This window comes from Lathyrus oleraceus, chromosome 1 (assembly GCF_024323335.1).
Source record: "Lathyrus oleraceus cultivar Zhongwan6 chromosome 1, CAAS_Psat_ZW6_1.0, whole genome shotgun sequence".
NCBI classification, from domain to species: domain Eukaryota; kingdom Viridiplantae; phylum Streptophyta; class Magnoliopsida; order Fabales; family Fabaceae; genus Lathyrus; species Lathyrus oleraceus.
This window is the reverse complement of record NC_066579.1, coordinates 380911184-380983272: the sequence shown is the minus strand read 5'-3', so window position 1 is coordinate 380983272 and position 72089 is coordinate 380911184. Positions and strand designations below refer to the sequence as shown.

The window sequence follows — 72089 nt, the reverse complement described above, 5'->3', positions numbered from 1 at the left end:
ACACAAGTCTTTCAAAAAAATTTCATATTTGGGAACCTGCTTAATGACATCAAGAAGTGGGATGTTCACCGCCATTTTCCTGAATATGTCCAATATTGCCTTGTCCATTTCTTCCTCGTCCATTTTTTAGTTTTCACTAATCTTTGTGGGAAAGGAATTTGTGGTACATAATCTGAAGGAGAATTGCGACCCAAAGCGCAGCGGAAATTAAAATTTCTCCTTTAGAGATCCTTACGAATGGTCATGATCAGTGATAGAATATTTACCTCTTGTGACGGTTGAAACCTTTGGTGCAGATCTCTTGTGACGATCAAAACCTTTGATGCAAATCCACGAAGCGATCACGAACGTTGAACGATGACAACGTCTCTACTCAGTCCACACGAACGGGTTCCTTCAATCTCAGTGCTAGCTGGTACGAATGAAGGCTTTGAGTGTGAGAGAGAGAGTGATAGAAAACGAAAATAATGCAACCGCAAATTTTTGCTTCTGCACAAGGGTTCTATTTATAGAACCACTTGTGTGGGCTTCAAGCTAAAAGCCCACTTAAGTGTATTTTGGCCCATATCTTATAATATGCCCAAAATCACTTAAGCTCATGGTACCTTACCATATTTCGTATTCTACTCAAGTACATCGTACCTTACGATGCTCTATAACTCACTTAAGGGCACCGTACCTTACGGTATTCCTTAGTTACTCTATCTCTCATCAATCCGTCCTTTGTGTGTGACCCTGTAGGTTTTCGTGACGTTGGCAATTATATTAAATCACGCATTTAACATAATAAACAGTGAGCGGTATCTAGCAACACACCACTGCTACCCAAGACACGAAAATGTCAAGTGATCTGACAATTCCTTCTGTGATAATAATTATGTGTATAATTACCCTTTTGCCCTTATGTCTATATTGAACACAAGGCATAGACCGTGTCATCCTTGTCTAGTTCAATATTGGGCCCATAGACATTTATCCTGTTATGCAGGATGGGCAAATTCCATCTAGGTCACTCATGTCCCTCAGCATGCTTTGTGGAGTACCCATCAACTGTCTTTATGGTTATCCAGTTACGGACAACGTTGGATCAGCAATAAAGCACTCGACTCTACATCTAGGATCCATAGTGGTTTCAGGTCGAAGAGTGGAATACACTATTATCACCATGAGAATGACTTATGACACCTTGCATAACTTTCTATATAGTATTCTCATAGCGGGTCAATCCGGTATAAATATTACTCCTAATATTCATACCTATGTTTAAGACTTGATAACTCTTTATCCATGATCCATGAGATGTGATCATCAGTCTACAAACATAATAGTCTTAATGCTTTAATGTTATCCCACTTCACACTAAAGCTCGACTACGGATACTTTAGGAATAGTGTCCTTATGTTTAATGTGTTCTCATGATTAAGTCACACTTAATACATTAAACGGACTACCTATTCCAGGGACTTTATTAATCAACCATAATAAAGAGAATGCCTTTTATTATTCGATACAAGTACCAAAATGTATTGGCCTCTAGGGCTTACACCAACAATCTCCCACTAGCACTAGAGCCAATCAGGTATACCCCTTATGCCCATTGATCTAGTATGGCCATCATGCTTCTGCTGCGCAAGAGGCTTTGTCAGTGGGTCAGCTATATTGTCAAGTGTAGGTACTCTACATATTCTCACACAACGTCTAAGTATGTATTTGGATCGTCGGTGAGATCTAGGCTCCTTAGCTTATGCGATAGCACCATTGTTATCATAATAGAGACCAATGGGATCCACAATGCTAGGGACTATGCCAAGTTCACTAATGAACTTTTTGATCCAAACAGCTTCCTTTGCTGCACTTGAGGCAGCAATATACTCGGCCTCGGTTGTAGATTCAGCAACTGTATCTTGCTTTGAACTTTTCAAGCTCACAGCGCCACCATTTCAGCAAAACACATAACCATTGGAATCATTCATATTAAAGCGTCTCAGCACCTTGTCTATGTACTCTGACTTAGGCCAAACATTTTATGATCTATCTCTATAGATTCTGATTCCTAATATATAGGCTGCTTCACCTAGGTCCTTCATAGATAAGCATTTCCCCACCCAAGACTTTGCTTGTTGCAGAGTAGGGATATCGTTTCCAATAAGTAATATGTCATCTACATATAATACCAGGAATACGATCATGCTCCCACTAACCTTCTTGTAGACACAAGGCTCATCTTCGTTCTTGATGAATCCATACAATTTTACTGTTTCATCAAGGCGAAGATTCCATGAGTAGGTCACAGGCTCATCTTGATCCATGAGTAATACATCACCTTGATCAGATATCCATATATCTCAGGTAGGTGACGTATCCTGCCTGACCTACGCTGGTCTTGTTCTACTTGAGCAGGTTGCTCTTACACAACCACTTGTGTTTCCTGCTCTAATTCCTCCATAGGTGTATCGATAATTTGTGATTCTTGAATTTCTTCAAGTTCTACTTTCTGCCCAAGACTTTGCTTGTTGCAGAGTAGGGATATCGTTTCCAATAAGTAATATGTCATCTACATATAATACCAGGAATACGATCATGCTCCCACTAACCTTCTTGTAGACACAAGGCTCATCTTCGTTCTTGATGAATCCATACAGTTTTACTGTTTCATCAAGGCGAAGATTCCATGAGTAGGTCACAGGCTCATCTTGATCCATGAGTAATACATCACCTTGATTAGATATCCATATATCTCAGGTAGGTGACGTATCCTTCCTGACCTACGCTGGTCTTGTTCTACTTGAGCAGGTTGCTCTTACACAACCACTTGTGTTTCCTGCTCTAATTCCTCCATAGGTGTATCGATAATTTGTGATTCTTGAATTTCTTCAAGTTCTACTTTCCTCCCACTGATTCCTTTGGAAATAAAATCCCTCTCTAGGAAAACTCAGGTTCGAGCGACAAACATTTTGCCCTCAGAAGGATTGTAGAAATAATATCCTCTTGTTTCTTTAGGATACCCCACAAATAAGCATTTGTCAGATTTGGGCTCAAGCTTAGTTGAAACTTGTCATTTCACATAAACCTCGCAACCCCAAATCTTTATGTAAGACATATGTGGTTTCTTACCACTCCATATCTCATATGGTGTCTTCTCAACCTTTTTGGATGGAACACGGTTAAGTGTGTAAGCTGCTGTCAATAGTGCATGTCCCCAAATGGAGTTTGGAAGATCGGCGTGACTCATCATGGATCGGACCATGTCTAACAGGGTTCGATTCCTTCTCTCAGACACACCATTCCATTGGGGTGTTCCAGGAGGAGTGAGTTGGGATAGGATCCCACACTCTTTCAGATGGTCATCAAACTCTAGGCTTAAATATTCACCACCTCGATCTGATTGAAGTGTTTTAATATTCTTACCTAGTTGGTTTTGTACTTCATTCTTGAATTCCTTGAACTTTTCAAAGGACTCTGATTTGTGTTTCATTAAATACACATAACCATATCTACTGAAATCATCAGTAAATGTGATGAAGTACTGAAAACCTCCTCTGGCTGGAATGTTCAGTGGTCCACATACATCAGTATGTATGAGGGCCAAAAGATCATTAGCTCTTTCACCTTTTCCTGTGAATGGAGATTTTGTCATCTTCCAAGTACTTTGGGCAGTTTCTCTTCCAGTGTCCGGTCTTACCGCAATGGAAGCAGGTGCCTGCCTTTGTTATGTCTCCACTAGGCCTTTAAACAGTAACAGTGGGTCTGGGTTTGGCAACTTCCTTGCCCTTCCCTTTATCACCCTGCCTGGTGGGCCTTTTGTTCTGTCTCTTTCCATTTCCGATCATCAGAATGGACTTCCTTTTTGTCTTCAGATTCTGCTCGGCAGTTCTTAACATGGCGAGCAGTTCAGGAAGAGATTTGTCCATATCAATCATATTGAAATTTAGGACAAATTGACTGAAACTATCTGGCAACGATTGCAAGACCAAATCAGTCGCAAGTTCCTTTCCGAGGGGAAAACTCAACCTTTCAAGCTTTTCCATATACCCAATCATCTTGAGCACATGGGGACTTATAGGGGCTCCCTCAGCTAACTTGCCTTAAAAAAAGGGTTTTTGAAACTTCAAACCTCTCATGCCTTGCTTGCTCTTGATAGAGCATCTTCATGTGTTCGATCATATCGAACGCTGTCATGTTCTCATGTTGCTTTTGCAACTCTGAGTTCATGACATCCAACATGAGACAAGCAGTTTCATTGGCATCATCGACATGCTTCTTATAAGCATCTCTTTCTGCCTTAGGTGCAAAACTAGGAGGTTCCTCTTCAGGAACAGGTGTCTCCAAGACATACAGCTTTCTATTATGTTTGAGGACAATCCTCAGGTTTCGGTGTCAATCCAGAAAATTTGTCCCAGACAATTTTTCCTTATCAAGGATTGATCTCAAGATGTTGTTAGAGGTGTTTGCTGTCATGGTTATCTACATAAGGATTAAGAAAATATAAGTATCATTGACATATTTAATTAGGCCTTTAATCAAATATGCTCCCACTATTTTACTCAAAACAAATGACCCTCATCATTTGATTCGGAAAATCCCGTTGGAAGATTTTCTAGTCGGTCGAGATCCATATTTCACTTCGTTCTAAGTCCGCGTAGGCGGATTACACAAAACTAGGTTATTTAGGTAGGAACTCCTTCCAGTTGTATCTCATACAACTCTCAAAAATTTCAGTTGGGTGAATAACTCCTTATTCCAATCCATCATATGGATTATTCCCAACTCTTGCTTCTAAACATATATAATAAAATTATAATTAAGTTTGACTCATCGTTTTAGCAGTTGGATATTACAATTATCCCATCGCACCTTGACTAATACAAAACATGCACCTCGCGTAGGCGAAACCTACATATCCGATACCAGTCTTGATGAGTGCTAAAACTTGGAAAGCAAACACATATAATATTATTATAATTTGTTTAGTTAAGTTTGACCCATTGTTTTAACAGTTGGATATTACAATTATCCCATCGCACCTTACTAATATATAGATCATGCACCTCGCGTAGGCGAAACCTACATTATCCATTACTAGTCTTGATGAGTGTTAAAACTTGGAAAGCATAAACTTAATATTTAATTTTGAGGGAATTGCAATTATACTGATCTCACCGGCTTGTTTATCATATAAATCGTCTCTCACATGCATCAACATACATTCACATACATTCACATGCATCAACATACATACACAATGAAACAGTTATGGCCCCTAGCGCAACTGTTCTCCCAAGCCAATGAGAGAACCTAAGCTAACCTAATAACGATCTAAGCTTCTCCAAGCAAGATCTTCAAGGTTGTCCTCCTTTGATCTTCAAGGTTGTCCTCCTTTGATATTGAAATCTTCTCTTTCTTCATAACATTGTCTTCTTCTCTTTCTTCATAACATTACATTCCAGAAGAAACTCGTTTTGCATACGAGGGATTGAGATGAGAAAAGAAGTTACATTAAGAGATCAAAAGGAGAGGCACGACACGCAGGTCGTATTTAAAAACCCAAAACAAAATGAAGGACAACTAAGGCCATAACTGATCACCATAAGGCAATAATAATAAACACATTGTTATTATTAAATTTTAATTCCTTTAATTAATTAAAACCAAATTAAATTTTGGCGACCAAATTAAATTTTAATGAACAATTCATTTGAAATGGACATTGTTTTGCATCAACACAACCCTTGCGTAGTCAAAACAGAAACCCCACTCTGTGTGTGTGACGACCGTCACAAGGCATGTGATGACCGTCACGTCCTTGTTACGACCGTCACGGGCGTCACGCATCGTGTTACGACCGTCACGCATCTTGTTACGACCGTTACGCATCTTGTTACGCTCGTCACGAATCCATCTTGTTACGCTTGTTACGCTCGTCATACGAGCTTCACGCGACCAAGATAACAGACTTTGAAACAGTCAACACACGTGTTCCAAAACCCTAAATTCACAACTCCTTAACTCCTTGACGGCACAACCCTTGCGCCATCACCAACCCTAATGCGCCAATTTCAGACCGTCAAACACACCTCGATTGTTGATTCAGTATGATTGATCAACAGGTCATTGCTTCACCATACTAATGTCGGATTCCGAAGCAAATGACCATTGATCGCTCAAAGGAAAACAATCATTTAGTGTTCGAATGAACGAAACAGAAACAGTATATCACATATACCGTATTTTGCATTAGGATTACTTATATCATATATAAGTTGATCGGTCTCAATTGCGTAACCTATGGACGATCGATGTATCGCTGCTTCACCATACTAATGTCGGACTCCGAAGCATAGTCAACATCAATCATCCAACTCGTACACTCATGATGCCAAATTTAATTACTCGTTTAATTAATTTATTCATTCTGTCTTTTAATCATATTAATACAGAAAATAAACAGCTATCCGAGTCATGGTTTCGTAAGTGGCTCTGATACCACTGAAGGAGAATTGCGACCCAAAGCGCAGCGGAAATTAAAATTTCTCCTTTAGAGATCCTTACGAATGGTCATGATCAGTGATAGAATATTTACCTCTTGTGACGGTTGAAACCTTTGGTGCAAATCTCTTGTGACGATCAAAACCTTTGATGCAAATCCACGAAGCGATCACGAACGTTGAACGATGACAACGTCTCTACTCAGTCCACACGAACGGGTTCCTTCAATCTCAGTGCTAGCTGGTACGAATGAAGGCTTTGAGTGAGAGAGAGAGAGTGATAGAAAACGAAAATAATGCAACCGCAAATTTTTTGCTTCTGCACAAGGGTTCTATTTATAGAACCACTTGTGTGGGCTTCAAGCTAAAAGCCCACTTAAGTGTATTTTGGCCCATATCTTATAATATGCCCAAAATCACTTAAGCTCATGGTACCTTACCATATTTCGTATTCTACTCAAGTACATCGTACCTTACGATGCTCTATAACTCACTTAAGGGCACCGTACCTTACGGTATTCCTTAGTTACTCTATCTCTCATCAATCCGTCCTTTGTGTGTGACCCTGTAGGTTTTCGTGACGTTGACAATTATATTAAATCACACATTTAACATAATAAGCAGTGAGCGGTATCTAGCAACACATCACTACTATCCAAGACACGAAAATGTCAAGTGATCTGACAATTCCTTCTATGATAATAATTATGTGTATAATTACCCTTTTGCCCTTATGTCTATATTGAACACAAGGCATAGACCGTGTCATCCTTGTCCAGTTCAATATTGGACCCATAGACATTTATCCTGTTATGCAGGATGGGCAAATTCCATCTAGGTCACTCATGTCCCTCAACATGCTTTGTGGAGTACCCATCAACTGTCTTTATGGTTATCCAGTTACGGACAACGTTGGATCAGCAATAAAGCACTCGACTCTACATCTAGGATCCATAGTGGTTTCAGGTCGAAGAGTGGAATACACTATTATCACCATGAGAATGACTTATGACACCTTGCATAACTTTCTATATAGTATTCTCATAGCGGGTCAATCCGGTATAAATATTACTCCTAATATTCATACCTATGTTTAAGACTTGATAACTCTTTATCCATGATCCATGAGATGTGATCATCAGTCTACAAACATAATAGTCTTAATGCTTTAATGTTATCCCACTTCACACTAAAGCTCGACTACGGATACTTTAGGAATATTGTCCTTATGTTTAATGTGTTCTCATGATTAAGTCACACTTAATACATTAAACGGACTACCTATTCCAGGGACTTTATTAATCAACCATAATAAAGAGAATGCCTTTTATTATTCGATACAAGTACCAAAATGTATTGGCCTCTAGGGCTTACACCAACATAATCTTTCTCAACAATAACTTCTGAATCAAGCATAAGCTCAACAACTTTTTTACTTTTTTTTCTTCTGGTTCTACCGCTTAAACACTTTTTCGAATCTCAAGGAAATTGCACCCACATTAGGGAATTTTTTATTCACTACTATTTGGATAGGTAGTTGGTTGGGTCTTTGAGCCTGCATGACATTCATTGAAGTGGAAAGTTGTCCAATTTGTGTCTCCAAATTCTGAATACTAGAATCAGTTCGTTGTTGAAATTAAAGATTATGTAAGGAGAATTGCTTAACAAGGTCCTCTAATGAAGTCCAAAAGCTTGTGGAGTGTTTTGTAGAGGTGGATTCCTATACCAAATATTTGGATGGTACTTGTACTGACGGTTTCTCTGAGGATTGTAAATGTTTGTTGCGTACACTTGGTGCAACTCAGTAATTGAATCCTCTTGCAAGGTAGGGCAATAATCTGTTAGGTGTTCAAGAAAAGTGCAAATGCCACATAACCTTTTTGTTTGAGCCTTAATTAATGCTATTGTTCAATAATTAAAGCCAGTTGGCCAAGTTTGCTTTCTATGGATTTGTGGGAAGAAGAAGCTTGAATTTTATTCCATCCTTTTGTCAGAACCATATAATTGTTTTTGGTTGTGAATTATTGGAAATTAATGACATATTTTCAATTAAATCTTTTGCTGCAGTTGAGGTCTTATCAACTAGTGCTCGTTCACTAGTAGCATCCAATTTTTTTTATCCATATGTAGCAATCCTTCATAGAAATACTGGATTAGTAAATGCTCAGAGATCTGGTGCTACGGATAACTCGATACTAATTGCTTGAATCTCTCCTAGTACTCGTTCAAAAATTCTCTGTCAATTTGTATAATACCACATATTCATTTTCTAATCGAAGAAACTGTTGAGGCAGGAAAAAATATTTCCAAGAACACTTTCTTTAGATCATTCCATCTTGTAACAAAGTTTTGTCCAAGATAATACAACCAATCTTTCGCAATACCTTGCAGTGAGAATGGAAAGGTCATGAGCTTGAGATGATCCTTTATGACTCCTTGAGGCCTCAATGGTGTAGATCACACAACTTGGAGTTCTTTCAAATGCTTATGACGATCTTCACCTACAAGACCACTAAACCTTGACAACAAGTGTATTAAACCAGATTTTAATTCAAATGATACATCAACTTCAGGATATTCAATATATAATGCATTATAATTAACATATGTTACAACAAGTTCTCTTAAGGTTCTGTTTTGATCAGCCATGATATGATTATCAAATTAACACATAATAAAATAAAATCAATATCACTAATGAGAAAACATAGTCAAATAAAATCAAAATCAAATTAACACAAAATCTAATAAAATCACTAATACAATAAAATTATAATCAAATTAACACAAAATCAAATAAAATAAAAGCACCGCAATGCGACAATTACGAAATGGGAAAAAATGACCCTATTGAGAAAATAATGAAAAATAGAAAAGCGATTAAAAAAAATATAAAAATTATGAAAATATGACTAAAAATAAAATAAAATCTGCTATAGAATTTACAAAGTTTTTTAGATTTATTTGAAAATACGAAATTAGAAAAAAATTAAATAAAATAGAAAAAAGAGGAATTTGTAATTTTGAGGGTCAAATTCCCTTAGAAGTTTCTTAGAGGAAGTATTGTTTGTTGATTTTTTTCTTTTGATTTTATGAAAAAAAAAATTCGGAACAATTCGAAACAATAACTTATAGAGTCACCTGATATGCTGGGATAGTTGGCACTATACTGCAACCCTAGAAATCAACAAACAAAGACAATTTTTTTTTTTTGCTAATAAGACTCTAAACTAGAATTCTAAAATTAACTAAAATCAATATAGAGTCCCCGACAACTGCACCAATTTGATCAATTGTCGCACACTGGTCAAAAATGAGTAAATAAAGTGTAGAATAAGGAAGCAACACTTTCATCGTATCGCAAGAACTCTAAGTTAATTTAAACAAAGGAAAGAAACGAAAATGAGGATTTTAGGTTTTCAGACAATTGAAAATAAAGAAAACAATTACAGTTATTAACAAATTAATCTTCTCGTTCGGTAAATTTAGACTTATCATTGGTTATTATATCACCAATTCTCTAAGCGGGTTCAATTCCTATTTGATTATAACATCTATTAAACAAACATAATCAATATCGTATGAATTATATTTCTATTTACCACATTAAGCATGAAAATTGAAGATCAGGCGAAGTTAATGAATAAGCTAAGTTAATACGCAAAGTTAATGAATATTCATCAATCAAACTTAATCAATCATATTCTATGAAATTTGAATTAAACAAATAAGGCACATAAAACAAAATTGAAAAGAAGTGAATAAAAATTGGATAATATAATAAACTAAAAGTCTTGATGAAATTCCAAAACGGTAAATTAACTTTGGAGTTTAGTCGACTATGTAATCCTAGTGCTCTTCTTTATTTCCTAAAAACTGTCTCTATTTTCCTTATGTCGAGTTTATCTTAAATAATAAAGAAAATTGGACTTTAAGAGCACCGACTCGAAAAACAAACCTGACCCAAAACTAACTAATTTATTTTTATTAAGTCTGGAACAAAAATTGATAATTTGAATCCTCTTCACTCAGAATTGGCTTCTGATATCAAAATAAAACTTGTAGCTCTTTCTCCTAGCTTTCCATCGCATATTAGAACGTGTCAAATAAAATATTGTAGCTCAAGTTATGCGCTGCACAGTGAGAAGCTATCAAACTATATTTTATTCCGAAAACAAACAACATAAATAAAATCAAATTTAAACTTAATCTCAAAAACATATTAAAAACAATGAAAATAATGCAAGAAGTTATAAAATTGTCGTAGCACAAAATAAAATATGGTGTATTAAAATACACTGATCAATTGCCTTTCTCAAGTCTATGGACAACAAAAATTGGAAAGCAATCGTAAATGGATGGACTCTTTCAAAGGTTACAACCGAAGACAATACTAAAACTTTGAAGCCTGAGAAAGACCGATTAAAAGAAGAAGATGAATAAGCATTTGGTAACTCTCGTGGCCTTAATGTCATTTATAATTGAGTTAACATGAATATATCTAGAATCGTTAATACCTGCACCACTTTCAAGGAGGCTTAGGAACTCCATAAACTGTTTACGAAGCTGATAAATGGTTTTCACACAGCTTTTACTAGTTGTTTTGCTTTAGTATTTTTTCCTTTTTTATTAATAGATCGCAAAAGTATAATTTATATTCAAATAGGAAAATATCGTTCCACATATGATTATTGATTCTTTTTATTTGATTGATTATCTAAAAGAGATACTTTAATTGATATGATAATTCATAATGGTTATTTAGAATTATAATAAAATGAGCCTTAGGAATATGATTTCTTAAATAAACTATATATATTTCAATTTTCTTATATGCTACGAGAATTCATCTTTTACCGAAAATAATAATTACAAATATCAAAGCATATAAATGTATCTATGAAAACATAAAACAATCTCAAGAGAATCAACACGTAAAAGTTGAAATTTACTTATATTTTAATTATAAATAATATACAAGCACTAAAAATAATAAATACATTATTTACAACACGTATCTGCTAATAAAAATCCGCCGCAACACGAACTTATATTGCAGCAAGGAAAAAAGGTTAGATTAAAACTATAAGATGTACCCTGATTTTTCAACCTAAATTCTCCTAAAAAAATCATATACTTGGAAAGTATACGTGGAAAGGAGAAAATCAAGTCTAGTGTTCTAAAGTAAGATACTCTTTCAACCGTGACAGTCTATGCTTCAACATGCACTCGAACAACATCGTCTATTTTAGCCCTACATATTGGACATTTTCCTTTCTTCCATTGCAACTCATTGGCACACTTCAGACATGCACACATGTGTCCACACCTGAAAAAGAGGTTCGTGATAACATGTTACAAGAGTGCCTCCAAAAATTTGAGACGGCTCTAATTATATGTATTATAAATATACATACCTGTAAAAAACCGAGTCAACTTTCATCTCATTGCAAATGCAGCAGTTATCTTTCTTATCAGCTTTGTCATGTGACTTCTTTTCCTGTAACTGCATCTGCATCTGCATATCCATGCAACTCTTTATTGATTTCCTTAGTTCAGACATTTCTTGATAAAGTTGCTCCATGTGTCCTCTCATATTATATATGATTTCCATTTCCTGTAATTATCGCAACCATTTTGTATATTTAGTTAGATATAAATATAAAAACCTTGGACTAAAAAACCTATCTCAAGGTGACAGTTCAATGAAAAGCTTACGATCGAATGGTGGTTGATAGGCGGGGAGTTTTGCTGAGTATTTTCGTGATAGAAAGAGGGAGACTGATAAGGTTGTTGTGATGATGTAGAAGCAACTCTATCGAAATCGTCACCAGCTTCATTGTCTCTATAGCTCCATGATAAGGATTGATTTGAATAGTCTCCGACTTCATGATACGAATCGCTTACCAAGCTCTCCCCTTGCTCCTCTTCATGCTCTTTCTCATCTTGCTTCTCTTCTTCTTCTTCTTCCTCCTCCTCGTTTACGGTTTTCTCTATTTCATTTTCTCGAGGAGTTCTTTCAGGTTGCAGGTGTTCTTTGAAAAACGCCATCAGCGCTTCGTTGTCTATCTCATCATCCTGACTAGTGACCAGATGTGTTTGTGTTCCCTTATGAGAATGCATCAATCTGTCCATTTTTTCTCGGAAGTCACTCGAAAGGAAAGTCGACACTGTCCTTCTGCAAACATAATTTACTTATATTCAGTTCAGTGTTATAAAAATCATTTTCTTGAGTTTCTGACCAATTCTCAATCTAATTATCATACTCTAATCTAGCTAATACCTTTGAAGAAGCACTTGTATATCGTTCTTTGGAGAACCGGTGTCTTGCATCTCTTTATACCAAGCCTGCCTTCGCTCTTCCCAATAGCTTCTCGGCCGAGAAATTTCGCTGAACCAGTCATAACTATTTCCATCATAGTTCTCATCCACCATCTCTTCACAAATGCTTTCAGCATAGTTCTGGTCACTTCCCTCCTCATCTGCTGCACAATCATAACCGGTTTCATCATATTGCTGGCTAATTTCCTCTTCCTCTTTCTCATTAACATTTGAATCAGTCATCAACGTAGCTGCCTCAGAAGTTTCCTTGGCATACTCATTCTGAGCCTCAAAACATGTTTCTTGAGATTTGATTTTTGAACTTGGCTGATCTTTTTCTCTAGTAAGAGACACTGACTTTTGAGTCAATTCGATGGCGTGACTCGTAGTTCCATGAGCAATCTCACTGCTTGCGTCTTTGTTGAGTTGACCAGTGGTGGAAGAGTTTTCTAATTGTGTGATGTTGTTTCCTATCTCCTTGCGAGGATTTCGTGTCTTCGCTACCTCTGCCTCAACTGTACCTCTTTGTTCCACACCAGTGATGAATTTTTCCCTGCATTATATGAAGATAAAAGTGGTTCACTATCCTTACTTATGATGAATGTTGCATAAGACTTATTAGAAATCTCTATAAAAAAGTTGACATTTGTATCGAAATGATCAAACCTTAGTTGCATAATTGTAGATCCCTGTGATTGTACTTGTTTGCTTACTTCAGATGATGTTGATTTCTGGTCCGGTAGAATATTAGCTGCCTCGTCATGTTGTGACGATTTATGTCGTAGTAATGCCTGCATTCATACACAAAATGACTCAGAAAAGGGTTAGTGAATCGTGACCGCAATTTGGGCTATGATAATAGGTTTTTGATGTCTTGACAACAAATGAGACTGCACTAATAGCATAAGAAAATCACTCTTTTTTTTACCTGAATGCGACCTCTTTGTGTGAACTTGGAGACAGTTCCACGTTCAGCCAGGTTCTTTAGCTCCCCATGTCGATCTTTCTCCAACTGCATAAACAAATCATTGAAGGCTCGACGCCCTCTAATTCCTGGCGAACACGTCACCTGAGGAACAGCTCTTTGGTCTGAAAGTTCTGGTGCAGAATCTTTACAAGGAGAACATGCCACACTGCTATTACCACCACACCCTTCATTGTCATTTTCATCCCCAAAATATGGAGTTGGACTCTGAGTTTGGCTCGTAGCAGTGAGTTTCTTTATGATATCAGCAACACTGACTCTATCACTCTCCGACGAACACCACCTACTTTGGTCACCCGTCTTATCAGACTCCCAATCAGGGGAAGAAAATTCTTCGTTCCCTAATAACTGCCCTTCAAGACACTCTCCAATTTCCGACCCTCTTTGTTCTACCACAACAAACACATTCTCATTGTTGCAAGACGCACTTGTACCACAATTTGGACTTGTTTTCTCCATTGGAGTATTGGGTTTAGAAACACTTGTTTGGTTAAGCCTTTTTTCCCATATCTGAACAAGCGAAGACGCACCAAGGTTCGGTATCTCCGAAGAACATTCATCAGAGGTAGTAGAACTAGTTGTCCTTATAGGCATGTCATCATTGACGTTGTCTATCGACAACAACTCAGCTTCATTTTCCAACGTCGACACCATCTCACGAGCTTGCTTCGCAGCCCATCGATCAAGAAGCCGCGAATGCCTCGGGCTAATCAACGAAGCCAAGCTCGATTCATCTTTGTTGTTGTTGATAATTTCATTGGGATTGTTTCTTGTCAAACGAATCTTTGCAAGATTGTTGCCAGGTTTCGAAACCCAAGAAGAACCATCATCCTTGTTTTTGTTGCTGTTGATTTGACCCTCGTTGTTGTTTTCATTTGTTGTTTGAGAATCAGAAGACATGGAAATGCACGTGTTAAGATGATCCATAACAAAGTTCTTAATGTTTCTCTGAAAAGCACCATGTTTCTCTCGATATCCATCGCGGTGATTGCGATCTCTCAGAACACAACCAAACGGTGAAGAAGACGCAATTTCAACACCAGGAGATGCCATTGTTATTTTTTCTTCTTCAAACTTTCAACCAGGTTTGGTTTGATTCGGTTCAGTTTAACCTGAAATGCAAACAACCCCTTTCATATAAAAGGGTAAAGAGATTGAAAACATTGCAATCTCACAAAAAACATCATGAGATACATGTTTTTTATCTTGTTGAAAAAAACACAGAAAACAAAAAAAAAACAGAGCAATGTGAAACAGAGGAGGAGGAGAAACTAAAAAGAAGGTAACGGATTAAAGATTATAAATGGTAAATAAGTATATGAAGATTACCTCATTCCTGTTTTCTTTGCCTATAATTAGAGATGAAAGCGTAATAGATACGAACAATGAGTCACACACAAAAATAAGGTAGTTTCTTATTTATGTTTTTTCAATTCAACGATGATGTTGTGTTTCTTAGTTTTTGGTTTGGTTCTAAATATAGTGTGGTTAAAAATGGAACAAGCGTTTAGTTTAGGGAATAGAATGAAAGAAAACAAAGGTGTGAGGTTCTTGTAAGAAGGGTGCAATGTAAATTGTATATGATATAGTTTGGAAGACGTTAGATTTTAAGCCGTTGAGATTGTGGGGTCGTTAGATGTAAAAGAAAAAGAAAAGAGAAATTACACCAAAGAGAGCGTCTTTGTGTAGCTTATTATTTACTTAATAATAGTAATATATATGATCACTTTCTAGTTTAATTTTCCCGATAAAAATTGGATAGAAATCGGATATCCTATGCACGCAGTTGTAAAGATTAATTTCTCGAGTTTAAAAAGATTATAACGGACTGCAAATATTTTTTTTAAGATGAACTAATTCAAAAAATCAAAAAATCGATTTCACCGTTTATTTATAGGACTCAATTAAAGTCAAAATTGTCACAAAATTTCACGAACCCACCAATTGTGTTATAAAATCTATAAGTTTTTTCCACACTTCTTGTCTTTAATTGTTCGTTTTAGTGGGTGTGCAGTGTGGCACAAGCATCATTGTTTGTGCATCATTTATGGCAGCTTTTATAGATTAAAAAACAGTATGCATTAGTTATTATTAACAACAGTTGTTAGATTGTTACCGAAAATAAAAAACAACTGTTATCTGATTGTTACTGAAAACAAAAAAACAACAGTTATCACACATTCTTCCAATTTTTTTCAATACTTTGATGCGTTTAATATTGTCAGCCAAAATTGGTTTTAGAGCCATGCTGTTTTAACACAATAAGATAATAATATAGATAACTAATGCAGTTTAAATTTGTCAACAAAAAAAAACCAATGCAGTTTAAATTTGTCCAAAAAAAACACTAATGCAGTTTAAGTACATATTAGTTAATTATAACTAAGGCAATCTAACTGGATAGTAATAGTTAATTAGTGTCCTTGTTAAACATTTTATGGTTTTATGGTTAGACATAGGTTAACATTGTGTTCGAGATAATATTAGTTAATTAGTGTTTTTATTAAATATTTTATAGTTAGACTTTGGTGCGATATTTTTGTTTTTGTAAGGATACATTAGATCAAATTTTAAATTTAATATGGTATTGGAGCTTATCGATTGGACCATAGGTCACCTACTCGTTATATCCACACATCAAATTCAAAAGAGTTTTGGACGTGAGGGGTTGTATTGGAAAGATTAGAAGTCTAACTTTGATTAGAGATAGAGCTTTTAAAGAGTTTATAGAGAGAGACATCCTCAACCTTAATAACCTATTTTGTAAGAATGAGTTATAGCAAATTTTAAATCTAATTCATTTTGCATTGTGCATTCATGAGTTAACATTACAAGCCATGACACTCCCATATTTATAGGAGCTTATGCATGGATGCATAGAGAGCTTATGTCACCAAGCAACATTCTTCTACACATGTGCATGGTGATCTATGCTTACAAACACTTAAACATACAAATGTTTGGTGTAATATATCACATGCTAAAGTATAGGATGCTATATTATACCAGTCTTCTAATACTCTCCCACAAGATAAATGAGGGATGTAAGTCGTGACTTTGATCTTGATTAGAAGATCTTGAAAAGAAGTTGTGCCAAGCGGTTTTGTAAGGGTGTCTACATTTGCACACTACTAGGACCGTATTGAATCTTCATCTTCTTTACTATAACTCTCTCATGAACAAACTGGATATCTAACTCAATATGCTTTTCCCTAGCATGAAGAATTGGATTGTATGACAAGACTGCATTAAGATTATCACAAAGAAGAGTGGGGGATGGAATGACACGACAAGTTCATTGAGAATGGGCTCTACCTACAACAGTTATGAGTGGTGTGAGCTAACTCATGGTATTTGGCCTCAGTGCTTGATCTAATAACAAGAGGTTGCTTTTTGGAGCTCCATGACACGAGGTTTGGACCAAAAAAGATGCAAGAATCAGAGGTAGATCTATGATTATCTTAGTCACTTGCCCAATCTGAGACTATAGACCGTTAGAGAGCACTTTTGTGATAATAAAGCTGGAGTGAGATGTAAGCCATGTGTAATGGTCTTCAAAACCTTGGTCTTCAGAGTTTTGGCACAATTCCTCAGAATTTGGTCTTCAGAGTCTTCTAATCTTGTTCTTTAGAATCTTCAGAACTTGAGCGCATAATCTTGAAGGCAAACAAACCTTTAGAGACTCTTCAACCAGAGTCATAGTCATAAGCTTTAACACAAACGTTCATCAAAATCATTGTCTAAGATCTTTTTAGAACTTAACAACATCTTGTAAAACACTTGTATCTCCTCAGAATCAGAGTGCGTTGATTCCAGAATCTGATGACATCACACATCATTGCTTCAGAGTTAGAACCTGTTAGCAAAAGCTATACACTAAATAAAAACCACTAGTGTGCAAAATTATTCTCTAATAAACAATGCATTATTATCACAAAAACTAAAGGCCAGATGCAGAATCAAATCTTGTTCTAACAATCTCCCCCTTTTTTATGATGACAAAACCATATTTTTGATGAACAATTTTTACTTAGTTTAATCACATAGAAATATCAGAGCGAGGCTTGTAAGCTTCCCCTGAATTTTATACTATTACAAATTATTTTCTAGCTTACAATGTTGGAGTTAGGTTTGCAAGCTCCCCCTGAATTCAAGACTTAAAATAATCTTAACACATATAAAAATTTCAATCAGCATTAAAGAAATAACTTCCTGTAAGGAAAAAGCCTCGTTGATACTCCCTTTCAGAAAGGCAGACGCCTGATGACTATCTGATTGCTATCTTCCCATAAGGCAGAAGTCTGGTTTGAATGGATGAAATAGCTTCCCATAATGCATCAATTTTGATATAGAAGTATTTCATTCAAAGTATTGCTTGAGTGTCAGAAAGTCTGGTTATCATCCTCATCACAGAGCATAATCTATCAGAGCTTTCATAGCCTGGTTGAATTGTTCATGAGAACTGATGTCTGGTTTCATAGCCTGGTTGTATTCATCTGGTTCAGAACTTGTATACATCTCGTTTAGAACTTCATCTGGATCAGAGATTATATACGCCTGGTTCAACTGAAGCACTTGGTTCAATAAGCACTTTCTTCATAACAGAATGACTGGTTCTTTAAAAACATAGGTTTGGTTACTATGAACTTATGAACTCAATTCAACTTGGTTAATTCCTTAGTACCTGAAACACTTGGTTAACATGATGAACTTTTTCAAAATTCTCAAACGGGTTATCAATGTCAGAAACATATAAAACATGTTTGGGTTTCAGAATTGGAATTAGATATATCAAAATCAATCATTCTTTCTCCCCCTTTATCATCATTCAAAAAGAATTTAAAGACAAGGTAAACACAATAATTCTTTCTCCATTTTTTTTCATTTCATTCAAAGTAAGAGAATTCAGAGTACATAAATGAAAAGAAAAATAAAACAAAGACAACACAAAGTTTTTAAAACTAGGGTTTAGGAGGGTGTGACACTCTTGATAAGATCTCTTCAAGCATCCCTTTTAGCTTTGATGTTCTTTCCTTCACTTCAGAATTCTCAGTAGATAGATGCTCCAAAGCCTTCAGAATGAATTCCTCAGAATTCAAAGTATTCTTTGCACCAAAGACACTCCCAACTTCTAGAGTAGGCTCAGAAGTAACCAAAGGAGCCTGAACTGGAGAAGGAGGCGGAGTCACAACTGGAGCAAGAAGCAGAAGAGTTGGAGGAATCTTCTGAAGCAGTGGTTTAACAATACCAGAGAGTCTGGCATGGAAGTTCCTTTTTTCTTCCTTCAGGCAACCAATTTCCAGCTCTTCAGAACTGACTTAGATCCAACTTCTAAAGTTTTTGGTAAGAGCATACACCTCAAAGAGGTTTGTGTTAGAAGAACAAGCCTCAGAGAGAGTGTGGAGTCTTCCAACAGACTCATGTTTAAACTGAGTCAACAAATCATCCAAAGGAGTAGGACGAATCTTGGTTTGAATAAAAGTCAGATCGGAATAGAGACAAGAGCTCCTGTCTGGGACTGCGATGGCTTCAATGATTCAGACTGTCTTACTAAATCATCATATTCCTCAAGGTTTGGGTTAGGTTAAGATTGGATTTCGGTGTCAGAGGAAATGTTAATGGTTAGGTCAGAAGAATTAGGGGTAGATGTTTCATTGTTTCCGCGTCTTTCCATGAACACATCAATGACAAGTTAATAAATGTGTTAGTTGGGTGGAGTGAATGTGTTTTCTGGAAAGGCACAGGCTTCAGGCATGGTTAAGTTAAGGGGAATGAAGTAGGTGTGAAAAAATCAGAATTAGAGGGATGGTTATCTATATCAGAAGGTTTGGTAATGGGAGTGGTTATAGAAGTGGTACAGGCACTTAAGATTGGTTGTGCAATGGTTATTATAGTGTGTGATTCAACAAAGGTTGGAGTGGGTATAAGGATTGTGACATAAATGTATGACATGGAAGTGGTGGTTGTTTCAGAGGCACTAGAGGATTTTAAAGGAGGGGTGGTTATAATTCCAAAAGGAATGTATGATGGTGGAGAAAGTTGACGAGGAATAAATGAAGTAGACATAACAGAACTTACAGACTAAAAATGAGTCTCAATCATAGGTGTCTTACCATGATTCCCAGAAGGAGTCACTTCAAAAGACCTAGCAGACTCAAAACTAACAAGTTCTGCTTCTGGTCTCATCGTGTCCTTCAGAATGCTGAGTCCAGAAGTCCTAGCAATTTTGGTGTGAGTTTTGACAGATCTAGAAGGTCCTTCACCAAAATATATGCGATTCCTTTTCCTTTTCAGAGAATACACATCTTCATGGGTTTCAGGAAGTTCCTCAAAGACTAATACTTTCTGAGGATGACCCTTTGCCAAACATTCAGCATTGTAATGTTCCAGAACCTCCTTAGATTCTTCCTAAGATAAGAAAGGATAATCATTCACTGACATACTTCTAGAACCAACAGATACCCGAGCGTAAGGAACACTCGAAATATGAATAAAATAGAGTCGCCACCAAACTTTATTTATTCCCAAAGAGGGACAGGGAAAATATCGATAAAACCCACGAAAAATAAAAAGAAATGGTCGTTGCAACCAAATCGGGTTCGAGAGTCGGTTATGTAAGAGAAATGTATTAATACCTCTCACATCTATTGTACTCAACGGGACCCATATAGTTAGTTCCGTGTTAGATTGTTAGCATGATATTAGTTTGTGTTCTTCTACCTATCAGGTGAGAAAAGAGAAAGAAAGAAAGGAAATACTTAGGGGTTTCTTAATATTAATGTGCCTGACAAGATTTCTCAATCCAGCTCATATGTATCTCTAGGTGCTATGGAGAACTCAAGGCTACATAGTTCTGCTAAAAGAGAAATACTGAGTTGATTGCTTTTAAGGAGTGATCCTTTAGACATATCAAGTGATTAAATCATTACTTGTTGCTCTCTCTTGGAGGCGGAAGTCTTTGTTTGTTTCACGTCGGATATGGATAAAACATACTCGTTTCTAAAAATGTTTTCAGGGTCGCATAAGGGCGAAAAACAAGTTTGATTGGTTAAGTTACTTTTAAAAAAATATTTGATCTTTGCGGAAGGTGAGTAAACATTTGAGCAGAGGCGTACACCAAGTGCGCGTTTACTCGGGGTGTGCATGAATGTGGTCCCATTGTCCCCTTATTCCAAGTTTATATAACGTGTTATTGATTTGAAAGACTAATAATAGTTTTGAATTTAGTGTACTCCGGAAGCTCGACCATCAAGGGGTCTGAAGAGATGTGCATCTCTTGGTCCTTTGTCTTTCAATTTTATTACGAAAAAAGATTTTGCATCAACAACTTGACGTTGGATCAAGTATTGCAAGTTTATTATGAAAATAGTTTGGATGTGACGGGGGTTATGCTCGACTTTGAATTCAATTTGGATTTGATTTGAGAAAAAGGCTCGACGTTGGATCGAGTGTTTATTTATTTATTTATTTATTTATTTCTTCTGAAAGTGATTGATTTTAATCTTTGGTTAACCAACAACTAACATAATAAAAATAAATGAAATCGGTAAACTTATTACACAATGCGGGAATGTGGTACAATTTGCTGAATGGGGATACAGTATAATGATTATCAATGCGAGTTTAAAAGACAATTGTAAATAAAAGAATCTCATGGTAAGAAGGCCCAAGAGAAAGCCAAGGGACTCGAACTAAACTTAGAAGTTTGAACTACATAAGTTAGCGCTATGTTAAGCAATTGTAAGGGGATTCATGTAGGAATCATCCTATCTGAGGATGATCAACAAGACTTTATGCGTTTAAGCAAATTTATGAAGTTAGATTGAATTTTTAACTCTGAAATTGCATTGTATATGTGAAAAACTGATTTTAAACGACAAAAAGAAACAAATATTAAACTAAAATAATTTAGCGCTATGTTAAGCAATCGTAAGACGATTCAGGTAGGAATTACCCTATCTGAGGCCGGTCAACAAAATTATATGCTTTTAAGCAATTTCTAAAGTTAAATCGAATTTTTAACTCTGAAATTGCAAGACATATGTGAAAAACCAATCAGAGAAATAAATCAATTTTCCTATTTGATAATTAAATTAAATAAATAATTGATCAATAAATAAACATAACAATAATAATAAACAAATAATAATAATAATAATAATAAATAACAATAATAAATAATAATGATAAATAATAGAAATAAATATTAATAACAATAATAATTATTAACAATCAAAATTAACAACAATAATGTAATGACAATAATAAATAATAATAGTACATAAACAAATGATAATCAATAATCAACAATGATATCAATAAATAATAATCAATAATAATAATAAATAATAGTAATAAGCAAAAATAATAATTTTAACAATAATAATAATAATTAACAATAATGAATCACCCAAATAAATAAATAATAATAATAATAATTAGTAAACATAATAATTAATGATAATGATCAATAATAATAATAATAATATTTAAAATTGTTAGTAACAATAATTATAATAAAATTAACAACAATATTAAATAATAATGAAAATTAACAATAATAATAAAAATAAATAAAAATAATAATAATGAAAATAATAATAATATTTAGTTAATATTAATAATAATAATAATGAATAATCAAAATAATAATAATAATAGTAATAATTTAATAATATAATAATATGATAACAAAACAAAATAATAAAAAAAATTAAAAGAAAAAGGAGGAAAAAAATAAATAAGACGATGCAATAAAGGGAGATTGAAAGTTAAAAAAAAAAACATTTCTACCACCCCCTGCATGACACGTGGTAGGGGGAATAGTCAAAAAAAAAAAATTAAAACACGAAGACTTCTCTTCTTTTCCCTCATTTGCTCTCTAAATGTGACAGAAACATCAAAGTTTAAATAAAAAAGTCAAAAGCTAACAACCGTCTTCATCTCTCACTCCCTCTCTCAAGTTTAAAAAAAAAATGAAAAACACAACAAATGAAAAATCTAAAAAGGTGTTCCTCAAACTCTTTCTCACTCACCCTTAAAGAAATCGTGTATAACGACGAGTGGTTTGAGCGGCGGTTACCTGCGGAAACGGATTGGAGGTTGAAAGGTTGTTTTACTTTGAACTGTATTTTTGTTTTGTTTTATTTTTTGACAGGTTTTGTTTATGTTGGAACTTTGATGAACTAATGGTATCATAGTTGTTGCGGTTCGTGGAGGAGAGGTAAATAGTGGTTGTTGCTTTGTTTATGGAATGGTGGTTATGAGATTGATGATGATGAAGATGATTGGATGATGACGGTGGTTTATGCAGCGATTAGAGTTTGTTAAGGGTGAGGAAGATGGTGATGGTATTTGAAGGATGTGTGTCGATGTTGTTGTTGTTATGTTTTTTTGTTAACTTTCTACAGAGAAAAAAACAAGGGTGAAAGGTGGTTTATGTGGGATGAGGAAGGAAGATGAGAGAGTTTTGGGTTTGGGAAGGTGAGAGTTGAGAAAAAAAGAAGAAGTTTGAGTTGAAGAATATGAGAGAAAAAATTCTCAGCTTTTTTGCTTATGTTTCTCGTTTTCCTCTACCTTCTATCTTCTGCTTCCATCTTAACAAAATGAAAAAAAAATTGTTCCATCATGCCCGCGTGTCATCTTTCGGTTGGTGACCCACTTGTTTTTATATTGATTTGGACCTTACAAAATGAAGGCATTTGGTATCGTGTGTACATTGCAAATGGTCACTCTCTTCATTTTTTCCAGTAACATCATATATGAAAATAAGGTTTATCAATTTTTAATATGTCAAAATGTACCCTTAATGAGTAAAAATAGTATAAAAATGGGTTTTGAGAAACTAAATCAAATAAAAATAAACTAATCTAAATAATCAAAATTGGATCGAAACGAGAACATAGAAAATTCTAATTAAAAGGACACAAAATGAATAAAAATAGGGTGCAAAAATGATTGAAAAAGTAAACTGAATGCACCAAAATGATCAGTGTGAAATAAACTTCTCGAAAACATACAAATTTTGATCAAATTTTGAAATAAAAAATGACCGGTTAAAAGGCTCAGGCTGATTAGAATGCGACGAAAAAGTAGCCGAAAAATAAAATGAGCACGCCAGGTTAAACCACACGAAACGTAGATTAGTAATACTGACATCTGCAAGCTCAATTTTAAAATTTTCGTTCGCTAATTCGACGTATATTTGAAAATTGATTTAACTAGTTTGTCTATAGATCCACAAACTTATTCTGAGCGACATTTTAAACACTATGCGGAACAAAATGCATGTTATGACAAGTATAAAATGCAGACGTCTTGAGGATACACTGAATTGCTAACTGAATAAACGTGAATAGACAATCAATGCAAATGAATCTCTCTTGGACCATTTGCTTCTGATTCTCAAACACAAACAAAATCCTACAAAGATTCAGATGACGATAGTACTCTTGATTGTCACCTTCTGAACCTCTGAAATACTATGCAATAAAAATAAACGATGCACTGGGACTAAGAAATCAAGTCCTTGGACTTCTTAATCAATAAATGACTGAATGAACGTCATCAAGGTCATATAAAATGCCAAAACTTCTGACTTTTCATCTAATTCCTGATGAAAGCTTTTAACTTATGAAATGCATGACAAAATGGATTGGTTATGATATGTAGATGCAAGTCAAAAAAATTAGAATAAAATTTAGGGTACGGCAATAGCATTTATCAAGATGGTTCTTTCTTTATGATGATTCTTATAGTCTTTCTTTTTTTAATCAATCATCACTCTTCTTTCCACTTTACTGCCACTTGCATCTACTGGATGTACGTAGCTATCAACTACTATATCTCATAGATCAACATCGTAACCTAGAACGAAGCTCTCTATTCTATCCTTCCAATAGTCAAATATATCTCCATAAAAAATAAGAGGTTTAGCATTGTAATAATCTCTATCATTTGTTTAAGTAACTTGTGATGGAGGGCAGCCAATGTGTTCCACGTTGAATTTTTATCTAACACTGTTAAGTGTTTGATAATCTTATCAAGACTAGAACCGGAGCTCTGATACCAATTGAAGGTGGCAAGAAACACAAGAAATGAGGGATTTGAATTGGGTTTCTTAAAACAAAAGATTTTTCAAAACCAACTCAATCAAGCAAAAACACAAACAAGAAAAATAACAAAGTTATTTTTATACTGGTTCGCTGTTAACGAAGCTACCTCCAGTCCACCCTACCAAGGTGATTTCTCATTCTCAAGAAGGACTTAATCCACTCTAACCAAAACCTGATTATAGACACCACAAATACAAATCGTCTTTATCTTCTTGAGTCTATTTGACTAAAACCTAGTCACTCAAGGAAACCACTCAAACATATTTGAGATTTACAAGTTGTGTTTATAAAGAATGCTTCTAAGAAAGCAGACTAACACAAGTTAATACAATGAATATTTCTCACACAGTAATGGGAAAAAAATCTTGTGTGTTTATAAATAATATACACAGAAAATTTTTACTTCAGCAAAAACGTGTGTATGTTCAGTAGCGTTAGCGTTGTCAAAGCATTAGCAACTTCTTCCAATATTCAAGTATCCTTTATATAGGCATATAAAAGAACTGTCGGAGGTTAGAATTAGAATACTGAAATGTAGTTGTCTCTTTCATAATGGTTTGCATATAAGAGACAAAATGGTACAATAATATTGTCCTTAGCCCACAAAGTCAGCGTAGTGGAGGAAAGGTTGATCTTGTATTGTGTACTATTTTCCTGACACAAAACCTTTTGATCTTATCTTCTAATATTTAAAGGCTTCTGATGAAATAATGTTGAAGCATACTTATAAGGATCAAGAGGCAAGTTGACAGAATCTTCAAAACCTTGGTCTTCAACATCTTGACACAGTTCCTCAGAACCTAGTCTTCAGAGTCTTCAAATCTTGTTCTTCATAATCTTCAGAACTTTAGCATAGAATCTTGAAGGTAGATAAACCTTCAGAGGCTCTTCAATTAGAGCCACAATCAGAAGCTTTAACATGAACGTTCATCAGAATCGTTGTCTAAGAGATTTCTAGAACTTGGCAACATCTTGTAAAGGACTTGTATCTCCTCAGAGTCAGAGTGTGTTGATTCCAGAATATGATGATGTCACATGTTATTGCTTTAGAGTCAGAACTTGTTAGCAAAAGCTACACACTCACTAAGCCAAAAACTGGAATAGACAGCGCACCTTAGAGGGCGCTTTATTACAAAAGCGCTCTCTAAAGTGAAGCGAAAAATAAGGAGCAATAGACAGCGCACTTTAGAGGGCGCTTTTGTAATAAAGCGCCCTCTAAGGTGAAGCAAAAAAATAAGGAGGAGATAGAGGGACAACAATACATGGCGCTTTTTATAAAGCGCCCTCTAAGGTTACCCTTAGAGGGCGCTTTTTGTAAAGCGCCCTCTAAGGTTACCCTTAGAGGGCGCTTTGTATAAAGCGCTGTTATAAGTCCATGTGCATTTCCAGCTTATAAAGCGCTTCTGGAAAGTCTTAGAGAGCGCTTTCATAAGCGCCCTCTTAGGCCCCCTTTAGAGGGCGCTTTTTTTCCACAAGCGCCCTCTAATGTCCCCTTTAGTAAACATTAAAATTATAAAATACTGCGCGTTTTGTTATTTCACTATCTGTTATATATTTTCGTTCTTTTTCACGTTAGGGTTCTAAGGCGTTTTCCTTCCACCTTTGTTAGATCTACATTATTACTGCGCGTTTCCTCCTTCTACCAATCAAAGGTACACGCTTTGCCCAATTTCTGTTTTATGTTATTGCTTTGTTTTAGCTTTGCCCAATTTCTGTTTTATGTTATTGTTGTCTATGCTACGTTTGTTTCGACCTGTAAAGTTTCAATATTCATAGTCATTTAAATAGTTTGGGTTTATTAGGGTTATACGACCTATGAACATGATAGCGCATGCAATGGGACTACATTTGTTTTCGACCTGTTTTATGTTATTGACGGTTGGTTTTTAGTGACCATGATAGCGCATGCAATGGGACTACATTACCCAGTAGTTAGGGTTATACGACCTATGAACATATGATTTTGTGTCAACACCAGTATCATTAGAAACCTAGGTCCGAATGTGTTTGAACTCTTCTGAAATTGTTTTTTGTTTATTTTAATTGTTTTCTTTATTACAGGTAAAATGACTTTTATGATTTTAATTGTTTTTACATTTGTCATCTGATTTTAATTGTTTTCTTTTTTACAGGTAAAATGGCTATTATGAAGTCAATCATTCGTGCAAGGGGCAAGGGATGCTCGGAAGTATCAATTGATATTTGTTTAGATGGAGATGCTTTATTGTCGTCAAGCCTCATTCGCGTAGATGATGATGCTGGATATTTGAAAGTATCCCTCTACGACAATGGAACATGTCCATCTAAACATATATCAATTCTATCTTCAAAAGATAAGGGACCAAAAATATAAGGGGATTACGCAGCAAATCGAGTCAGTTGCATAAAAAGAAAAAGGTATAAACACAATTATATGATATTTATGATTTTAATTGTTTTTACATTTGTCATCTGATTTTAATTGTTTTCTTTTTTACAGGTAAAATGGCTATTATGAAGTCAATCATTCGTGCAAGGGGCAAGGGATGCTCGGAAGTATCAATTGATATTTGTTTACATGGAGATGCTCTATTGTCGTCAAGCCTCATTCGCGTAGATGATGATGCTGGATATTTGAAAGTATCCCTCTACGACAATGGAACATGTCCATCTAAACATATATCAATTCTATCTTCAAAAGATAAGGGACCAAAAATATAAGGGGATTACGCAGCAAATCGAGTCAGTTGCATAAAAAGAAAAAGGTATAAACACAATTATATGATATTTATGATTTTAATTGTTTTTACATTTGTCATCTGATTTTAATTGTTTTCTTTTTTACAGGTAAAATGGCTATTATGAAGTCAATCATTCGTGCAAGGGGCAAGGGATGCTCGGAAGTATCAATTGATATTTGTTTACATGGAGATGCTCTATTGTCGTCAAGCCTCATTCGCGTAGATGATGATGTTGGATATTTGAAAGTATCCCTCTACGACAATGGAACATGTCCATCTAAACATATATCAATTCTATCTTCAAAAGATAAGGGACCAAAAATATAAGGGGATTACGCAGCAAATCGAGTCAGTTGCATAAAAAGAAAAAGGTATAAACACAATTATATGATATTTATGCATAGAAAATGTTAATTCTTGATCTTATACATCACCTAACTAATTTTATGATATTTTAGGTTCATGCTATTGATATTGAACAAAAAGAGGTTGTTGCTAAGAAGACTGCTGCTACCAAAAAAAACATACATCTCAGAGATGTTTTTGCTACTTAGTTTTATTTCTTTTTAAGTTATGAATTAGTTGTATATAGAATCTTTAGAAGTTAAACGATTATATATCAGTGGATTGTTGTATATGTATGGATTGTTGTATATAAGGCTTGTTGAATGCAATGTGTGAAAAAGGGCTTCAAATTATATAGTTTTGGGTGTACTGCTTCAATATACAGGTTGTCTAAAATAAAAAAAAATATAGCGCTTTTTTTAAAAAAAAATTTAAATAACCACCCACTTTAGAGGGCGCTTTTACTGGAAAGCGCCCTCTAAAGTGGAAACATTTAAGGGTTTAGAGGGCGCTTTTACTGGAAAGCGCCCTCTAAACCCTTAAAAGTTTCCACTTTAGAGGGCGCTTTCCAGTAAAAGCGCCCTCTAAACCCTTAAAAGTTTCCACTTTAGAGGGCGCTTTTTTGAAAAAGCGCCCTCTAAACCCCTTAAATGTTTCCACTTTAGAGGGCGCTTTTTTGAAAAAGCGCCCTCTAAAGTGGCCCTTAAAGGTCTTAAAGAGCCACTTTAGACAGCGCTTTCACTAGGAAAAAAAGCGATGTCTTTACCTATGCCAGCGCCAGATTAGAGGGCGCTTTAAAGCGCTGTTAGAGGCCAAAAAAAGCGCCCTCTTTTCCCTTATTTGGCGTAGTGACTAGATAAAAATCATTAGTATACAAAATTGTTCTCTAAGATACAATGCATTGTTATCATCAAAACTAGATGCCAGATGCAAAACCAAATCTTGTTCTAACATCTTCTTGAATAGAGCCATTCAGAAATTCATTATTTATGTCAATTTGTTAAGTTCCCATTTATTGGTCACACCAAGAGTTAAAATCACTCTGATTATGGTATGCTTCACAACTGGAGATTTTTTTTCATTAAAGTCAAAACCAAATTGCTGATGATAGCCTTTGGCGACAATTCTGGCTTCGTACTTATTCAATATGCCATCAGGTTCTCCTTAACCTTGAAAACTCATTTACATCCAACGTGATTTCTATGAGGTGGAGAGATGTCAGAGTCCAGGTATGATTGGCCAATAGAGCTTATATTCAAGTTGCATAGCTTGATACTACCCAGGTTTGGATAAATCTTGATTGATATATTGGGGTTCCGCATGTGTGAGAAAAGTTTTAGGTTTGGAATGAATACTTTTTAACCTTGTAAACATAAGATGGCCATTGATATGCACAATTTAGGATGTGTAGTTATTTATGAAAGGGAAACAATGGTTGAAGGTGAAGGGAAAGTCCCGTCAAAAGATGTACTATCAAGGACATTTTAAGAAGGAGTGAATCTAGTATTAGGTTGAGATTATTGAGTATGACTAATTGAGGTGCTTTGAAGTAAGTTATTTTCAAGGGAAAGGTAAATGTTAGTACTTGACCTATCAATTGGTGACTGAACAAATGATATGATATCCTGCACAAATTAAGAAGATATGGCATTGTCCATTGAGTTTGTGACAATTATATTGGATGGTTGATGAGAGGAAGAGTGAGGAAATATAAAGGACTAATCACAATTAGATTGTCCTAAAGTGTTGGTATCATATTGAAACATAACATGGAAAGGAAAGTGATGCTGGTGAAATACAACATCTTTGGAAATGAACACCTTCCCATACTTTCTAAGACACTTGAAACCTTTGCATTGAGATGAGGATCCTAATACATACACTTTTAACTTATGAATTCTAGTTTGTGTTTTTAATGGGATCTTGTAAAAGGAAAGCATGCACAACAAAAAACTTTGATAGATTGGTAGCTAGGTAACTTGTGATACAAGGCATGAAAAGGGGATTCAAACTTGGTCAAGCCATTTGTTGGGAGCATATTGATTATGTGTTATGAGGTAGAAAAGTTATTATCCCAAAACTTAAAGGGAATGGAAGAATGAGATAACAAAGTAAGTCCCATTTCCATAATGTGTATGTTTTCTTTCCCTTGTTCTATTTTGATGAGAGGTCTGAGGATAAGTCAACCTATGTGAGATGCCTAGTTTAGAGAGATGCTTAGTGAAAGATCTAAACTCTCCCCCATCATTTGATTGTAATGCCTTGATAGTGGCGTTAAATTGAGTTTTGACAAAGCTGAAGAACAACTTGAAGGCATGTAAGGCCTCTAACTTTTGGTGCAATAAATATATCCAAGTGTACTTGGTGTAGGAATTCACTAAGGAAATGTAGTAGTAGAATCCCGAACTAGATGGATGGGGTGCAGGGTCCTAAAGATCAATATGCGCAACTTCAAAAGAAGTAGTATACATAGTAAAAGATAAGGGATCATGTATTATATGGGATTTTCCTAAGCAACAATATTTACAAAATAAAATAGTTCCTTTATTGGAAACATTGATATTACAATGTTTTAAATCAATTCTACCAGTAGGAAAATGAGCATGATATAACTTATAATGCCATAAAGAGATAGTGCTAGGTTTATTTACACCATAAATAACATAACAAGATATTGAATTGATGGTTTTATGCAAAGGAAAGGAACCACTATGACTCAAGGAAGATATCCCTGAAGGTTCCACAAGAAGTTTTGTAAATCAATGTAAGCCAATTGAGTCAAGGTAGCCTTTAAGAAGAATAAGCTTAGAAACCTGAGATTTAACATAACACTTATCATCAATAAATTCAAAGACAAAGTTGTTATCTTTTGAAAATTTGGAGACTAAAAGCAAGTTTCTTGTTATGCAAGGAACATAAAGTATATCACTAAGAGAAAGAGGAATGGTATGGTTGAATTTGGGAAGCACACATGAGGACCCTACACAATTAATGGATAAGGATTGACCATTAGTTACATAAACATAACTTTCACTTGCATAAGGTTTCACGGTATGCAAGAAATGAGCATATGAAGTAAGGTGTTGAGAGGCACATGAGTCAGCAAACCAGACTTGTTTCCCAAGCTCCTCGGATATGGAATATTCATGAGTGGCCATCATAGATATGACATGAGGGTCAGAGATTGATGTTTCATGTTTGTCATTGGATGTACCTTAAAACTATGTCAAATTGGACTGATCTCGTGTAGGTGTGAAGGGTTCATCAAACCTATGCCAATATTGAGCAACACCATATCCATATTTCCGACACAATTGACAAGTATATTGATTGCCTAAAGAGGGACGACCTCTACCATGATTCATGCGCCCCTGCCTAAATTTCCTACAAAACTTTCATGCACACCACCTATTTGTTAATTTGTGTGATCCATTTTTGCAGTAACACTATACACAACAAATTCCTGACTTAACTTGTCAACTTGAGCTTCTTGATCCTAGAGGAGTTCATCAATATCAAAGAGTGTTATAAGATATGAATTACCATACATTTGCATGAAAAACATGTTATACTTCTCTGATAATCCATCAAGGATGGAATCAATTTGATCTTGATCTAAGATCGAGTCTCCAATGTTAAGTAAAGAATTCACATTGTATTTAACACGAAGCACATATTCAGTCATGGATCTATTTCCTTTATTCATAGATTTTAACTCAACATAAATTTTCCTAACTTGTGCATTCATATGAGCATTAAATTACATGTGAATCTTGTCACATACTTCAAAGGAATGTTTTCAATATAACACTCAAGGCAACGTAAATTTAGATATGGTAGATAGAATCCAGATGAGCACAACTTGTTCCTCTATAATCGAAGCTTCACACTCTTCAGACACATTGCCTTTGAAGATATCTTGTTCAAATTTGAACTTCTATGGATTTTGAGGATTCACCACTCTTTTCTAGACTCTTTGAGTGAGGATGACACATTTAACTTGCTGATTCCACATGAGTTAATTTTTGTCTTGAAGTTTGATCAAAATATTTAGAACAAAGTGATGCGATGAAGATGAAGCGGCATTGATTATGATTACCTGAGAATTATGAGCCAAGATTCTAGCTGTTGCGGCTTGAGATGATTCGTACATGGCCACAAATGCAAGGAAGAAGATGAATTTTCCAGTTCTTGGAACTTGAGGAAGTTAGTTACAACCTAACGAGAGTTGATTAGAGAGATAAAAAATTAAACTAGGTGAATGATATCGTGATAAAATGTGTGAAGTTCATTTTACTTTTTGCATTCCTGAGTTAACCTTACAAGCCATGACACTCTCATATTTATAGGATTTTATGCATGGATGCATGGAGATCTTATGTCACCATTCAACATTATTATACACATGTGCATGGTGATCTATGTTTACAAATACTTAAACATACAAATGCTTGGAGTAATCTATCACATGCTAAAGTATAAGATGTTATCTTATAGTAAGCTTCTAATACAATTTAAATACATATTAGTTTATTATAATTAATGCAGTTTAAATAGATAATAATATTTAATTAGTGTTCTTGTTAAACATTTTATGGTTAGACTTTGGTTAATAGCGATGCGTGTTTGAGACATGATGTTTTAAATCGATAATATTAGTTAGTTAGTGTTCTTGTTAAACATTTTATAGTTAGACTTAAGTTAACAGTGAGGTGTGCTTGAGACATGATATTTTTATTTGGAGGAATTAGTCTATTTGCAATAAAGTTGTTTTTTTCTTTTATAAAAAAAGGACATTTTTTGATAATCGAAGAAATACCAATGGGTCATAGGTATTGTACTTGCTAAAAAAGTACATATGTGTGGCACCCCCTATGCTGGTAGGTGTGACCAAAGGCTTTAGAGTTTGTGGTGATTAGGGAAAGCTCGTGCGGGTGAGAAGCCTTATTTTGAAGGTGTTCATTGTGAGGTTAGAGCAAATTCGCGAGGGTGAGAAGCTCTATATTTTGGAGGGATTTCATGGTGAACTCAGGATATCCCCTCAACCATAAAGTTGAGGTATTTATAGAGGCATATGGGTCTGGATTTTGGGAATCTTGAGAAGTAGTAACCACTCCACCTTGACTAGGGAATCTATTGACTACCTAGTTATTAGGAAATCATGGTCATGACTTCTTCCCCACATGGTTATGGACTGCGTACACGCCACCATCCATGTTTCTGATTAGGGCGAGTCACCTATTGAGCAGGGATCATGCATAAGCGACTTGTTATAAGGCGGAAACCTGATGGGAGTTAGTCTCATTTCACCCTATTATGGATCTTTAAAAATATATCACTATAAGTCTTAAAGGGAGTTTATGTTCCAAAATACTAGGATAATAATAACAGATAGTGGGAGAATGTTCGAGGTATAAAAATGTTTATGAAAATTCACAATCTCTAAGCATAATGTTTGTAAGGGCAAAATGCTTAAATAATATGTCTTTTATCCAGTCATTTTTTTTTGTATTCTCCATGACTTTAATTCACATTCTTCCCAATATTGACCCACCAAAGTATACATACTTGAATCATTTTTTGATTTTTTTGAGGCTTAAGATTTAACAATGTGAACTAGGTTCCCCTTCATAAAATGAATTTTTCTCATATAGTAAATTTAAAAAAATACCATGGCTAACATTCAAATGTAGACTTTGTGTGTTAGTCTTGACAAATAATCATCGTCAAGAAATAACATGATGATTGAATTGTCAAGATCTTTCAGTTTTAGGGAAGTATTTTTCTCACTTCATAGGGGTCTAATTTATTCATTCATGCATTCTATCATTGGTTTAGTAAAATTATATAAAAATAATAATATGAATGACATTCAATTATAGACTTTATGTGAAGTCAAACCTCTCTATGATGAATGTTTTTGATGAAGACAAAACTCCGAGCAACAAGAAGGCAAAGATGTTATTCTATGATAAAGCATCTTGATTCAAGAAGTTAAGCGTTTCACTTCAAGAAGGTATAATGAGAATATTTACCTTCACTAAAGTCTTAGATGCTCAAGTATTCATATGGCTATTGCATAACTTTTCATAGTGCATTAAAAATATCTTAGAATCATCTTTTTCATTTTCAAACTGGGTAAATCGATTTACCTATAAGGGAAATCGATTTACCACTGAAGCTTACATTTTTTAAAAAGCAAAAATTAATTTTTTCATTTAGTTAAATCGATTTACCACTTAGGAAAATCGATTTACCACTGGAGCATTACATTTCCAGAAGCGAAATTTTAAGTTTTTTAACTAGGTAAATCGATTTACCTCTTAGGGAAATCGATTTACCACTGAAAGATTTTGAAAATTTTTAAACGTTGCAACAGGGTAATCGATTTACTCATTATGTAAATCGATTTACCACTGTGCGTTTCTGAAAAATCAGTGGTTGTTCATACACCTCTTCATGCACCATTTCATGGAATCTTTTCATTTCATCTTTGACAATTGTTCATGATTTTTTCAGAACATTACCATGTTTCATTTGAGGTGTTATGTGCATATAAATACATGATCTTTCAAATTCAAATTTCACCTCTTCCAATCAATCTCTTAGAATTTTCAGAATTCACACTTATTATTTTAAACCTTCATTCAAGATATTTTCTGCATATTTTCATATCATTCAAAACAGAAAATTCTTGAGCAATCTAATATTTTTGTGTTGTGAATTATTTTTATTGGAAGAGAAGATCAAGCAAATTGATATATCACTTTGTGTGATTATTTTACTACAAACTTTACATTCAATCCATTGTTGTAATCCATATCTTATTTTTAAAATTGTTGAAAAATAAGATTGTGTGTTTTGTAAACACCTTGCTGTCCAGGATTGTTAGAAGCAAGAGAGTTGAGTTTGAGAGGATTATTCTCATATCAACTTAGTGAATCACAAGAGGTTGTTCTTGGTGATTGTGTATGTTGTGTACAAATCATAACAGATAGTAAATTCTCTTTCGTGTTGAAAGGGGAGTGGAGTACTCTCAATCTGTGAGGGGAACCACTATACATCGCTGTGTCATTTACCTTCCGCACTTTACCGCTTTTCATCACTTAAGCATTTCAGAAAGTAAAAGTCATAAATCGTCAAAAATCCGGAAAATACTCTAAGTGCCTCATTCACCCCCCCCCCCCCCTAAGGCACTCCTTAAACTTACACTTTACACATTGGTCTTGTCAAATGATGAGTGTAAATAAGCAACTAGTTGAAGGAATTGTCGAGATATTTCCTTTTAGGGAAATTATTTTTCTTATCTCATAGGGCTCTAAATTAATTATTCATGCATCCTATCATATATTTATGTTATTATTCACATATGTTGAGATTTTGATTAAAATTTGTAGAAGACGGTGTGAGCATGAATATCACATTTAAAGTGAAAGTGTCATGATATGGACTCAACTCGCTTTTTAAAATGCATCTCAACTTATTATTTATCATTTATCAAATCACCTCAGGTAGGTAAGATCTTGAGTCATAAAATAATCTAAGTCATTGTACTTCCAATTTATATTAATTATAAAAATGAGGCATGCCTTGTTTTGGTTATAAAAACGATGCTTAATAATATATTGCTTATGATGATGACTTCTGAATTTGAAAGAGAATCAATATATCCTACAACGAGAGGATCACCATGTTCATTATGGTTCTATGCTAAATATCATCTAGGAACGAACCTGAATAAAAAAGTGTGATATGACCCAAAGCTTCAATTTCCTTTATATTATTAGGATCATATTATGAATAGCGTGTAGCTCTCTTAATACTAAAATATATACACACACTCACAATTTTTTAAAATATCAATATTTCAAAAAATCTTTTGAAAATGACAAATTTAGATTTTTATTTGCATAATTGATTATAATCAATTATGAATAGCATCTCACCCCATACTCGATTGTTGATGTGTTATAATCAATTATCTAAATATTTATGACTGAGCAATCAATTATGATGTGTGTATGAGAAAATCTTTCCTAATGTTCCTTACCATGATCAACTATAGCCATGTCATAATCAATTATGGGTTTTTTACATTTTATTCCTTTTTATGGAACTTTATGCAAATCAATATGGAAACCTTTCAAAAAAAATTATTTCACTATGTTTTGCAAATTTCATGCACATTACAATAAATAGTATATTTTGTAACGAAATTTTACCTCAATTAATTAATCCACCAAGGTAAAATTTATTAAAAATGCATCTTTCTTTTATTTAAATTTTTAAGTCACTTTTCCCCAATCAATGTTATTAACCGTGGGGAAATATGACATTTTCCCTTTATTTTTATTTTAAAATTAAAATTAAAATTAAATTACCTTTCCTCTCGATCATATTTAACAACTGCGGGGAAATATCCCTCAGAGACATGCTTCAAACTTCATTTTAAGCCACTTTCCCGCCAGTTTTAGCAACCGTGAGAATAAATGGATTATATTGCAAAAAATATATTGATTAGGAAAAAATTGAAAAGGAAGCACCACAATGTGTTGTTTCCTTTCTAATGTTTTACCATTCACCGTTTACTAGATAATTGAAACTTAACATTAATCTTCAAACAAAATTTTCAAGATACCGTTTTACTATCTTTAAAGCCAAATCTTCAAAGTCAATGACACAAAAGCAACAACACAACAAGAAACGATGTTTAAGAGTTTGGTTTATGGAAGAAATTATATTTTTGAGTTTAGTTTAAGGGAGAAATAGAATTTTGTTAATGAAAGATGAAGTTTGGATGAAGAATAGGTTAGGTTTAGGGCAAAAGAGAGTGAACGTAGAGTTTTTATAAATGAAAGTGGCAAATCTTTACCTAAGGTTGGTAAAACGAAACAAGGTGAAAGGTTGTTCCACTCAATTTTTATTTTAAATTTAAACAAATCACTTTTCCCACTATTGGTAAAACTAACTGAGATAAAAAGTTAACAAATTATATATATATATATATATATATATATATATATATATATATATATATATATATATATATATATATATATATATATATATATATATATAGAGAGAGAGAGAGAGAGAGAGAGAGAGAGAGAGAGAGAGAGAGAATCAAATGACACCAAGGTGTCAAACTTAGTAACATGACACCTCCGACAACTCTTCATCATATATTTGTATAACAAAATTCATCGTTGGCTTGAAAGCTATTATCCTATGTCTTTGTTTAGATTGTGAATGAATGTTATATGTTGTTGTTATTGAGATTAAAAGTTTTATGTTGTTGTTTTTATTAAGTTAAGTAAAAGATTTATTGCTGTTATGTTTTTTTGTTGATATAAGTAAAATGTTTATTATTGTTGTTGTTGTTGAGATTGAAAGTTTTATCTTGTTGTTGTTGTTGAGATTAAAGGTTTAATGGTGTTGTTGTTGTTCAAACTATTTATCCTTTAGGGTTTATTATTGTTCTTGTTTTTACTCTTGTTATGTTGTTATTGTTGTTGAGATGACTCAAGTTTTTATATTTGATACAGGGATAAGACTAAAGTCCTTAAAGGTAGTGGTATCAATGGATGTCCTTGCGCCACAAAGCACACGAGAGTTGTTTTTAAGAGAATTTTTCAATATTGGAATGATAAGGTAATCTGTTAGATTTGTGAAAATTTTGTATCTTTAGTCACTTTAGTGTATTATTGGCATTTTGGGCTTAGCAAGATGAAATTTATTTTGAAGAATAATTAATTTATTTTACTAATATAGTTATATAATAAAAGAATAACTATTTGTTTAGAAAATAAGAAATTGCATCATCTAGAGATGACGCCACAGAAATCACGAAGGATTAGCAAATGCTAAGCCTAAAACAAAAATACAAGTTTGCAAGTGACAAACCTATCAGAGAATGTTTTGGAATCCACCAAAATAGAAAATAATTGAATTTTATTATGGTCAAAGATAACCTTGATGACCACGCCCAAAGGTGTTTAAATACATAAAAAGAAACCCTAATGGGCTTTTAATCCAAAACAAAAATAAAACAGAAAAATTGAAGAAAATATTAAAATGTTGTATTCGGGCCTGAAACAAACTCGGATGACTTAAAAGGTATAATATTAGTCATTCTGATATTAAACGTCAAACTTGCACAATTCCTACTGAACCTTTCCAACGCACAACTTTTTCTTCGATACGGGCAACCAACCTTCTTATATCAGTCTCCTCTGTCTATGAAGAACTAGAACCCAAGTTCACTTTTTAATAAAGAGCCTCATCTGCTTGATACTCATGAACGTCAGCAACATTGAAAGTATTGGATATATTCATCGATTTCGGGAGAGTTATCATATAAGTATTATTATTGATCTTTCAGTTCACTTTGAATGGGTCATACTTGCTTGGCTACAACTTGATGTAAGTACCAATTGGAAACCTTTCTTTATGCAAAAAACACCATCACATTGTATCCCATATTGAAAACTTTAAGTTTCCTGTGTTTATCTCGCATATGAGGCAAATCGTTTGGTAGTTCATCTGCGGTCAACTCCTTGAAATCCTCTAGGATCCCTATCACTTCTTATATAATTGTTGTTTCCTTGTTTACAACACTCATAAGTCCTTTAATCACCACATGATAAACAAAATCAGTTTCTTTAACAGCCTCATCAAGCTCATTTTCACTTCGTGTCTTCACTAAGAAACTATACTTCTTTCCTCCTGGATTCTTATCAAAGTGCAAAACATGAGTCATAGAAATTTTATGTGTGCCTCATGTAAACATCATCATGTTATCCTGTCCTCGATAAGTGATATCATTATCAAAATGCTAAGACCTACCAAGTAATATATTATAAACATTCATATCAAGAACATCACAAAATACCTCTTCTATGTAATGCTTTCCGATGGAGATAGGAACTATGCAAGTTATTGTTACTCGAACTTTAGATCCCTTGCTTACCCAACCGAGGGTGTATGGATTCTCATGTGGTTCGATGGACAACTTCAAATAATCTACCAATTTATGCGACACCAGATTCTTCGTGTTGTCACTATCCACAATCAGATTAAACACCTTGTTCTTGATAGAACAATGTGTTTAAAAATGATTCTCACGTTTCCCTCCATCTTTGGATTCTAGTAAAATTCTCTGTAACACAAAATTTACCCTCTCATCATATTTTTCCTCTGAAAACTCAACTCGTGGATATCCATCATTCTAAACTGCATGTCTTTCTCTTTCCTCTTCCATTTCTTTCGCAACAGTAACGACTTTCCTTATTGGACAAACATTTGACTTATGACCTCTTCCATTACAATGATAATGCGTGTCTCAAATGGGTTTAGCATATGGATTATACTGCCTCTGGACTGGTGCTTTACCCTGCTGTACATTGCTAGGGCTGCTAGTTCCCTTATTCCCAAGGTTGAAATCCCTAGTTACTGCTCTCTTTTCCTTGTCACATGTTGATTCAAAGTTATTCTGGGGTGAATACCTAAAAGACGAAATATTTCGAGGGAATTTATCCATCAGTTTAGCCTTTAAATCTATCTTGGATGCCTCATCCACGACTCATACAGTTTGCAAACCCATTTTCTCCTGCAAAGATCCCTTCAAGCCACTGATGTATCGAGCTACCTTCTGGCTTTTTGATTCTCCTAGTTCATTACGCTCAGAAAACGCCGGAACTTAGTTCTATATTTTGTTACAATTATCTTTCCCTAAACATACTTAATATACATATTATAAAGAATATACTCATAATCCTCTAGTAAACACCGCTCCAGCATCAATTGTTTTATTCTTTGCTAAGATATGATCAACCATTTTCTTTGCCTCTTTCTCTGAACAACAAGCTTATCCCACCAGACAACAACAATACTTTTCAGCCTGATCGCCACCATCTTAACTTGCTTGTTATCAGGGACTCCCACGATATCGAAGAATTTGTTAACATCGATCTTCCGATCTAGAAAGTCCTCCACTCCCATCGTTCCAAAGAGTAATGGAATATCAGACTTCACTCGATAATCATGGTTATGTCGATTCCCATTGTCAACTATCTCTTCCTCTCGAGGTTCTTCTTCTTCTTCAGAACTCGGATTTTTAACAATAACAATACGATTTTTTCCACCCAATGGAACCCTAATCGGTTTCCTTCTCGTGTGTCTTTGCTGGTTCATGTTGTTGTTGCTGTTGTTCACCTAAGTTGTTAAAGTCTCCATCTGTTCAGTGAAATAAGTTGAGGTCGTGGTAAAAGTCACTGTGATTCCCTCAAGGTATGCTTTAGGCATTGGCTGATCTCCCATGGTTGATCAAGCTACAAAAATAAATAGGAGATAACTTGCTATAATACCACCTGGCACAATTAGAATCATGAAGGATTAACAAGTTCTAGGCCTAAAACCAAAACATAGGTTTATAGATGACAAACTCTGCCAGATAATGTTTTGGAATCCACCAAAACAGAAAATACTTGAGGTTTATTATGATAAGAAATAACCTTAACGACCACACATAAAGGTGTTTAAATATATAAAAAGAATCCCTAAGGGGATTTTAATAAATAAAAAACAAGAGAAAGATTGCATAATACTCGTAGGGCTTAAAAGACCCGTATGTCACTGTGAATAAGTGGGTTGTACTCATGAGCCGACTCGCTATTTTGAAAGCTATAATAATATTCATTCTGATATCGGATGTCAAAATTGCATAATTCTTGCCGAACCTTTCCAACATGCAACTTCTTATTCGATGCGCACATCCAACCTTCCTACATCAAGATAAGTTTTGAAACCAAAAAATAAAATGATTAATGGTAATAATTTGAAAATAAAATATCAAGTTATGTTGTTGCATCATAACATGGAAACATCAAGTTGTGTTGTTGCAATACAACACGGTGTTTCCTTTTCAAATTCTTATCATCAACCATTTTCTTTTTGGGTTACAATTATTCTCTATATGAAGAAATATTTCTTTGTTGAACAAATGATTGTGTTTTTATGATATACATATATTAATAAAAAAAATGCATATGTTTTAAAATAAATTTCGTTCAGCCCAACATGTAAAGAGAACAATAAACATGACAGGAGATATAATACATTTTCCCACAGTTAAAAGTATGAACCATGGTGAACAGTTATCCCTAACACATTTCCCCGTGGTTAAAAGTATGAGCCAAGGTGAAAATTCATTACAAGACACCATTTTGAAAATGCCAAATGATGTTGTTGGGATTTGAACCCATGATCAATCAACTTTTCACCTCAATCAGTTTTTCAACTGTAAGGAAAAGTGACACACTTTCTATGACATCTTTTGTTACCAAAGATAAAAAACTATGGTGATACCCATTTCCCAATCAAGGTGATAAATACTTTTTTTTTGTAATAGTGTTGAGAAAGAAACTATTATCTAGAATATGTTTATAATTGTTGTTGTTATTCAGATCTTATTGTAAAATCAAAAGAGTTTGTTCTCTTCAACTTGTAATGTATAATGGTTGCAAGGTGAATCTATGATAAAAGCCTAATATGAAGGTTGCGAGTTGAACCCGTGTTAAAAGTTTGGTATAAAGGTTGCAAGGTGAACTTGTGATAAAAAATTTATTTATGGTTGCAAGTTGAATATGTGTTAAAATTTATCATCCATACAAATTATATGTTGTTCCATGCTAGTGGTATGACATGCTTTATAATCACCTAAATAAAGAACCCCTAAACAACTTTGCTTAAAAGTGGTGAACCACATTCGGCGCAACGTCAAGTTTTAAGAACATAAAAAATTAAGTATAAATGTTTGTATTCAATTTCCAAAAGAAACCTAAATTATATCTCCTTCATTATCAAAATCATCGAGTTGGAGCACATTCAAAAATATGGATGAGCCATGTTGTTTGTTATGACAATCCTTTTTCCAATGTTTGATCTATTTGCAATTAAAGTTTGTTATTATTTTTATTTGAATTTAGACCTCTTATTTCGATAACTTTATTTACATTTATCCCTCCTATGATATTGGCTCCCTTTTACATACACACCTCATCCTTGAGACCCTTCTTATATATTATTCCTTATATGGTAAAAGGACAAACTTGTATCTATAATATTTTCAAGTTGATACTATACTTCTCGTATGTAAGAATGACCATTAAATGGACGTAAAACATAATTTCAAGCACAACAACATAATTTTATCGTGTTCTTCAGAGACCTTTACTCAGTCTCACAAGATCAATGATTGTATTGTTGAAAGTATCGATACGTTATTGAAAATATATCCTTCTCACATCTTCAAACTACAATGTAGTTGCTAATGAAATATTTGATCATTATCACCTTGGACATCTATTGGCTCTTCAAATTTTACCGAATCTCCTTTAGAGACTTAAGATCCATGATGATATATCATGTAAGACCTTGTTTCTTATCAAATTGTGTTTTCTTTTTATGAAGCGAGAATGTATAACTTTTTGAAAATGTGATTGATTGTGTGATTGTGTTTGACTAACTGCAAATGTGTTTAACTGTGCATGAACTTGAACATGTGTAATTGAAAATGTGAATGTTTTGAATGCGAACTATTTGTATTTTATGCATCTGATCTTTATAAATTAGTATGAGCAGTTTTAAAATGGTTTAGATTGATCTTTTTTTGAGAAAAAGGAAGCAAATACTAAAAAATTGACATCTCAACTAAATTGATACCTCAAACTTATCACTTAAAATTAAACCCTAATGTTCATTAGAAAAATAAAAAAAATAAAAACTTGGTGGGATTAAGGGAAAATATAAGGACAAAGAACATCTACCTCATTAAAAAAATCTTACTTTAAAATGTCATTGTCATTGGGATAAAATCATGTGAAAGAAAAAAGATGCATAATATAAAGAACAATTAGCAAAACCTATATTTAAGTAGCTCAAATAGTATTATTTATGGGAATGATGTTCCATAAATTAAAATAATTTAAATCAAGCCCTGAATTCTTTTAATATGCCACCACATTTGTTTCCTTCCTTATAGATATGAGACATAATTTAAATCATTTGTGAAGTCAAAACCTAACAAATTTTCCATTTGCTTCTTAAAATCCAAGGCATAATCTTATGGTTTTTAAAAGTCATATTAGCTAGTTGAAAATGAAATTATACCTAAAGAGATTATAAACTCTTCTTGTAAGCAGTCTCAATAGTCAACATCATTCCATTAATCTCATGTACGAAGAATAATAGTGATTCCAAGAGTTTAGGAAAATATTCCCAAAGTAACATGAAAAGTATCTCTAAAGATGACTCCATAAGAAGCTAGGTCTAGGATACCAATGACAGCCCCATCAATATTATATTTGACCTAATAAAGTTTAAGGGAATAATAGAAGGAGACTTCATTCACTATCCAATAAAATTTATGACGCGGAAGCAAGTTTTAAATATTTCTCATATCAAAAATCGTCTAATCGAACCTACTATTGAATATCTCGGATATGCATAAAGGTGCCAGTGTTATGATAATAATTCATAAGTCAATCAACAACAATTAAGCACGACTAATTGAAAATTCTACAATAGTAAAAGTCTATCTCCAATGATATCCAGACACAAAAAACTAAGTCAAACAATTTGTCGAACATTTGGAGTGCGAAAAATAAAGTTTAGAATTTTATATGGTGTTTGTTGTTCTAAGAAATCCAATCACAACCAAATGGTTAGTGATCAATACAACAAACGCAAGATTCAAAATGTAATCAAAATTATTATTCAAACTATGTTGATCCGGTGATCAAAGCAATCGATAATTTGTGAATCGAAAAATAAAAGAGATAAAGAGAGAGAGTACACAAGAATTTGTTTAGGCAATTCCCCAATCAACCTCGTTATGAATACGTCTGCCCTCAATTCGAATTCGAATTGAGATATTATTATAATAAATCTTATTTTGGAAATGTATATATACAAGAGATGAGAGATCAAATCTCACAAACCCTAAGCTTGTTCTTGACTCTATCACCTCCAAAAATCTTGATAAAAAATTGATCAAGACATCAACAATGCCGCTTAAATTTACATGTTGTTGTTACTTCCTTGCACCCTAAAGATGTTGAAGAAAAATTCTACCTCGATTTTCTGATTTGAATCCCTCAAAGATCTCAACCAAATATTCTCGGTACAACAAACCTAATTCGATGTGATCAATCTTAATCTAGATGACACCCAATCAAAAAATGATTATGTGTAGTTTGATTGTGTTTATGCATAAATTGAATTGAAGATGATGAGATGCTTTGAAATCCTGGATTCATGTAGGTTTTACTCACTCTAGAAACCTTTACTAGAGAATGATGTATGTATGAGTATATATATGCATGGGTAAGTGGAACACACAAGAAATACAATACACTTTGAGAAAATAAAGAAAATATGCAAAATCGTATAGGTCGGCATGTTTAAGTTATGTGCCGACCTGTACGAGTATGTGCCGACCTGTTCAAAGCAATGTGTCAGCCTGTCAAGGTCATGTGCCTCTTATGTGTCGGCCTATTTAGTCGATGCATAAAACAATAGTTCCATGCTTTAATACTGCAGTGTACGTGCCGACCTATGGCACAAATGTGTCGACCTATAGCCTGGAAATTTTCACTATAGGTCGACCTGTCTTGGAATGTGTCGACCTGACCTGCAATTTTCATGAAACTTGATTTTTCATGCATGTTTAATGCATGAGACATTTTCAAAGATGTTTCCAAAGACTTGTATGCTTCCTAATGTTAAAATGCATATAGATAATAAGAGGATATCGTCCAATGGACATAAACGCTAAAGAGTCCTAGTTTTGACATCATACAAAACACTCCTAACGGAATTTATTGGAAGATGCACTCACATTCTTTCGTTTGGAGCTATAACTTTCCATATCTCTTCTTGAATCTGAACGCATACTCGTTACTCTTCGATTCTATGAGTGCCAATCAGGGCCTCTATTGCACAATCTGATTCTAGATAAGGTTTGCGTTCATCCTTCTGGTAATTCCTTTTCCCTTTCTCGCATTCATAGGGTTTAAGTGAAGTTTGCATTGTGTGGTGTATCTTTTATGTACATACTTCTTTTGTATTGTGAGATTTGTCTTATTTGTTGAGCTTTTTCTTTTTCTTTTCGCCCTTGTTGATGAGCGCTCAATAGCTATTATGCATTTTATAAACAATATTAATGGCTCTAGGCACTATCATAAAAGTTCCTTCTAAACATTATCAATGTGAAACCCCATTCCTAACTCTTAATTACAATTTCCTTATTCGGTTTTTTTTTACAATTATATTTGAGGTCATCATCTCTTTGATGATGTTGTGCTATTGTAAGGTGGAGCTATTTCTGAGTTTATTCTTGTCATTTCCTATTAAGAAAAATAGAATGACATGAAATGTTCTGATTTGAGTTTTTATTCTTGTCACCCAAAACAATCTCTGTTTACCACCGTTAAACTGTGGTTAATATTTGCAACGCGACTTTCGTACTATTGAAACCGAACATACACATTCAAATACTAAAATCACTAATTGAAATCAACAACAGAAACATCAAAACAAAAGCTAGTAAAGGTTAATAACCGGAGCAGCCACTTTGATTGTTTGTTAGAACTCTTTCTCATCAATCCATTGTAGAAACAATTTCACTCGTCGTAAGTATCCAATTTCATCTTCTTAAACTCCACTTTTTTGTTCTTGGACACATGTTGAAGAAGATCACAAACATGCCTTGATGTTGGTCTCTCCATTGGTGTAGTTTTAGTGCATTGCAAAGCTATCTCAAGCACTTGAAATGCTGCAAACTCTTCAAAAGGTAAAAGCGGTTTTAGCTCCGGATCTATTAGTTCCTCGCGTTCGGTTCCTTTCGTGTCGATATGCCTCTCCACCCATCTCACCATGTCTATACCTGTCCTAAAAGCTTCATCTGTTGGCATTTTGCCACTCACAAGTTCCATTAGCACAATTCCCATGCTGTAAATATCACTTTTCTCTGTCGCCTTTAGCGAGTATCCAAACTCTGAAAAATAAGCAAATGTGAATCATATTTTAATGAATAAGTGCTTATTTATAAGCATCTTAATAAAGTGTTTATTATGATCATTACCTGGAGCTATGTAACCATAAGAGCCTGCAAAACAGGAAGTAGATTCGGTATTAGAATCATGATTTTCGATGAGTGCTTTTGCCAATCCGAAATCTCCCAAGTGTGCATCCATTTTGGAATCTAACAAAATATTGCTGGATTTGATGTCCCTGTGAATGAGCATTGGCACGCAATCGTGATGAAGATACTCCATTCCTTGAGCTAACCCTAAAGCAATTCTGAACCTTGTTTCCCAATCAAGGTTCCTCTTTAACTTTAGAGCATTTCCATGTAACCAATCCCAAACGCTTCCGTTTTCCATGTACTCGTATATCAACAGATTACAACCATTTCCTTTGTTTCTATTGCTACAACAACCAATCAGTTTCACCAAATGCCGATGCTTAATCCTGCCCAAAGTCTTTATTTCTCTTATAAAGCTTTTATGCAAAAGATATTCATCTTTCAGTGAGATCTTCTTGACAGCCACGGTTTCGCCTGTAGGTAATTCAACTCTGTAGACAGTTCCGGAAGCTCCAGCACCAATTATGAATTCGTCGCTCAAATTGTTCGTAGCAGCCATGATGTCTTCCCACTTGAAATCTCGTTTTCCGGCTGTACTTACGGGGAACAGAAGCCGTTTTTTTGCTTGTGATGTAGAGGAAGAGAAAACACAGGCTAATTCCCTATCTTTGTTCGAAAAATATTGCCTATTTCTCAAGAAGATTTTCACTGCAACAACAAGTATCACAATTGCAGCTAGAGTTGAAATCGCAGAGATTACGACCACGGCTTTCTCGCTTAACCCTGCTAGCTTATTTTGGGAAGAACCACCACGGTTGCAGCTACGGAAAGAGGCTCCACATAGATGAAAGTTCCCTACAAAGGCCGCGTACGGCCAGCGAGAGAATCGCTTATCCAATGCACCTTGAAAATTATTATAAGAGATATCAAGCTTATCCAAGCTAATCATTTCACCAATGGATCGAGGAACTTCGCCTGTGAGTTGGTTGTGAGACAAATCAAGTGCTTCTAATTTCGATAACGAACCAAGAGAAGAAGGAAGCTGGCCAGAGAGATTATTGCAACTTAAGTCCAAAACAATTTGGAGATTTTGAAGATTTCCAATCTCATTTGGTATGTCACCACTAAAGACATTTCTGGATAGATTGAGCTCATAAAGATTTCCCAACTTACCTATTGCGTGAGGGATCGGTCCAGAAAAATTATTACGATCAAGTCTAAGGACATTAAGCGAATTGAGATCGCCAATACCATCCGGGAGACTTCCATTAAGAGAATTGTTATTCAAAGAAAGAACCAACAATGTAGGTAATTTCAATAGGCCTAGCGGAAAAGGCCCGGAAAATTGATTGAATGCAAGATTAAGCTTTCCTAAACTAGGCAAATTCCCAAGCCACATCGGTATGTGACCAAAAAGAAGGTTATCGCTTAAATCAACAAAGGAAAGTTTGTTACACAGAGATAGTTCACCTGGTATCGGCCCTGTGAGAGAATTTCCTGAGAGATCTAACAAAGACAGATCAACGATTTTTCCCAACGTCCTCGGAATTTCACCAGAAAACCTGTTATCTCCTAATCTTAGTCTCTTGAGGGACATAGAGTTTCCCAAGTTTGAAGGAATTTCACCATCAAATTCATTACCTGTAACATCAAAAGAAAGAAAATCTCTAGAGCTACACAATGGAGCCAAACTTCCATTCAATCTGTTCTTTGAAAGATTAACTCTTGTCAAGTTTGCCACATTCGCCATTTGACGAGGAATACCACCTTCAAGAGAATTGTTGTAAAGCATGAACTGCTGCAAATCTTTGAGATACCCGAATGTTGCAGGAATTCCACCGGAGAGGTTATTATCCGCCAAATCAAGCACAGTCAGTTTATGACAGTTCCCAAGGGTAGCCGGAATCTCACCAACAAGCTCATTCTGTCTAATATGAAGAAAACTCAACTCTTTCAATCTTCCAATCGTAATCGGAATTCTTCCACCAAAATGGTTACCAAAGAAATCAACCATTTTCAAATTTGAGCAATTACCAATCTCATTAGGTATATTCCCCGAAAATTGATTATCATAAAGATACAAAATTTCCATCATTCCAAGCATCCCAATCTCTTTAGGCAAAGCACCATGCAACTTGTTATGATACAATGCAAGTGTTTTCAAATTTGTTAAGTTCCCTATGAAAGGTGAAACTGAACCAATTAAACTATTGTTGTGAAGCAAAAGATCTGTTATGTTCACCAAACCATAAATCTCAAGAGGAATTGTTCCATTGAGAAAATTGTTGGATAAATCAATTTGCTTCAATGACTTGCATTGACTCAATTCAGATGGAATCTCACCATAAAGACCATTCATCGATATCAATAAATGCTCCAAATTTGTTGCATTGGAACATAACTTTTTCGGAATTCTTCCACTTAAAGGGTTTCCAAAAAGAACTAAGAATTTCAACTGATGCATGTTACCAAATTCTTCTGGAATTCCTCCACTGAGTTTGTTCACGGACAAGTCAAGATTTTGAAGGTTACCCATTTGCGATAAAGACGGTGGAATGTGACCCTCCAGGTTGTTTTCTGTTAAACTGAGATAATTAAGCTCGTTCATTTGACCGAGTTGACTCGGAATCTCCCCAGTTAAGCTATTGTTTGCAAGGTTGAGAATTTGGAGGTTTCTGAGCTGACCCAGTTGACTCGGAATTGTGCCGTTGAGTTTGTTGTCAGAAGCAGTGAAGCGGATGAGGCCTGTACAGTTTCCCAACTCGGACGGAATCGGACCTGTTAACTCGTTGTCTTGCAAAATCAAATTTTGCAACTCATTGAGTCGACCGAGTTGAGTTGGAATCGAACCGGTGAGTTTGCATGAAGCTAAACCAAGGACAACAAGGTTAACAAGATTACCCAAAGAAGATGGAATTTCGCCAGTGAGTTCATTGTCACCGATTCTCAAAACTCGGAGACTCGCTAACGAACCCAACTCGTTTGGAATTTGACCAGTTAGTTGGTTTGAATAAAGAAGCAAAGATTCTAATTTAGTGAGATTTGAGAGAGAAGGTGGAATGGGACCCATAAGATGATTAGCTGAAAGATCAAGGTGGAGTAGGTTTTGTAAAAGACCGAGTGAAGATGAAACTGACCCAGTGAGTTTCGAGTCAGACAGGTTGAGTCCAACCACAACCTGCGACAAGTCACATGAAACACCTCTCCAAGTACAATAATCAGTGTTATTATCCTCCGACCAATTCCCCAAAACATTTTCAGGGTCATTCAGAAAAGAAGACTTAACCTCCAAAAGCACTTTTTTAGTCATTACTATCTCATTTTCACTACAAAGGACTAGTAAAATAGAAGAGAAGAAACACAAGAGAAGTGAAAGTGTTAGTAATGTTTTCATTGTTGTTGCCATTTTTGGGTAGCATGAAGTGTGTTTGGGAATATAATACTACTAGTAAGAAAATTTAAAGTGAAGAGAAAATGAGAATTAATTGAGTTAGTTGAATACGGTGGTGGTTGTTCTTGGATAGTGAGAAGAGAAGACGCGTGGTGGCAGAAAATTAAGAGGATTCATTGACTCATAGCATAGCATTGCATGCATGCATTGGGAACTAGCCGTATATATACTTGTTGTGAAAGTGAGATTGTTTCGTTTATGATGCATGGAGTTGGAAATAGATGATTGGAGAAGAAAGAGGTGGTGGATGTAATGTTAATAAATGTGAAGAGATGAGGTTGAGTTTTTGAGAAAGTCAAAATGATGTAATAAATATGAAAGAGAATGTGGTGAAGTGGAGTAAGGAAGATTTGGAGGGATACAGTGGTTGGGTGAACTGACGGAGATAAATAATCTGTGGGTTTTGGTTTTTGGATGATTTCTTACTATGAACAACTTGAAGGAAAGGAGACCCCAATTAGAAAGGAGGCAGTTCGTTTTCCATTTTTAAATCTTTTGGGATTCTCTTACTCTATCATGTCTTTAGTTTAAAAAGAAGAAAAACTAAAAACATCCAAATCAATTGTGCTATTAATACATACTAGTAACATTTTAAATATAGAAGAAATTATATACTCATCTTCTCTAAAATTTAGTATTAAAATCTTATTTCTCGAATTTTAAAATATACACCGACCTTCTTTTAATTTATATATCGAGTATCAACTAAATATTTGAGTGGTACTAGTAGTAAATAAAATGTACAAATGACATTTATTTATAATTTTTTGTGTTTCATTAAATTTTTTATTGATATATAAGTTAAAAGAAAGTTCATGTATATTTTAAAACTAAGAGGTGTAAGTATCATTTTAATAAATTTTTAGTATAATTTTTTATATTTTTAAAAATATTTTTTTAATGTGTTGTTCGTGCTAAAACAATTATTTTAATTCTTCAATTCATATAGATAAAATAATTATATAAAAAATAATAGTATTATTTATAAAATATCAATATTATAGCTTGATAGTATTATAGTATTAACTAGATAATGTAATTGATAGACAACAATAATTATTTTTATTAAAAATTAAAATTGGTTGTTTATTTTAAGACTAATGTTTTTAGTCAATGTAGAATATTAAACACATTCATTAATATTACAAAAAACAAAATTTTTAAATATGGATATGTTTTGATAATAAATACACATTAAAGTTTATAATATATTTTGTTCGGTTGTGGAACAAGAATCGATTAGAAACGGAGGTTGTGATGCACAACAATGGACTTAAGCTTCTATTGCGATGGTGGAGGGGCTGACCTATAAGGTTAGCATTTCGACACTCATGTCAGTATGTGAAAAAGATGAATGAATGAAGTTTGAATTTGAATTTGGATACCTATAATTGACGCACATGTTCTTTATATAGTGGATTTGTGATACTAACCTGATATTTTTAAGGCGTGAAGTATGGGGAGTCGTTGGATATATCTTGGCCCTAGATCTCATATGCTCATTCATAGGATAATTTCCCCATGTTGCTTGTAGTTGAGTGAATCACTGGTTTTTCTGGGCTACGACTAATGACAGTTCTAACTAGCCCAAAACAATTGCCACTAAACCCTCTTTTCTACTTGGCAGTGTGAGGGTTTGTCGTATTTGCCTTGTTGGTACTGACCATATCTTAGCTTAAGTGAATAGTCAAGAGGTGACATTACTATTCTTGGGAATTCGCGTCTTCAATGTGCCTTATGCTTCAGACGTCTTTTTTTAGGTTCTGTCATAATGATCTTTAGGAATTTAAATACTCAAGTGTCTTCCTGAGGAAATATAGAGTGTTGATAGTGCTTATTATTTTTAGATATTCATCACATGATTCCTAAAGAGTCAGTTTTCATTTTCTTGAAACGTTATTTTTACTTCTTTGTCGCTTGCATTTTCTACAACATCTTCCCTTTATGTAACTAAAAAAAATAGTGTCTATCATGAGCAAAAATCAAAAGAATATACTTTTGCTACTTGGATTGATCATGTCTTTTCATCAACTATTTATATATTTGTTTGAGCTGGTAGTCTTGACGAAGCCTTTCTCGATGTAGTTTCATCTTCGGATTTGGGTGAATTTACCCCTTGATGAAGACAAGGGAATATGTAGCGAGTATGGAGAATGTGTCATTCCTTTCTACGAATCTACCTTCTCGATCTTGGGTTTTCGGTTTCCCTTAAACAAATTTAAAATAGAAGTTTTTAATCACTTGATGGTTGCCCCTTGCATTTGCACCCTACAAGTTGGGCATATATTAAAGTCAAAGGGGAAAACTTTCTCTGTCCCTTTTCTTCCACCTCTTCAAAGTGCAACCTAGTTCTACGACCCAGGTGCGTGGATATGTTTTGATTAAGCTAGTGCAGGTCGTTCGTAGCTTCAGAATAATTTTGAAAGGCCTGGAGCACTTTGTAAATTGATTCTTCCTGGTTTTCCCTTTCCATAAAGAAGCTCATGCAACATTATTTATTGTAAAGACCAGGGTGGAAAATATATCTAATAACCTGTTTTCCAAGTACTGAAATAAATGTCATTTCTTAAAGGGGAATGGGTTGTATGTCTATAAAGAAGACGATCTGTCTCAGGAGGAAATTTATCTAATAAGACGTCGGCTGCTTTCGTTAAAGAGTTGGGTTATGTCGGCGACACTACTCCTTGGGACAAGGCTTCACAGAAGCGTTTGAAATGGATTATTAAAACTCACATGTTGATGGATGCTCACACCAAGAAGGAGAGAAAGGTCCTTTCTGGTGAGTTTTAGATACATTTTTGCCCCGCCTTCAATTCAATTATCTATGATGTTTTTACCCTTGGTAATTACTACTTGCGAATTCGATGAAGGATGGGGAAATAATCCTCCAACTAAGATGGGGAATTTGACCAACTCCTACTACAACAAACCCCTAAATACTTAGAGGATGGTGCATTCCTTCCCCTAGGGTCTGCTCTAGGTTTTGGTGTCTTGAATGATCCTCAGTCTTTATTGTGCACATCACATCCTCTGTCTCCTACACAGTTGGCGAGGTCGGATATGCGCACTCCAAAAGAACATTGGGCATCTACCTCGGAAGAAGATTGCTCTTATCTGGCCAACTTGATCGGCCAGGCCCTTGAGGATGAGTTATCAAATCTGGCATACTATACCCGACATGCTTTTGTCGTTCTTCCTATTAGAGATGCAAATAATTGGGATGCCTTCTTATTTGACCAATGATGCAAGGAAAAAAGAGAGATGGAGGAAAGTATTTGTAGCCTGACGCTTCAACGAGATACATATTTGCAATAAATACACAAGGCCTGTGTTTCTCTCACTAGGGTAAGTGAAGCCTTAAGTGCTCTCAATCTCCCTAGATCGTTAGTCGATCAGGTGGACCTTTTGTTAAGGGTTGTATCAAGGAAAGATTAATATATGGCTTCTATGAGTGCAAATTTATTGGCTATGTAGACGTCTTTTTCCGTTGTTTAGGGAGATTTTGAAAACCTTTTCCTTGAGAATGATTTTATAGCTTGGAGGTTAAATGAATCATCTGAAACAAATTAAAGGTAGCATTTTTGTTTCTCAAGGCAAGTGTACTAGAAATATAGTGACGAAGTTTGATTTGCAGAATTCTAGGCATAAATGCATCCTTGTTGCCAATCATGTCAAACTCACCAAAGATGGTCGAGGATTAACGTTGATCAAAATCTCTATATGAGTATTACTGATAGTCTCATATATCTCATTGCTAGCCGTCATGACATACCTTTCTATGTTGGTGTGTGTTCTAATTATCAAGCCAATCCTAAAATGAGTCATCTCACATAAGTCAAGAGAATCATCAAGTACATAAATGGAACATCTGACCATGGCCTTCTATACTCCTTTGATACCAAATCCTTTATAGTTGGATACTGTGATTCTTACCGGGCACGTAAAACTTAGGATATCAAAATCACTTTTGGTGGGTGTTTCTTCCTAGGAAACAATCTCATATCTTGGTTCAAGAAAAAGCAAAATTGTGCCCCCCTTATCCACTGTAGAAATGGAGTACATTGTTTCAAGAAGCAGTTGCACTCAACTAATATGGATGAAGCAAATGTTAAAAGAGTTTAATGTGATACAAGGTGTCATTATATTATACAGTGATAACATGGGTGCTATAAACATCTAAAAAAATCCAAATCAACATAGTCGTAGCATGCACATTAACATTAGACATCATTTCATCAGGGATCTTGTAGAAGAAAAAGTAATTTCTCTTGATCATGTTACTACTGACAAATAATTAGGAGACATCTTTACCAAAGCTATCAATGTTATTCAGTTTGAAAAACTCATAACTACCTTAGAGTTGTGTGTCATGGAATTACAAAAACTAATGTTAAGTGGTCAGAAATTTATTGGGACTAGTTCTTGTCCAACCATCCCATGCATTACAAAACTCGTGTTGCATACTTTGTTAAGACCAATACCAAAACAAAAGCTCTCCATATTTAAAAAACTATTAATAAATTATACCTTTCACTTTTGCGCTTTACACTTCTCCCAAACTGTTCATCTTTCTCAAAATATCTCTCTAACTTTTGTCATATCTTTCTTGCAAACATGGTGGGTACTGAGAAAGGAACCAACACTTTCATCTCATCTTGCATGTTTTTAATTTTCCTAAAAATAGCCAAAGGGGAAGTTTGTTATTATAGTGATAGACAAATTTTTATAAACAACATGTTGAGTAAGATGTTATGACTTTATGTGAGACATCCTGTCTCGAGCTGCTTACTTGGCGTACGTTTCTTAATTAAGTGAATTGCACTCCATAAAGATTTATTTGCTTTTTGGCTCAATCAAGGATTTCATTATAATGCGTTTCTATTTAGAAAATATTTTATTCTTAATCATTTGTTGAAGATGTACGAATTCTTATTTATGTCAAATTAAGATTTAATTTACTAAAGATTTAGAATTGACTTTATGAAGATTGACCATTCTTGCACTTTGGGGGAATTCAACCATTTTCATGCCAAAACCATAATGGGCTTTTATGTTGGATGTTGTTTCTAATTAAGGAGGGGTTATGCCTCATGTGAAGAGTGATACCTTGTATTTTAAAGCTTGCCGCTTTGTAATTGTACAAACATTTGTGAGAGTGTTCGAGAGAAAGTTAGAGGGGTCCCAAATTCAAGGGAGTCTAGATCGAAGTTTATAGATGATATTAGGAAAATAACACTGAATTGGGAGAGTTGAGATGAGACAATCGTGTAATATTGACTACTGAGAGGATATTTCCTTTCAGTAGTCGGATGCACTCCATACGTAGATGACTTTGCATTGAACTGACTTAACAATTACTTGTGTTATTTGTTTTACTTATTTGTTATTTTTGTTATGCCTTCTAATTGTAATACACATTTTTCTAACATTGTGTGTGACATTTTGTCATCTATCAAACATGAATTCATAAAACAAATGTGAGACTTCATGTACTCGTGGATGTGAGATAATATTCTTGTATGTTTTATGTATGAGTGAATGTACTATTTTAGTCTTTGAATATTTTTATAACTTGTTTTAAATTGTTAAAAATAAAATCACGAAAAAGGAAAACCATAACAACTTAGGGACTGTTTGAATATCTTTTTTAAGTTTTTAAAAATGATCTCATAAATAAATTTTAAAAAACTATTTAAAAAAATATGTTTACTAATTTTATTAAAAAAACTATTTTATGAGGGAAAATAAATCTTATTTAAATATGAAATCCATGATATGTTTATAATTTTTTTTAATATTTTCAAGTATATTTGTATTATTATATATGTGTTGTAGATACTAGAATACTCATATTGACATTGTTCAATTCTATTTTATATCAAAGTTATTGATTATGAATATCAAACAACTTGTACACATTAGTACATTATAAGAAAATATAAAGAAATATTATTATCAAATATTGAACTCTAAGTATCATCATGCATGCTCTGCTAGGACAAAGTAATGAGAGTCAACATGCTCAAACTATACAAGAAGACCAAAAAGCTTGAAGTACAAAGAAAGTGAAAGAGGTAGAAATTGGACCGGAGAAAAGTGATCTTCATATCTTTAAAGAAGGATCTTCTATCTCATACAAGGTGATGGTTACAGGAGAATCTTCTATGGTGAGAAAGGAATCATTAAGGAAATAAGCAGATGTTGAGAACATTAATTCTTTGGGGAACTTGAAGATTGTAGAACACAAATTTGGAGAGTATGAATACCCAGGAATCATCCTTTCAAAGAAGGAGGAACAAAGAATCTAGGTGTGGTGGAAGAAAGGAGTCATTGTGAAGATGCTGGAAGGACAAATATGTTTCGAAGCCCTTGAAAATCATATGAACCAAATATGGGCAAGGAATGGAGTCCTTAGTATTATGGATATAGGGCAGGAGTATTATCTTATGACCTTCATAAATGATAGGACCAATATGCGACTTTGATGGATGGCCCTTGGCTCATATATGATCACTACTTATTAGTGAGGGAATGGACACCAAATTTCTATCCAGATAGCGATGTCATAGAGCAAGTTACAGTTTGTGTTCGTGTTTCAAAACTGCCTATTGAGTACTATGATATGAGAGTCCCCACATTCATTGGAAATCGTATTGGTGCTATTGTCAAAATGGACATAAATACTTTGAGTAGGGAAAGAGGAAAATATGTAAGACTTTGTGTGCAAGTTAGCCTAACAAAACTAGAAATGTTTGCAATCAAGGGAAGGCACTACAAGATCGAATATGAGGGGTCACACCTACTTTATTTGAGTTATGGATGTTTTGGATATTACAAAGATGGTTGCATTGATCAAATAGGTTTAAAGGAAACCATGCTGCAGAAGGATTACAAAAGCTTCTCGATGATGGAAGTGAACATGTGGCCAATGTTGTTAAAAAGGATGGGCCTTGGATAACTGTTCAGAAATTCAGTAAGCAAAGTAATGGGAATGAACTAGAAATGAAAAAGGGAGGAAACACAGGTCTGGTGAAGCAACGGACCAAAGCTTCAATGATTGTAAATGACATTAAATCCAAAGCAAAGGAGACAAGATCCAAGTTTATTACTCTTAATGACTATGTAACAGAAGTGGAAATTAGCAATTATCATAAAACAATCAATAAAAACAATGATGACCTAATAATTGCAAGTAATTGTTGGTTCTAAGTGTTGGCAGCAATTTTGGTTAAACAAAGAGTGTTCACAAGATGTTGCATGTGATGTCTTAACATAAGATATTTGTGTACTTGCTGGAGTTTAAATGGAAAACATAATTATGCAGGATTGTTTAATGTCATACACCATGTCATGGCATCTGATATTGTGTACCTGCTGGAGTTTAAGAAATATAATTATGCAGGATTGTATCAGGATGTCATACACAATGTCATGGCATCTGATATGTTTGTACCTGTTGGAAATTATAAATAGAATTATGGAATTATGCAGGATTGTTCCAGGATGTCAGACCCGCTGTCATGACATCCTGTACACAGAACATTCAGGAAGAATGTTATGTGTTTTGTGATTGCGCATTTAATGGCAATCTATGTATGATTGAAGATCTGATTTGCAGGCGCATTCAATCATTGATTACAACCTGATTTACTTATTTTCCAAGGAGATCTAACCAGCTGTCATGAGAAGATTTAATTGGAAAATAGTTTAGGGTTTTCAAGATGTCCAAGCCCAGCTGAAAGCTTCTATAAAAAGGGACTTGGAAAACCTGATTTTGCAACACAACCAATACTGAGCGAAATACTGAGAGAGAGCAAGGGTTTGTGTCTTGTTTAGTTGTAAGACTTGTAAGCCATTCAATTCATCCATAGATGATTGAATTGGTCTGATTTGTGGGTTGTAATTTGTCACTCTAAGCTTTTAAGCAAGAGTTTGTGTCTACTTGATCAAAGTTGTTAAGCAAGATCAAGTGTGTGTCTAGTTGATCAAAGTTGTTAAGCAAGATCAAGTGTGTATCTACTTGATTGAAACTGTGAAGTAAAATCAAGTGTGTGTTATTGAAAAGTGTTTTCTTTTCACAAGGAATTGTTATTTAAAATCACAGGTGTGATTGTAGGGAAGTGAGTGGGTTCTCATATCTAAGAGTGCTTAGGTAGAAATTGCACGGGTAGAGATTAGGTGAGAAAGACTGTAACTTGTTGAAGTGTACGGAGAGTCTTTGAACTGATTCTATTATAGTGGATTTCTTTCCTGGCTTGGTAGCCCCCAGACGTAGGTGAATTGCACCAAATTGGGTTAACAATTGCTTGTGTCTTTTGCATTACCATTCTTTATCTTTATCCTGTTTGTGTTACTCAGATATTAGTGTCGTGACATTACCTTCGACATCTCATATTTGATACCAAAATTTCAATAATGATCACCTAATAATTGCTGATAACGATGACGATGATAGTATCTTGCACAATCCAAACGAACCAATGAGTTTGAAGTATAGTGTGGGACATGTTGAGAGAAACAAACAAAGGATAAAAATGAGGTCAGAGATGGTTTTGTAGGTAGCAACATGTGGTATTGACAAGGAAGGGAGGAATGTGGGGCCATATGGAAAAAACAAGGAGATGTACAAGAAACTTATTGAAAAAGAGGGTCTACTTGATGTGGTAGTAGGGTTTCATTTTACCCACATGCCTCATAACCAGGCCCCCTTCAATATAAAAGTAATATTGGACGTGATTCAGGTTCTACACACCTTTTGAAGATGCTAGGCCCAAAAGAGTTTAGAGCTCAGTGGGCGGTGGAAGAGGAAAGTGCTCAAACATTTGTTGTTTATGAAGAATAAAAAGTAGACGAGGAATTGTAATCTAGAAAAATGAACGTCAATGGAAAAGCTTTTGCAGAGTCTCAAGTGATGTTGGCTCTAGAGGAAAACGACTTTGGCATGGATGTTGTGGAGGATACACCAAGCCAAGAAAAATGGCTTGGTTCTAAACAATAATCTATGGTTGATATAAATCCTTGGATTTTTCCATGGAATTGCAAGGGCGTTGCGATTAAAACATTTGTTCGAGTTTGTAGAATTTGCCTCAAGGATACATACCCAAATATCTTTGTAATAATGGAGACAAGAGTTGCTTCTGACAAACTAGTTACTTCATTTAAAAGGTTGGGTTTTGATAAATTAATGGAATATGAAGTGAATGGCTATTTAGGAGGAATAATTATGGCTTGGAAATTTGAAAAAGTGGAGGTTGAAGTCATCGAGAAACAATTATTGCTTTTGCATGTAAATATAAATTTCAATGAAGGGGACGAGTGTATATTTACTCCCGTTTATGCTAGTCCAAAGGAAGAATGGCGTAAGGATTTATGGGAAAATCTTAAAAAATCATCTCTGCAAATGAATCAAGGGAGGTTACTTAGAGGCAAATTCAATGATATTATGAGCCTATCTAAAAAGAAATGAGGGGTCAAATCTTTGGCTAAGAGATGTGATTTATTTAGGGAGCATATGAATCCTTGCAGCTTGATGGACCTTGGGGTTTTTGGTCACATATACACTTGGAAGAGACCTATTTACCAAGGTGGAGCTAGAACCTACGAGACTCGATAGAGCGTTATGCAACGACTCTTGTAGACTCCAATTTTTGAATGCTTATGTGAAGGTATTAACCATAATGAAGTTCTTAGATCATCATCCAATCCTCGTCTCTTTGAAAGAGGAGAATACCAGTAGAAGAACTAAAAGATTTCATTTTGAAAGTGCTTGGATCTTAGAGGACAAATATAATGGATGGATTAAAGAGGTTTGGAATGAGGTTCACACAGCCGGAATGAATATGGAGGACTTCAAAAATCATATTCCATCTTGGAAGAATCTTACTATTCCATTTGTTCAGCATCATAAGAAGAAGTTATTAGGGAGAACCAAAGGTATCAAAAGATCTATTCATTAAGGGATATGACATGAGGGTCTTAACATTCTAGAGAACAAGTTGCAAAAGGAGTTGTCGAAGATTCTTCACCAAGAGGAACTAATATGGTTCTTGAAATTCTAGTTAATAGACTTTCAATGTCACAAGGGTTGTTATGACATCCAATTCTGCGCAGACAAGAATTATGCAGAACTTAAAATGTAAGTGCAGTAAATAACACAAGTAATTGTTTACCCAGTTCGGTCCAACATGACCTACGCCTGGGGGCTACCAAGCCAGGGAGGAAATCCACTATTAGTAGTATTAATTCAGACCTTAAACCAACTGTTTAACCCTATCACTTAATACCTACCCAATGCAATTTCAATCTTACACTAAGATCAGAGTTCCTACTCACTCCCCCTCAATCACCTCAGTGATTACTACCTTTAATCAATATTAAAGACAATTATGAAGTTACACTTCAAATAACTCTTGATTGTGCTTAACAGCTTTAATCAAGATACACAGCACTCACGCTTAAAAGCTTAGAGTGACACAACACTTACAACTCAATGAACACCCTATACCAATGCAATCATCTATGTGATAATAGCTTGGCTTACAAGATACGTCTAATACAAGACACACAAAAATACAGCAGTGAAGTATTGAAATTCTGGTTTAGTCAGAGTTCAGATGTTCTATACGAAGTCATGACATCTGATCCAACAATGTTACTAATACAGCAAGACATTTATACAACTTAAATTCCAGTACTGATATGCACACATTCACAGATGTCACGACATCTGCTACTTTATCACCATAGTATGGAAGAACACCCAGTTCTGTCCATCTGGTACAAAGACACAGTAGAGATCAATCATAGCACTTACTTCTGTTGAATCTGCAAGTTATCAGCATGATGTCTCAACATTGATTTGAACATCACCTGTTACAGTATTACAGGTTTACCTTATTTTATAACAGACGGAATTATAACGTGCAGAAGGTAAAGACACAGGTAATTGTTAACCCAGTTCGGTGTAACATCACCTACTCTGGGGGAATACCAAGCCAGGAAGAAGATCCACTATCAGCAGTATTAATTCAGAGTTAAACTCCCCCGTTTACAACTCTTCACTTAATCCCTACCCAATGCAATCTATACCTAGGAACTCCTAGATAGAAACCTCCAGTTTCCATTCCTATCACTACAATTACCATGTAATGCTTAGACAACTTGTCTCTCTCGATCACGTGAAGAGAGAAAGAGGAGAGACTCCCACTAGAAAGAGGACAACATAAAAGAAAAGAGGGGCACGAAAGAGGTTTAGCAGAGAGAATACTGGATATTCATTTGTCATTTTGAACCTCTTCTTACTCCTTCTAAAAACTCCAACCACCTTCTCCGTCCATACCGGCAACAACCCAACGACACCACCTCTTTCTCCATTTCCGCCACCGTTTACATCGTTCCCTCCGCCAATCCAAACATCACACAACAAACCCCTGTAAAACAACCTCTTCATTCGACGAGATACCTCCGTCCACAACAAACCATCAGCACAATCGTCTCATTCATCACTTTCTCCACTTTGTAGATGCAAAGGGATTTAGAGCTCTATTAAAACATTTTGGCTTCGTGAATAGTTAGAGAAGTTAATCGAGCAGTTAAATATAAGTCTGGATTAAAAACGGAAGTAAAGATTCAATCCACGGAAACAACGCATCAGTAGCTACAAAGCTCGTTAAACATTTCAACTCATTTGGTTGTTGTTGTTATTTTTGTATCATGTTGGATATTTTATGGATAGTTTTAAAAAAGGGAGTTGTATTTGAATGGTTTTCAATTCTTCCTAGCAGACTTGGTCTTGTGTTGAGTGTCATTGTGCTTTGCTGCAAGTCATTATTACATTTTGTTTAAATTTAGTTTAAGTCCAGTAGAATATGTGCAACGTGGTGATTCTATTGGATTTGTTTTAAAGTATATAAATGTTTATGAATCTCTTTGCAAAAACAAGAAGAAAATGGTTATTCTGTTTTTTTCTCTGTTAAAAATTTCAGCAGTTAAAAACAAGTTCTTGATAAAGTTATCATGGAGGCATTAATTTTGTAATTTCTATATTTCATTTAAATTCTACACAAATTTTTATCCAATGTCAACAAATGATTTTTCTTCCTATTGTTCTATTGCTTTTGTAGTCCTATTTTTTCTGTTAGGATATATATACCTTTTTCATTTGGTTGATAATTAGAGATAACTTAGATAACTTATACTATTGCTTTTGTATTCCAATTTTTTCTGTTAGGGTATATATCTCTTTTTCATTTGGTTGATAATTAGAGATAAGTTATAAATATTTGTTACATGGGCCTTTTTATGAAAGGTAGGTACAGCAGCCTTTATTTTTGCACATCCCACATGTGAGTAATTTTTGTAAATACTAATATTATTAGTTTGCTATTGTTTAAATTCGTTACGATAAATCCGATTTTATTTACACGGATTCGACAACTTCATGTCGATATGCCGCCAAATTTTAAATATATCAATAGAATATTTTCGCCGCGTTATAATTTTGCGAATGACATTAATCATGTTGTCATTTTGTACAAACCGGTTTTGAGCACACCGATTCAATTCAATCAATTACATTCGACGTCGTCACATTTTTTTTTAAATTATATTTAAAATTAATTAATTAAAATTTTGACTAGTTAAGTTAATTTGGATTAATTAAATTTAACTAACTTAGTTATTTGATTTAATTCAATAATTTTAATAGTTAAGTTTAATTAGTTTAATTAATCGGTGTAGCCAAATTTTAATAAATTAATTTTGATAATTAAAAATTGATTGATTTTTTCCACTATCATCTCATCTTCACATCATTTCAAAACCATTTCATCGTTAAAACACGATAAACCACTTAAATCACACAATTCTCGATTCAATTCGAGCCCATTCTCAAATACCTTTGTAAGTCGATTGCTTTTAAGCATCGCCATCAACCTCACATAACTTACTCTTGGGCTTTCTTACAATGAGACCGTTCTCTCAACCTACACTCATGCATTGTTTATTCATTGATTGGGCCCGAGTTAATTATTTCAATATCTTGAATCCCCATTCGACAAAATGTACCCCCACTCCCATGATGTGTAATAATTTTACTATTTTATTTCTTTATTTTCTTGACTGTTTAGCTAGTTACTAACACAAGAATAAAATCAACTTCTTTTCGAAAATATCAAAAATAATGACTCGATCCAAGATCGAGTCTTTTCTCAATAAACAAATCAATCAATTTCTTCCTCCCATTCTATTTCATTTCATTCAAACCATGTCATTCAAATCTTTCTCAATCGTTCATCAAATGCTTCATCCAACGTCAAGTCATTTTCACAATAAAAACTCAAAAATACTTAATTCCTATTTAACACTTTTCAATAAAGATGGAAATGGAACATGGTGGATACCATGCACTCCTGAGATTAAGATTCGAGGTGGATGCCTCGCTTATTTTAGCTCTCGCCATCATTCAAATTGTCAATGCAGTTTCTTTAAGCCCTTTCTCAATCAAATTCAAAAACACTTATTTCTTATTAAACACTTTTGCAAACAAGATGGAAATGGAACGTGGTGGATACCACGAGCTCCTGAGACTAGGATTCGAGATAGATATCTCGTCCATCCAAGTTCTCGCCATTACTCAAAACACATCAAACCAATCAATTCCTTTTCTCGCCGCCATGCGATTGACTCTTAAACCTTTTCTCAAATGAAAGGTACTTTATTTCAAAACAATGTAAGGCAATGTTTCTCCACCTTTTTTGGGTAGTCCAACAATGTTTTTGTCGATTTGACACAAAGTAGCTTTCGCTAAAATCAACCAACAAACAAACATTTTTCTACCCAGAACTACGTAAGCCTTGACTTCTCTATTGAGATATGTAGGAGTAGGATTTGTAAATCTTGTCAGGCCCACTAGTAAAAAACTTAGGTTTAGTCCTTCGTCGAAATTCAAAAACATTCTCCTGTCTTCCATTCTTTCTTTCCCACCTAATAACTTGAAAAGCCTAACATTTCAAACTAACACTAATGCGTACAACAAACCTAATGGTTCCCGTTTAGTACAACGGACGTGAGGGGTGCTGATACCTTCCCTTTGCATAATCGACTCCCGAACCCTGATTTGGTTGCGACGACCAATATCATTGTCGTTTTGTATTGGGTTTTATCGATATTTCCCCTTTCCTTTTTAGGAATAAATAAAGTTCGGTGGCCACTCTGTTCAGTCCATCATTGTGAGCGTGCGATTGCGCTTCGCTAGGTCGTATTCCCATTTTCCGAGGTACGACAGATGGCGACTCTGCTAGGGAATATCATTCCCTAAGTGAGTCAAACCTAGTTAGGACGTTTGTGCGCCCTTGTTGTTTAATTGTGTGGCTTTTCCTTATCTATTGCTTTTATTATCTTTATTGTTATATTGATATTTTTGTTGTATATTGGTTCTGCTGTGTTGGGTACTTGGATATTCGATTGCAAACCATGTGGGAAAGACTCTACACTCGAGTCTAGAGTGAAAGAAAACATAAGATAGGATGATGGTTGAGTAATACAGACTCCCGAGGTGAATACTTCGTAAGAGTCGGTACGAGAACCTCACTTAGAGTAGATCCTTTTGCGAATATTGTCACCCGAGGTGGATACCTCGTAAGCTTCAATGTTTCAAAGGGGTCCATGACTCTAAGAACCTTTTATAACATTGAACCTTTGGCCAACTAGAAATGATGGTTGCGTAGTATGGATTCCCGAGGTGAATACTTCATAAGAATCGATACGAGAACCTCACTCAGAATAGATTCTCTAGATGGAGTTGACGACCAAAAAGTATTTTTCGTAAGCGTCAAACATTCTTTTGAATCCATGACTCTGAGTACCCTGTCTAGAACGAGTCGATAGTTGCGTAGTGCGGACTCTCGAGGTGAATACTTCGTAAGAGTCGGTACGAGAACCTCACCCAGAATAGATTCCCTAATTGGAGTTGACGACCGAAAAGTATTTTTCGTAAGCGTGAAACATTCTTGTGAATCAATGACTCTAGGGATCCTTTGTAACAAATCCCTAGATCACACCCGGTGAGAACCCCATTTTGGAAAGCAATCAGATTTATCCATACCTCGGACCTTTGAACCTGTACAAAAAAAAACATTGCATCTATCCATTCATTGCATACGCATAAAAAAGCAAAACTCTTAGTTTGTTTTGCATTATTTCAGGAATCCAAGACTTGTTAGCAAAATGAACCCTGAGAGAAGAAGCACTTTTCAGTTCAAATACAAGAACATGGTCCTTTCCAACCTGCAAAAGTTGAGTGCTAAAGTAACACCAATCAAACTCAACAACTCTGTGCAAAACTATGGAAGAATTCTGGACATCCTAAATGAGAAGATGGACATGATGACCGCAGTGACTATTGCTCAATTCTATGATCCACCTCTACGTTGTTTCACGTTTTTTGACTTCCAATTGGCTCCTACCTTGGAGGAGTTTGAGAGGATCATAGGCCGGAATTTGAAGGATCATAATCCATTTCCTAAGTTCGATGAAGATATTCCTCCCAAGAGGATATCTTTAGCTTTAGGTCTAAAAGTTTCTAAAGTCGTGGAAAATTGGGATGTGAAGGGAGCTTTTAATGGTTTTTCTAGGAAGTTCTTAGAAGATCAAGCTAAGAAGATGGAAAAGGAAGGGAATTGGTAAGCTTTCTATGGTGTGTTAGCCGTGTTGGTATATGGGATAGTTCTCTTCCTAAATATTGACCATTTTGTGGACCACCTGGCGGTGAGAATTTTCCTCTCTAGTAACCCTGTACTGTTCCTCCTGGTAGACCTCCACTACGCTCTCCACGATCGCCATGAGAAGAAAGGAGGAACCATCTTATGTTGTGCGCAGCTTTTGCATGCCTGGTTTAGATCCCATATGCCCGAAGAGGACCCTTTTGTCTCAAAGGAACTCAAGCCTTCCCAGAAGTTAGCTTCCCTCACCTCCAATCATGTTAAGTGGTATATCAGGGACTGGGAAACTAAGGATGTTATTATCAGCATTGGAGACTTCCCCAATGTGCCTTTGGTAGGAACCAAGGGTTGCATCAACTATAACCCCGTGTTATCTCTGAGGCAGCATGGTTACCCTATGAATGGTCCTCCAAAAGCTGAAGCTTTAGAGCCTTTCATCTTACACAGTGCTGAAGCAGATCATGGTGAAAAAGATCAAGAGGTCTTGGCATGCAGTTATCAGAAAGGGTAAGGAGTTGGGTAAGAGAAATGTCATTGCTCAAGAGCCTTATACTTGTTGGGTTAGAGAAAGGGTTCTGATGGTTAAACTCCCTTTTCCATTTGATCCTTCTATCTGTCTGTTGGTTCCTGAGCCAGAACCCATATTACTTGAAGATGTAGAGAAACTCAATGCCCGTATCAAGGAGTTGGAGTTGGAGAATGTTGACTTGAGAATTAAGCTCGGCCAAGTCTCGATAGAGAATGGGAATTTGAAAGATGGTGAAATTCTGGTATCAGATATAAGATGTCGAAGGTAATGTCACGACACTAATATCTGTTAATACACAATGGATAATTAAACAGAATTGTATAGCAAATCACACAAGCAATTGTTAACCCAGTTCGGTGCAACTCACCTACGTCTAGGGGCTACCAAGCCAGGAAGAAAATTCACTATAATAGAATTAGTTCAAAGACTATCCGTACACTTCAACAAGTTACAATCTTTCTCACCTAATCTCTACATGTGCAACTTCTACCTAAGCACTCTTAGATATGAGAACCCATTCACTTCCCTTACAATCACACACCCGTGATTTTAAACAACAATCCTTGTGAAAAGAAAATACTTTTCAATTACAAACTCTTGATATTACTTCACAGTTTCAATCAATAAGACACACTCTTGATCTTGCTTCAAAGCTTTGATCAAGAAGACAAATCAGTCCAATTCAATCATCAATGGATGACTTGAATGACCTACAGACACAAACCCTAGCTCTCTCTCTAAATTTCGCTTAGTCTTGGTTGTGTATTCAAACAGGTTTTCTAAGCCCCTTTTTATAGAAGCAATCTGTTGGGCTTAGACATCTTGAAAACCCTAAATCTATTTTCTAATCAAATCTTTTTATAACAGCTGTAGAGATCTCCTTGGAAAATAATCAAATCTGGTTGTAATCCCTGATTGAATGCGCCAGCTAGCCATATCTTGAATCAACCAATGATTGCCATTAATTGTGCAATCACAAAACACCAGACATTCATACTGAATGTTCTGTGTATAGGATGTCATGACATCGGGTCTGACATCCTGGAAAAATCCTGCATAGTCCAATTTCCTTTTATAGCAGGTACAGCCATATCAGATACCATGACATTTTATATGTCATCTGAAACAATCCTGCATGAACATGTCTTCCATTTAAGCTCCAGCAGGTACAACCAATATCAGAAGCCTTGTCATTGTATGTGGCATTCTGAAACAATCCTGCTTGCACATGTTCTTTAACTCCAACAGGTACATAGGATATCTCATGTTAAGACATCACACATGACATCTTGTGAACACTCTTTGTTTTACCAAAATTGCTGCCAACACTTAGAAACAACAAGATGGTCAACAGAAGAAGGACAAATAGCTAGAAATCTCCAACAAAAGAGCTAGGGAGTCTGAAGCAAGGAGAGAAAAGTTCGGACAACCGCTCTACAACACTAAATCTGTGTTCAAGTCAAAGGAGGAGGAGTTGGACAGAGCTTTACTCCGGATTCAAAAACTCAACAAGACTCTGGAATTGACCCTTGAAATGAAATGGGAAGCACAACTGATTTCTAAGATTCACAATCGTGAACTGGAGAATACCATTCAGAAATACAAGGATACTCTGGAACGCGAGAAGCTGAGGATTGAAGAGTCAGAAAGAGTTTGCACACGGCTGAAATATCAGTTGGAACAAGCCGATGCTAGAATCCAGGTACTTGAAGGTGGGGATCAGGATGTTGCCTATATGATGTTGCTAGGTGAGTGCAGATATTGGAGAAACCTCTATAGGGACATATAGGTGACCAAGGCTGAAGACTTGCACATCATTCAAGACCTCCAAGGGCTTTACACTGAGTGGAAGGGCAAATTTCTGAGGCTGTCCAGATTTGCGAATTCCGTCATGCGAGAGCTACCTGAGAAATTACAAGAAGCTCATTGGTGCATGTGTCCAGAGAACACCCCGCATCAAGTTTTTAATTTCATTAAATTTTGTAAGGCGATGTTGGAAGGGCTGACTACCGACCTTGCTACGGTTCGGAAAGCCCATAAGCCATAAGCACGTTGTTTGTATTTGAACTTTGCTCTGAATTAATGAAAAATCACTTTTGGGATTCATTTTATTGTGTTTTTTATTGCTCTAAATACTTGCAAAATGTTACGACATTTCTGAAATAAATGACTGAAACTAATCAAGAGTTTTACAAACAAGATGCATCCATACATGCATTCATACATTTTCAAAATAGATTCTCACTCCGCCCTTTCTTCCCTCAGTTTCACGCTGAATTTTCAACACCAGTAAAATACTCACGCCCGAGCAAGACAAAGAATGGCTGAACAAGAGCAAGAGAGCGCCCAAGTTAGAGCTGACCTAGACGAAATCAAGGGAGGCATGTCCCAAATGAGAGAGATGCTACAAGTTTTAACCTTCAGGTTTGAGGTTCGCAAGCGACCGTGATTTCAGAGACCACGGGCCCATCAATGGAAGTCCAACCTCAGAGGATGTTACCCTTAACCCTTCCTCCATATGGGCTACCTTATGACTTCGTCCCCCGAGCGGAAGTAGTGCACGACATGGGGAAATTTTTCCAACAAGCCGTGCCATTACCGGTTTACACTGACGCACGTCCAGTCATCCATACTATTGTTCCACCAGCTTCCTATGCTAGGCATATTCCTCACTATGAAGATCAACATCACATGTATCAGACTGTCGACTCAACAATTGCTGGTGACGAAGTAAGGTTTGAGGATTTCAGAGAAGTAAAGGAGAACATGCAGCTCCTTGAGAAGAAGTTCCGAGATTTAGAAGGAGACCACGTCTTTGGATCTGTCGCCAAAGAAATGTGCCTTGTATCTGGGTTGGTGATTCCGGCGAAATCCAAAACTCCAGACTTCGACAAATACAAGGGGCATACTTATCCAAAGAGCCATCTCATTATGTATTATTGAAAAATGGCTGCACACGTGGAAGACGATAAGCTGATGATCCACTGTTTTCAAGATAGCTTGAGTGGGGCTCCTTCCAAGTGGTATTTGAGTCTAGATCAGAATAGGATCAGGTCTTTCCAAGACCTGTCAGACGTGTTCATAAAACATTACAAATACAACATGGACATGACGCCTGACAAAAGACAATTGCAAAGCATGTTCCAGCATGACAAGGAGTCCTTCAAGGAATATGCTCAGAGATGGAGGGAGATGGCTTCTCAAGTTGAACCACCTCTAGCTGAGAAGGAATTGGCTGAACTATTTATCGATACTGTCCAACCCCAGTTCTATGAGAATATGGTTGGAAGTGCTTCCTTGGGATTCTCCGAACTTGTGGCTATAGGAGCTCGCGTTGAATATGGTGTACGAAATGGAAAACTGGAGGTTGTAGTTGGAACTTCAAAAGCTAATCAAAAGAAGTTCTCTGGAGGGTTTCCCAGAAAGAAGGAAGGGGAAACAAATGTTGTGACTATTGGCCAAGGAAGAGCTCCTCCAAGAAGGAGACCACAACAATATTCACCACAGCAGTATGGTCAACAACCATTTCCATATCAACAACCCATGTATCCCATCCAGTACGCCCCACAACCATACGTAGCTGCTGTGATGCCTGCATTCAATCAACAGCCTGCTCAGGCCTATCAAGTGCCTCCAGTTTATCGACCAGCTCCAGTGCAACAACGTGTTGCGGCTCCTCCAACTTACCAACAAGCACCAGCAGCTCTTGTCTATCAACAACTGAGAGCTCAAGCGCCAAGGCAAAATTCTCAAAACCAGAATATGAGGCAAGGGTGTAGCGGTGTATTCGTCGCTATATGATTTATTGGTTAAACCATAAGCAAAGTATACAATGAATTCGAGTCGCCACCGCACTTTTATTTATCCTAAGGACTGGTTAAAAAGCGAACAAAAACCTAAGAAGTTTTACACGTAGAAAACTAATGAAAAAGATCAGAGAATCTGGGTAAGGGGTAAATTACGCAATGGGAAGGTGTTAGGCACCCATCACGTCCTAGGTACTCCTAGGGAGCCCTTTTCACACTTGTTGTATAAAAAATGTTTATTTGTTTTTGACATATTGTGCAAACATGAATGGGATGATGAGAAGAGAATGTACAAGTTAATTATTTTTGTGTTTGAACGGATGAACCCGTTGCCTACGTACCTTCCATCAAAGGTAAGGATCAAAACGCCGTAGTTCGGCTAAAAGATATCCAAAACATGAGTGATTTCATTTTAAAACAATAGCACTAAGACTTTACGTTATCCACGGGAGAAAACTCAACCTTATGAAACAACAAGTCCAGCATGTGAGAAAAGCTTCCACTTGCTAGTGAGGGGTTAACCCTATAATAAGCAAGGAAGACTTACAATTTAATCAACTAAGGACAAATAGCTGAGATTAACATCAACCAACTAGGATAAATCAAACCTATGGCTAATGTATGAAAACTTAACAAGCATGGACAAAGCCACAAAACAATTGAGTGAGTTGGATTAATTGATAATGATTATTCACAAAAGGATGGTCAAAGTATGATTAAATTGATTCAAAGAAGCGTTATGAAAAGAAGTTAAAAAGTCAAGGACTTAGGGTCCAAGTTTCTAATTTGAAAAAGAGGATGAGAATGTTTGCACAACATGCATTTACAAGTTTTTTAAAAGTCAACAAGTGAAAAGGGTTTTGAAACAAAAGGGTGTGGATGAAGTGTAAAACTTCCTAGAAGTTCACCTCTTGAAATCATATAGAAGATGATTCAAGTGTGTCCTTAGGAATGGGGCAACAATGCAAGTAAGCAGAATAAAAGTAAGGTGATACCGGATGCCATCAATGGTCTTATACCAATCTCACAAGCAAAAGCGGATATCGGATACCAATAACTGGATTTACACCAATCTCCTAAAATAAAACAATGATACCGGATGCCATCAATGGTCTTATACCAATCTCACAAGCAAAAGCGGATGTCGGATACCAATAACTGGGTTTACACCAACCTCCTAAGGTAAAACAAAACTTGGATGTCGGATGCCAATCTATCTGGACTTATACCAACCTCCAAAGTATGGTCATAGGTGTAGCACCTCAAATTTGCACCTATCATTATGCATACATTTTCATATTAGGTCATAGCATATCATGATCCATTGCATAGCATTTGCATTGTCCCTCAGTTGCCTCAAGAGCAAGCAATCAGAAATTAGGTCAAACTAATCTCCTGATCAGTCAACCAAGCAAGCAAAGGAATTTCTCATTTGAACCAAGGCCTTGGGGTTTGTCCAACAAGTTCACATGACTTGGGGATCCATTTGAAGTATTTTGGTCAAGGATTGAAGGCTCAGAGGTCATCAGTTCATGCACAGACAGTCAAAAACCCTAAAAAAGTCAACTGTCAGTCAAAGCAATGGATGGTGGTCATTCTTGTGGAATTTGGGCACCATGGTCAATAATCAAGAGTTCATACAACTTGGGACATCATTTGAAGTCAAGTTCTCAAGGAATTAGGGTTTGGAAGTCATCAGTCAATGCACAATCAGGCAGAAACCCTAAAAGTCAACTGTTGGTCAACTGTCCATTTAATCAGTGATTTGATGATTGGATTTGGTTTGTGAGAGCTCATTCATGTCCAAATAGTCATCATACATCATGCCAAACACCATCATGGAAGAATTTGAAGCCAGATCAAAAATTTCCAAAAGTAGAAACTGGGCCTGTAACTGAAACTTACCATAAATGGAAAGTCTTGATCCTCAAACCTACATTTTGATACAAGCCTCAAATGAATTTTTGCCCAACATGAAAGTTGAAGATCTTGTTCTCCCATTTCCAAAAAGTCCTAGAACTCTCAATTCCCATGTGTGGTTGGCAAGTTATGATCGAATCGATTTCAGAAAATCTTGAACTTCAGAAGGCCATATCTCTCAAACCGTTTGACCAATTTTGGTGGGGTTTTTTCCTACAAGTCACATTTGATCCCCTCTTTCCAAAAATATAAATTTCATGTGCCAAAACTTCACCAATCAAAATGGCATATTTTGACTTTTCTCATTTAAATGCAAGTTTGACCAAGAGTTGACTTTTTGATTTAAACATTTTTCCAACATTTGGCCAATTGGGACAGCTCATAAATATCATTTTAAGTGTGTTTGCAAGCTCAAATTATGCAGCACATGTGAATCATTGCTTAGTTGCTTGGAATTTGCAAAAAAAGGACACTTTCATCATGCTAAACCATGCTACTTCATACCATGCCTTGTACCTCAAAAGGACAGCAGCATTATGCATCATTTGC

At 35.2% G+C, this 72089-nt stretch overlaps 2 protein-coding genes across 4 annotated transcripts; both read right to left on the bottom strand.

Moving 5' to 3' along the window:
• Positions 1-11420: 11420 nt before the first annotated feature.
• On the bottom strand, positions 11421-15330 carry LOC127138219 (uncharacterized). Of its 3 annotated transcripts, none has more exons than XM_051064612.1 (7): positions 15121-15330; positions 13735-14996; positions 13473-13597; positions 12769-13359; positions 12204-12663; positions 11903-12102; positions 11421-11814 (listed from the first exon to the last, which is right to left on the bottom strand). In XM_051064612.1, exons 2-7 carry the CDS (start codon positions 14842-14844, stop codon positions 11697-11699), a joined length of 2604 nt encoding a protein of 867 aa, XP_050920569.1. In that variant the 5' UTR covers positions 14845-14996; positions 15121-15330; the 3' UTR covers positions 11421-11696. The 3 variants fall into 3 exon arrangements, with proteins under 3 accessions (XP_050920569.1, XP_050920576.1, XP_050920572.1); XM_051064619.1 differs by having other exon boundaries at positions 13735-14921; XM_051064615.1 differs by having other exon boundaries at positions 13735-14903.
• A 30063-nt stretch (positions 15331-45393) lies between these two features.
• Positions 45394-49998, bottom strand: LOC127138215 (LRR receptor-like serine/threonine-protein kinase GSO1). Its single transcript, XM_051064607.1, has 2 exons — positions 46113-49998; positions 45394-46025 (listed from the first exon to the last, which is right to left on the bottom strand). The coding sequence occupies exons 1-2, from the start codon at positions 49519-49521 to the stop codon at positions 45652-45654; spliced, it is 3783 nt and encodes a 1260-aa protein (XP_050920564.1). The 5' UTR covers positions 49522-49998; the 3' UTR covers positions 45394-45651.
• Positions 49999-72089: the final 22091 nt, after the last annotated feature.

What these genes read in the sequence shown, in the direction of transcription:
- LOC127138219 (XM_051064612.1), bottom strand. Translation starts at nt 14,844, where the DNA reads ATGGCATCTCCTGGTGTTGAAATTGCGTCTTCTTCACCGTTTGGTTGT. An exon ending in TCTACAATTATGCAACTAAG is followed by an intron (nt 13,360 to 13,472) that starts GTTTGATCATTT and finishes CATATAATGCAG; the next exon opens with GGAAAAATTCATCACTGGTG. An exon ending in CTATCAACCACCATTCGATC is followed by an intron (nt 12,103 to 12,203) that starts GTAAGCTTTTCA and finishes CGATAATTACAG; the next exon opens with GAAATGGAAATCATATATAA.
- LOC127138215 (XM_051064607.1), bottom strand. Translation starts at nt 49,521, where the DNA reads ATGGCAACAACAATGAAAACATTACTAACACTTTCACTTCTCTTGTGT. An exon ending in TTATGGTTACATAGCTCCAG is followed by an intron (nt 46,026 to 46,112) that starts GTAATGATCATA and finishes CTTATTTTTCAG; the next exon opens with AGTTTGGATACTCGCTAAAG.